Below are 68,915 nucleotides of genomic sequence, written 5' to 3'. Positions count from 1 at the left end.
CAAGGAGGCCCCCTACTGGTAACAAGAGTCTCTGCACAAGCAAAATGAGTCTCCTGTTTAAGTCTCTTCATTGCTTGTCCATCTGGATTTTTATTTATTTATTTATTGTGCTTTTTGCCAGTTTAAGAGCAGTTGTTGTAATAATGTGGATTGCAGGATGATTAAAAACACTGGTGTTATTGTAATTCTACATTCTGGTCGTCCATAGAAAAGAAAAGAAATTACTGGGCTATACCAAGGATACCCCTGCAATTAGGTTTATTATGTGTCCTGCAGTCTAAATATATCCGCTCCAAAATATCCTATTGTCTTAAGATTATAGTGACCCCATTTGGAAATGAAGAGCACCACACAGCGAAATGAAAGAGGATTGTGGCTAACCTTTAGCCACGTTTGAGCGTTACTGAGTCCACATGCTCATTTTGATGCATATTTTCTCTTTTTCCTCACAGAGTATCTCTTGTATCCCCCTGCGGAGAAAAATGTGTGCACCTTTGATCTGGTCTTGCTCGTAGTCTATATCACTCCTGAAGCAGAAACCCATTACATACACTTTACGTCCAGATACACTTGTCATGCAATGGCAAGCTCAGATCCTGGCAATCAGAGGTGTGGGTGATGCCTCCAGAACCTGCATTAATATGCATGAGAGCGGAAGCTTCTCTATGATGTAATTGCAGTAGCAGCGAAGGTCAGTGCCTTTGCCCAGCATCCGCACAATATCAAAGCCCAGATGTAGACAAACCACTTAGGTTTCTTTATGGTAATCTTCATGCATTTTGAAGACTGGGGATGACTCTGCTGATAGGGGTATGAAAATAGATGAAAATCTGCTTTAATTGTGTTATCGCCAGACTTTTTATGCTCTCGGGGGTCTGAATCTCACATTACAGTGTTACACTCTCATGTTCTCTGCTTGGACACACATCACAGTGGGCCTTTCATCCAAGCTGTAAAGCTGTTTACAAGCCTCCCACCCATGTGGTCCTATTCTCATGGCTTCTCCTGGTTCTGAATATAATGGATCTTCCTTTTATTCATATTCCAGCTCTTCCCCTGATTCTGCCCCAAGGATTTTACTCTATATCAAAGCAAAGCACCCCAAACTCATAGTCAATGCAGACCTTTTCCTGCATTATAAAATGTGGGCATTGTAAATAAAATCCAGCAGTTTTGCCATTGCTGATGTGATGCACTTCAGTTATTCTCTTTGTATTGTTTTGGGCCCTGTGAATCCCTCCCTGCTATGGCTGATTGATAGAACCAGGACAGGCACCAGCTCCTATCACATAGCTATAACTGCTATTAGACCCAGTTCTGTCACAGCATGTGCCTTTCCTTTAAAGAATAACATTATGTATTACAGTATTTAAAGTGGAATCAAACTTGTCCGTGAGGTATTTAGAGAGTTTTCAGTCAGTCTTCATCAAAAAGGCTGTTGAAATGTAAGTCTGCTAATCCCAGCAGGCAAAATCTTGACTTCATGACCACTGTGTAAAACAATTCAGCACGCTCCTCTCACTAAGCCACAGCTGAGGAGTCAAAGTATGTTTGTGCTGAATATTTTACAGCTGTTGCTGACACTTTCATTTAATGCAAACATCACAGAGGACACTGACACTGTGGCCAGAACTAGCTATCCAAGAGGTCCACTGGATGGCTTTGACAAGTGTAAGAAATTGCAGCAAAGCCATTAGGATTTTTTTTTTTTCAATCAAACGCACAGCTCCTTCTGTTGTGGTGATGCCAGCAACAACACACAGATGAAGTAGAAAGTTCATTTCTAGACCTTGACAAGTTGTTTGAATGATAAAGAAGTGAAATGTTGTTGTTCTTTAGTTTCAAAGTGCTCAACAGCTGAAGGGTTTGTGCCACTTTGACCTTTAAAATGGATTGCACATGTAATGATAGCAGACTGAAAGTGGAAAAAACTCAGACATATTGTTGAAATTGGTCTTATTTTCCTTAGGACTGTCTCGGGCTGTTAGTCACCTGTTTTATAAATCATTAGCTGATTAAATTTGAGTATCTTAAGAATGCACATGTACTTCACACCAGAAAGAAACAGCTGTGGGTTTATTAAGTTATTGGTCAATTTTTTTGCATGTTGGGCCTAGTTGAGACCAAAGTTTACTGTATGTGCCAGGTTCTTTTTTGGGGGGGGGGCATAAAGTATCAGACATTCCTAAATTTTCATCTGCTGGTGATGTTAAAGTCATTAAATCATTTGAATGCATATGGGTAGCTACCATCAACATCTACACAAACTGTCATTGCAATCAATCAAGATGTTTGAATGTATGGATGAAAATATAGCCTCCTGGTATTGCTCGAGTCAGAGGATCCCCAGTGATAAAAATTCATCCTCTCGACTCCATAAATCTCTGCAAAAGAAATAAATAAATCAATTCAATAATTATTGGGGTATTTCTGGACCAAAGTGGTGAACTGATCAGCACACACTGCCATTCATAGTTAAATGCTGTTCTTGTGGCTAAAAATAATCAATTGTTCTCATCATGCCAGATGGCTTTAAGATAAGGCATTTCTGAGAGGGGATAGATATCCGGTTCTGCGGGAATCCCCCTGAGTTAGCAGGATAGTGGGACACTTCCTGTACAGTACAAACTAAGAAGATTTCCATGAGCCCCTGTCAGTGCTAATAACCAAAGTGGTCTTGAAGAGTGCTCCCGCAGGGCTGTTTGACCATGCAAGGATGGGAGGAGGTGATGTTCAGAGGGGTGGGAATCAGGAGCGTGTTAGCTGATGCCTTTCAGACTGTCTCAGCTCATTTAGCTTAGGGGCAGAGCCAATCCATTTCTCTTATGTAGAAATAAGGTTCATCAACTCTGCTGTGTTTAGAAACGACTGGATGTGAGAGCTCAGAAACAAGGAGTGGGTAAGATACACGAGTGGACACTGAGAGCAAAAGACAAAAATACAGATAGACACGCGAGCAAATATTCAGAGGCTTGCCGAGGGGCCTCGGGGCCTTCTGGGCATGTCCCGGTGCTGACATCAGCAGAGGCAGGGCAACATCCACAGAGAAGGATAAACCAGTAACGGCGGATGGGAGGAAGAAGAGAGGGGAGGGGCAAAGAAGAGAGAGGGTGGAGGGGGAGGGGATAAGAATGGGGGTACAACACTTGTAATCAGATCATTGGCTACAGTGGGTTGAGTCGATGTGATCAATAGAAACTGCTCGTGAAGCAGAGAGCTTTTAATGGCCCTTAATCTCCATCAGACCTGAGCAGGAAGGTGAAGAGAAGAAAAAGTCACAGGAGCAGCCTGCATCACATTACACACTCGACTTCTAGTAGAACATGCACGCACATTTCCTCTCACATACATATCTGTAAGTATATATATATGTGTGTGTGTGTGTCATCATATAGACACGCAATATATATGCACAGCTGTGTATAAAGTCCCAGCCGGGGGCTCCCGAGACTTCAGGACTCAGGAGTGAGCATGTCATATTTCATTCCTTGGCACCTATTCATTTCATTTCAAATGCATTACATTTCAGACCTTTCCATTCTGTGCTACCCCCTGCAATGCAAAGCCTTGGTTTGAACATACCGTGCTAGCACAGGACACATTCCAACCTTTGAATTCAATAAGCAGCCTGCCCACAGCTTGAGTGTCTTCAGTCATCTGCACAGAACTGAAAGCACAGTCCAGATATGAAGTATACTGGTGATGTGGTACCAAATCTTTGGACGCAGTACTTTCTCGCATTCCTTCAAGTCATATATTTCCTTCATCTGCTCCATAGATTGGTGATTCATATTTATGAGGCCCGGTGCTGATGCCCAAGTTCCCAGGGCAGCAGTGAAGCATAATGAACATACAGAAAAGATATTAGTGCATAATAAACCAGTACAGTACAGCTGATCTGACCCGGCCCTAAAATATAGAGTGGGCTGACAATAACCTAGATCCTCAGGGAAGACCAGGACTGTGCAATGAGCAGATACATATATATATATAGATCTATGTTAGATAAGAGCCCTCTATTTTGTTTTCCAGACATGTGCACATATAGATTTATAAGGAACAGTTCCTGTGTACTTTGTCACATTATGGACACACAAGGAAAATATTTTTTGCACCCAAGGAGTTACATTAACATTAATTTGATCGTTTTGATTGTCGCCGGCAAACATTTGAATAGATTAATGGCCCTGAATTATTCCCTGTTGCTTTAAGAGCTGCACAGATGCACCACATAAACATTTCATTTGTGCAGAAAAAAATATAAAGTTTTGAAGATTGCTCTTACTGATTGCTGACTAGCACACTGCATTATTCACTGTAATGTCTGAGTAGCTTCATAAATCAGTTGAATATAGAGAACTCTGAAGGTGAAGCACTTCCCTGGGAGTTAAAGCATCATGATAACAACATGTTTTACGTGTGGTTATTATCAAGTAATTCAAATAATAGTGAATAAAATGTAATGTGTTTGTATTTTAAAATGTTTGTGAAATAGCTGACAAATTAAAGGCGGAAAAACGAATAAATGGCGAAATATAACAAACGCAGATCCCTCCACACATGTGGACTTCATAGCATTGCTCTTTGACGTGTATTTAAAAAAGGAAGTTGATTTTATGACTTTGATGAGGTTTTCATTGTTGGATGTCAGAAGCTTTGTGAAGACAGATCAATAATGTTTCAACAAGAGCAATCGCTAATGTGACATTTGCCCCATTTACTTTATTTATAAAATGATCTGTATAGTGTATCAGCTTCACAGTGTACACCATTATACTTTCTTAAACACCTCACAGTGTGGTATAACTAAAAAATAAAACCTCAAGAGTAATTAAATATTATTCCTCCAGCTGATCCAACCTTGCACAAACTTTTAGGCACCAGCTGGTCCATCTCCCTCGTGGTTAAAGATTTATGAAGCTCACCATGGCATGACAACATATATTGCCAGAGCACAGCAGTCCATATGGTGGCCAGATTCGACCAAACGTGAGGCAAAAAAAAGTGGAAAATGCAGTGCGCCGAAGCTTCTGCTGAAAAGGCCATGATCATGAGGGAGATGGACCAGCTGGTGCCTAAAGGTTGGAGTCATACCATCAAGTGCGTTACACTAGTATGCTGGAAAAGATTCACTGTAACACACTGCCAAGGTCCACCAGATTATGGATTCATCAGCAGTAGCTCTGGTGCTTTGTGATCTGACATTGCACATATTAAATGGTTCTCCACTTTTTGCTTGACATGTTTGGTTTCTCCAGTTGAATGGGCAAAGCTCTAAAAATAATACCCTGGAGACCTTAATGAATGCTGTTGCACATTTCCTCTTGTATACTGGCAGGGATGACAAGTTTTAACCCTCTATAAGGTCCTGGCGATTAAGCTCAGGTGGAAAGGCTTTCTGATTACCCATCATGCTTACAGCAGGTTCTTGGTAATTAGTAGATAACACCTACTGTATGTCCTGTGTCATCCTCATCTGAGTCAGGCCTGCTGATGGACCTGTGTGGTAACTACCTCCATTTTCAAATGAGGAAGCATCTATTGTAACCCTTGCCTCTCTGCTTAAGCTGCTGCATGCACCCCCATACCCAGTTCTGTCTATTTCGAGGGCACGAAGTAGTATTTTGTGGCCACAATTTATTTATTTTTTGGACCATGTCATCAGAGGGGCTCCGTAGATCTGTAATCACTGTATGAACTTGGCTTTAAATGACTTTAAATCTCCTGAACATGTCCATGATTGCCATGACTTTGGTTTTGCTTCTGTGCATTGTGAACCAGTGCCTCAAACTAGGAATATGACTTTTTCAACCAAAACAATTGGTGTTGACTGTTGTGATGTTTTTTTACAAGGTGACCAAAAGATAAGGAGGGTCATCTGCGTGACGTGTTTTTCCTTCTCATCCTAACAGCATCTGTATCTGTCATTTCTGGACAGATCTTTACTGGCACATTGATTTAGGTGGTTTAATCATGCTAGAACCTTACCTGTGGACCAATTTCTGGGCTTTCGGGCCCATATTCTCCACTCTGGTTCCTCCTTAACCTTGTCAATCAACAATAGTGGCACCTGACGTGGCATTAACAAAGCGCTGAGCTCCTTTCCTCAACTCAATTCTACACTCCCCCTGCAGGCATTCGAGGCCTGTGAAGACCGTGGTGTATAGCTGTTTGATGTCAACCTCATTTTCTGAATACTGTCAACTTGACACATAACTGCAGTCCCTTGATTTCTGTCAAGCCAGACTGCACGTACTTTGCTGTCTTGTATTCTATTCTGTTCTATTCTATTCTATTCATTTGAACTGTCCATTTACCTTTAGATGGTTATAGCTCACGTTGCACCAATGCCTTGCTCTTAACATTGTGCTTTTAAACAGTATCTCAAATGGCTCCCATGTCTGCAGCAGTGTCCTGATTAAAGGCTGGTTAACGTTTCAAATTCAGCATTTACTTAGTGTTCCTGGTTCTTTGGTTTCACTCAACCATATATGGCACCAAAAAAGCCTCGATTATGCACTTTCTGCATTCTACACCTGGTTGGTGTCTATGGTTGTTTGTCCTTTTTACAGAACTCCTTTTTGCCATTGCCATGTGCATTTTTTGCTTTCGTTTATCTGTAATGAATTTCAGCATATTCACATTTGCATCTTTCTGCAAATTTTAGGGGTTCCGTTGTCTCGCCCACAGTGGGTTGCTGTTTCTTGATTTCTTCATGTCGTCTGATTTCCATGAAAAACTTTTGCCACTGTTAGGTCGTTATCCTTTTGAAGGCTGTCTGACAAGCTGCGGTATCTTAAACCTCCCACTAGCCTATACCTAATTATTTCTTCCTGCTGTACACCATATTGTCAGATGGCTTATAAGCTGCCAAGATTAAATATTTAGCTGATTTTCCTGGGTATTAACATTATTTGTTGAATCAAGTGCATATAAACTACATTTCTTCAGTACATATTTCACAGAATCATATATTTCATTGCATTTCTTGTGCATTTATCATTTAAGGTCAGCCTGCACAAAATATCATCAGCAATACCACCCACAAATTAATGAGCTCATCTAATATTCCTTTTCATTCACTCTGGTGTCAATGTGAAAAACCTTTCAAATCAGCAAAGTCTGAAAAATCAAAGGGTCAGATGGGTTTACGGAGAACAGGGAATTCACTGGGGTTTTTTCTTCCTTTTTATTTTCTGTTTTCATCTTCCCTCAAAGAACTTCTCTCCATCTTGCTAGTTTTGCTGTGTTAAAGTTTTTAAGCCAGCCAGCCTAAGATTAAATTACTTAAAGCACCAATTCCTAAAATGTCGTGACACTGCGTCAAATGTAAATAAAAACAGAATGCAGTGACCTGGAAATCTCACAAAAAACGATTCACAATAGAATATAGAAAACATCACATGTTAAACTAAGAAAATGTACCATTTTAAGAAAAATATTAGCTGACTTTTCCTGCAGGCACTAATGCATCCCCATACTATCTGAGATGCAGGATTTTTAAACGAGTGCTGATAACAAACCGAATGGTCCTTCTGCTCATTAGTTTGCAGGGCGCGGCATCCATGTTTTCCAAAATTACTTTCAAATTTTGATTTTTCTGACCATATATCAGTTGTCCACTTTGCCTCAGAAGACAGCGTTGTTTCTGGAACATGTTCACAAATGGCTTCTTCTTTACATGATAGAGCTTTAACCTGAATTTGTGATCTGTGTTCAGTGATTTCTGGAAATGTTGCTGAGCCCGCGCAGTTATTTTCCAGAGCAGAATCGTGTCTGGTTTTAATGCTAACAGAAATCCAATTACAGTTTTAGTCCTATGCATTGTGCACAGAGATTAGTTCAGATTCTAACATATTTTTAATGATATTATGTACTGTAGATGATGATGTATTCAAAGTCGTATTCCACATATATTTTGGAAAATATTCTGTGGACTGGCCAGACAAAAGCTGAGCTTTTTGGAAGGTTTGAGTGTCGTTACATCTGGCATTAAAACTAGCACAGCATTCATAAAAAGAACATCATAGTAACAGTCAAACATGGTGGTGGTAGTGTGATGGTCTTCGGCTGCTTTGCTGCTTATGGACCTGGACAACTTGCCATAATTGATGGAACCACGAAGTCCGCTTTATACTAGAAAATCCTGAAGGAGAATTCATGTCCTATAGCTCGAGCTCGCTTGGGTTAAGCAGTAGGACAATGATCTGAATACATCAGCAAGTCCACCTTTAAATGTCTCAAAACAAAAACAAAAGAAAGGTTTTGAAGTGACGTAGTTAAACCCTCCAGTGTGGCTAACAATTTTGCAAGAGTGGGCCAGAATTCCTCACACAGTGATGTGAAAAACTCTTTCCAGTTATCACAAATGCTTAATTGCAGTTCTTTCTGCCAAGCCTGGCATTCGTTTTTATTAGATTTAGGGGGCAGTTACTTTTTCACACAGGACCAGGTAGATTTGGATCAACTAAATGCAATACTGTTTTTGTATTTCTATGAAAGCCAAAAGGTCTGACATGACAAAGGACCATTGAATGCTCCTATAGTGTCTAAACATTCATCATTTTGTGCAGTAAAAGCCACACTTTGACCAAAACACACTGTCGAGTGAGGTATATTTAATAGCAGCGTCACTTAGCAAAATCTAAAAGGGCAGAGGGGCATATCAAAGTCAGGTGCATCTCGTAGAGGTAGATTTAAATCTGTTTGTCCTTGTTATGGATGGTGCCTCCCTGTGGACATGAGAGATAATAACACTAACCACAATGCATTGCATAACTTGCCTTTGAATTTTTATTCCTTGCTCCAAGTACATGTACAGGTATAACAAGTCTATACGAAACGTGATATATCAGATCTTTTCACATCAAAATGTAATTTCCTTAATAATTATTGACCCTATTCAACACCTGCATTAACTCAATTACAAAAAAAATATTGAGGAACTATTAGACTGCAAATGACTCATGTCTATTTTTTCATTGTGAGCGGTAATAAAGTCTTTTCAGCTCACATCTACATTATATCATTGTGTTCGGCAAAATGCTCAGTCTCTACTTTCAGTTCTCTGATAATGATATAACCATGGCAACAGAGACACCTTGGGAAAGGGCAGGCAGAATACTTAGACATTACTGTCAGTCAAAACCCTGCTTTTTCAAATGGGAAATAAAACTCTGCTGATTATTTCACTTGGCTTGCTGAGTAACACCTTGAAACTTTGGGCACGGCTTTGAATGGGACGCCGCTGACATTTGCAATTGTTGATGCTCTCGCATTACATCACTTTTAACTGGTAGCATCTAAATATGTATAAAGAATGATTTCAAGCTCCTCTGATCAACTGCTTGTCAGTTAACATAGTCATCAATTGGACTAATGTTCTGTGAGGACGTATTGAGTGACATGCCTTGGCCCAGAGTATGAAAAACTTCAAAACATCGAGGAAGTGCCAACCCTGAGACTTGCCCTAACCTTGCCTTGAGCCATGTGTTGATGAGCCTTCAGTGTGACTGAAACTTCAAAGGCATTTCAGCTCTCTGAGCAGTGGATGCTGCTTCTTCTCTCTCATCTTCACTCGACAGAATCTCTCTCCAGAAGGACATTTTGATAGTTTGAAAAAAGAAAAATAAATAAATAAATAGAAACCTTGCCTGGCATTTTATTGGAACAGCTTTGACCACTGTGGATAGGAGCAAATTAACTGCAGGGTGACGAAGTCATTAACCAGCTACTTTGACTCCTTAAAAGATAAGTACAACATGACAAGCCATTGAAACAGAACCAAAAGAGGAGTGGGTCTGCAGTGCATATGTTTCTCTGTTTAATCCTACTTATTTAAAAGCTACAGATGTGTGGTATTCACAAAACAGTGGAGAAAGAGGTGGTTTTGCTGCACTTTTCATCAGTTAAATGAGCAAGGTTACATCAACAACACATCAGAGGTCTCTAATTAAATTCGTGGTTTCTGCATATTTAAGAATTTTGTGCACCATCACACCCAAGTAGTAATTGTGAGGGCATTGTGAGGCGAATAAATAACGAGTTTCCCGCTTAGTTTGTCTGTTGTGTTCACAGACAAATGGAGGCAGGAAGAGTGTGGTCTTTTCAAAAGCTGCCTGCAAAGACCTGATGGGGGCACAAATTAACACACAGAGGAGAGAAGTTGCAATCCAAAGCCTACAATGTTATAATTACAGCCCTTTCTTCCTCCTTGACAAACATAAAGGGGGATTTTTCTCACTCCCCGCTTGCATCCTCTTTCTCTCGCTCCTCTCTACCCCACCTCTCACTGCACAGCTTGGTGAGCAGCCATTAATTGCTCCAAAAAGCAGTGGAAGCACAACAAGTGCTTCTCATCCTGGTATAATTGTGTCTGTAGGAGTAGGAGGGCTTGAGAAGAAAGAGGGATTTGCTGCTTACAGGAAAGGCTTTGTAGTATGTCTTGGTAGCAGAGCAGGGAGAACATTTGGAAGAATGTGATGTGATGGCGCACTCTAGTGGACAGGACATTGAAAGAAACACTAACATCTTTTTGTGACAGTTTCATTTCATCAATTATAGTAAACGCAGTTAAACTTAAGCCATCAGATAAAGGAAATCATTGGCCCCAAGATAAAGCTGCAGCTTAATTCTGCATACTTCATCTTTTCATATCAAAGAGTCAAAAAAGAATGTATGTTTATATCTGTTAACATGCAGGTGCAAGGTTTCCCAAATGTCCACCGATACTCTGATGCTGACAATCCATTAAAATTTGGCTCACATCCACCAAAGTCTTTAAGGTCAACTTATTGATTTATTCGTCGAAAACTGACAAAACCCTCATAACTTAGAGTGTGGTGTACGCTGGAAACATATAGAATGTATCAAATAAAGACTTAAAATATGTCACATTTGACTTCTCCTTCAAGATCAATAGATGGATCTGGAGGTCACAGCAATAACACTGCTATATAGAACTATTTAAAACTTTGTTTCTTAATGCCATTGTTTGTATTGATAACATATAGGCATGTAGGGAATAATACATGGTCCAGGTAGTACTGACAGATGTTGAAGAGGTGAACTTATGTAGGAATTCCTTTAATTTTTACCATTAGCATTATTGCTGACGAGTTATAATTGTATTTTGGGGTTGCTGTGTTTTGTTTTGTTTTAGTCACTGTGGATGTAAAGGCGAGTACATTTCAGTAGCATTTGGATCACAGTTTGTGGCTTCTATCGAAGTCAAACATTTAATGCATCACAAGCAACAGTATATCTCTACAGTGTAGTATTAATACTTCAATTAAAGTAAAAATTCTGAGCACTTTTTCTACCACTGGACGTCATGCAAGATGTAGTCTCGAGTTCATCCCAAAGCTGTGAAATGGAATTGATGTCAGGTTTGCTGCAGCCCTCACTGATCTGTGCTGTAACCATTCATAATGAGTGCATCACCTTGTTTCTTGTAGCACAGCATGAATCTACCAGCATGTTTGTGTTGTTGAAACTGGGACTTTTCAGACCTGAAAAGTTTATTTCTGTAGTTCACAGTGCCTGGTTAATATTGACAGGGTAAATGTTGCATGCAGTGGAGGAAAAACTAAAACAACCATGTAAAAGTACAAATCCTACATGCAAAATCCCTTTTGAGGTAAATTGTAAAAGCATTAATACTCCAAATTACTAAACATACCGAAGATAAATATACTTATTATAATTTTACTTTCATGGTTGGTCAAGTCAGAGTTAGCTGTTATAGTTCGGTTCTTGAGTGAGAAAAGAAGAAAAAATAATTAATACACAACTACTGCATACACCCCAACCCTGCACCCCAACCGGTCGCGGCAGATGGCTGTCCCTCCCTGGGCCTGGTTCTGTCTGAGATCTCTTCCTGTTAAAAGGGAGTTTTTCCTTTCTCACTGTCGCCAAAGTGCTTGCTCATAGGGGGTCGTATGATTGTTGGGTTTTTCTCTCTACGTATAATTGTAGGGTCTATCTTACAATATAAAGCCCCTTGAGGCAACTGTTGTTGTGATTTGGGGGCGATCGTGGCTCAAGAGTTGGGCGTTCGCCTTGTAATCGGAAGGTTGCCGGTTCGAGCCCCGGCTTGGACAGTCTTGGTCGCTGTGTCCTTGGGCGAAGACACTTCACCCGTTGCCTACTGGTGGTGGTCAGAGGGCTCGGTGGCGCCAGTGTCCGGCAGCCTCGCCTCTGTCAGTGCGCCCCAGGGTGGCTGTGGCTACAATGTAGCTTGCCATCACCAGTGTGTGTGAATGGGTGGAAGACTGGTTGTGTAAAGCGCTTTGGGGTCCTTAGGGACTAGTGAAGCGCTATACAAATACAGGCCATTTACCATTTATTTGATTTGGCACTGTATAAATAAAATTTAATTGAACTAAACTGAATTGAAACGTTTCTCTAGTATAGCTATAAACAAGCCACAAACGCTCAAACTATGACAAGGTGCACTAACCACAAACTGACTGTTTTGGGCAGAATAACAAAGGGTTTTAATCTGCCTGTGTTTGTTAAGCTTGTTGTAATTTTTCGGTTGTCATTCTTAGTTTTGCTAAGTCTTTTTTATATCTTAAATGTGGAGTAAAAAACTAAATATTTGCACCCACAGTGTTAAGTAACTTTGGTTGGGCAAAGCAGAAGTAAATGCATTTGGTTCATTGACCTTTTAGCATTATCACAAGTAAATGAGATCATGAGCTTATCTTCAGTGTTTGATTTCATGTTGCACTAACTGAATGCTGATGCTTTAAAAGTTTGAACTCATAGTTGAGTAGTAAAGTATTTTATCTGTTATTTGTTTTCTACATGCATTTCCCTTTAGTGCAGTGGTTCTTAACCTGGGTTCGATCGAACCCTAGGGGTTCGGTGAGTCGGTCTCAGGGGTTCGGCAGAGCCTTCGCCATGACATGCATGGCTCATTTTGTGCACCAGTAAAAAAAATCACATTTTATTTTTCACTAAAGAGGGGTTCAGTGAATGCGCATATGAAGCTGGTGGGGTTCGGTACCTCCAACAAGGTTAAGAACCACTGCTTTAGTGTTTTGAAGGTTTTTTTCTTTTGTGTGTATCAAGTGTTGATTGGAACACCTTTCTGAGCAGCCTGTAGCACCTGGTTTACAATGAAGCCAATCTCATACATTCCAGTGTTGGTTCTTATACTGTGCATGTGCTGTGTGATCTTAACTGACACGGTTTAGACAGGGTTCTTGCCTCGTGCATCCCTCATAAATATCCAGACATCCCTTGGCTGTTAATTTAATCATATTGTCCGACCTCTTTGAAGAATAAGCGGGAATGATGCGGAAAGGAGAGTTTCTGCTACTGTACTTGTTTATTGTAAGGGGCTTTTGTGGATTTTTTTAAGATTATTGAATGCATTAAATACTGAAAAAAAAACATTATTTATAAAGGCAGAACACAGTGTGTACACATGTTGAGGCAAATATAAGAAAAGACACAAAAAGCAGTGATTTCGCTAAACATGAGTAATTTTTATTTAGCTAGTGAGTTACCTAGAGGAGAAAACTGTCACATCCTTGCAGATGATGTCTTGCCTTTTTGGAGGAATCTCTGTCAAGTCCAGCAGGTGTTGATGTGGAGGTTCTCCCAAAAGTGCTAAGAGTTGTTGAGGACAGACAGTCGGATTGGGCCTGAGGTACGGTAGAGTACACCAACATCAGAGCTAAGACAGTCAACCATGGGGCCAGCGAAGGCCGCCGATAGTTCTAGCGCAGCAGCAGCAGCAGCTTTCTCCTCAGACAAATGCACTTCAGAATGACAGAATCACAAGGAAAAAAGGGGGTGGGTGGCAAAAAAAACCAAAGATGTGCACTAGCCAGCACTTGCCAGCCTGCTGCATTATTGTTATCTTTTGGTACACAGAAACAAATGCAGAAAGGATGGAAACAGGTAGATGGAGGATACATCCTATGATTGGCATGATTGTGGCTGCTTCTCAATTATTTCATCCCACCTGTCAATGCCAGCCTCTGTCTGATGAGGATCAGATGGCTGAATACAGATTCAAGTACAAGACTAATTTATACATATCATATTTAATTGTCTTCCGGGCCTGATGAAGCTCATCAATATCCCAAACATTTGAGGCATTTAAAACAAAAACAAAAAAGGACAAATAAGCTTGGTGAAATCATCTGACTACTCGGGTTAGTCAGTTAGTTGCTCACAAACAAAATCAAAGAAGAAGAACAAAGTTAGAGAGTTAAGGGTATTGGTAGAGGCTGCTGAGGACTCGAAAGTGCTTTAAAGACAGAGTTTTTCATTGTGGGTTACGTTCTTTTTCTTGTGAGACAGGAACACGGGGTTTGATGCACCAGTCAACGGATACAGATGAGTCCAACTATGGTCATGTTCAAGTGTTCAGATACATTGTCATCTTCAGCGGAAAGATTGCGAAAGCCTTTCCTCCTTGTCGTTAGGCAAATTTGATTTAAGGTCCGACATCGTTAGTGTTGCAGTTCTAGCAGACAGCTTGCTTGAAGGTTACGGTTTATTTCTATTGCGCTCCTAGCAAAAGAAAAAAAAAAAAAAAAGAACAACAAAAACAGAAAGAGATCATCAGTGGATTGTACCAGAATTGGGGCAGCAAGGGAGAAAAAACAATTATTTAAAAAAAAAAAAAAAATCTAAAAAGTGCAACATCCCTTTTTTGTAATGGAATAAAGATATATTGAAGCCAAAATCATCTATATTGTCAACATGTAGATGCACTCCTGTGCACAAAGAAGTTGGGATTACACTCAGTAACACTTACACGTCAAGCCCTATAGGTCTGTCAAAAGACTAATAGTCACGATTGTCAGAGATTAAAATACAATAAAATACAGTTTTTAGAAGGCACGTATCAAAGGACTGCCTTTGAACATGTCAGCAAATCTCATTTCTTCACATACAAATTCATATGAATTCTACATATATAAGCAATACTTGACTTATGAATTAAGAGTTTAAGTAATTCTTTATAATGTGTGTTAGAAAATCGCCACAGAATAATTACCAGAGTGCATGTGTTTAAGAGTATAGTGGTTATGCAGCTTTATAAAGAAACCACCTAAATGTAAAGTTTGGCTTCCAAATATTTAAAGGTTAGTGGCAGAATACTAATACTAAAACGATGTATATATACTGTGTTAAATACTGCAATCCAGTATAAACCATACAAATACAAGCACAGCTTCACTTAAAGACATCAGAAAAATCCTGAAAGATACAAAAAAAATGGTTAATTTAAAAACAAAACAAAATCTTCTATAAACAGGGCTAAAAAGCACATACTGCTGTTTAGTGATTTATAGTTGGCATGCTGATTTATTTAAAATACACTGGCAGGCAAAGTAATCAGTCACTGAAGTAAGAAATGCCTTGAGCATTTTGGTGTTTGGTGGGGAAAATAAGTGAGACAGCAAGCGAGCGAGTGTCCTCTGTAAGACAAACACAGAGAAAATGACTTTAGAAGACCTAAGGTATGCACTAACCAAATAACGAGCTATGTTTATACTGGCATGAGACTGAAGCAACGACACTCAGCTTGTAGTAATAACTCTAAAGCCAAGTTCCAGACAGCCATACTCAACAAAACATGAGTAATGACAAACAAATACACAAGGGTGTGTCGCAGATTTAGAAGAGTTGGTAAAGACACACTAAAATAGGTAAAATGCAAGTGGGGCATTGGAGTCAAAATAACCCCCAGAGGCTGATGGTTTTCTCCAGTTTTCAGTCGGAGTAGTGACCTCATTGAAGGTGTCCATATCAGTGCTCTGGGAAAACCACAGAGACCCAGGCCCCAGAGTAACTCTATCCCCAGTAGAGGAGCTCTTAGCACAGAAAGCTTCACAAAATGTAGTCTAGACTTGACTTATAGGTCTATATCGCTGCATGAAAAGGGGTCACATTAATTTTAAAAAAGCGTGTAATTCATTTCTTAGTAAAAAGTAGTAAGAAAAAGGGTTTTCCACCTTAATAATCAGCTAAGACTGGGAATGTATTACATGTATTACAGCTGAGTGGAATTCATCCCATCATGTTATGAGCATCCACACCACAGGAAAGGAGCTTCCCTCTGAGTATTAATCACCAAATTAGTTATGCTAATCAAATCCTGTAACAACATTTAGATCCAAAGTTACTTCTAAAGAAAACACTCTGCGAAGGTGTTTTTTGTGCAGGTAGCTGTGCTGCTTTGACACCTCTCAAAGTTCAGGAAGGATTGGCCAAACAACAGAGAACAATTAACCTTGTCAGCCTTAGGAGGCGGAGCCCTCACTCGGCCGATCCTGTCATGTAGGAGGTTAGGGATACAAAAAGCAGAACGGCGCAGGATGAAATTGGCTTTCTACTGACAGGTTGTTTTCAGAAGCCTGAAAACACTGACTTGAAATATTTATGAGAAAGTAACCCAGCGCGTATTAACAAGGTCAGCTGTGAGCAGCCAATACAGCATCAATAGAGCACCAGTAGTGGGGGAGTAGGTGGAAAAGAAGGGAGTGGGTCGTGGGATGGGGTAGGTTTCTAAACGCATTAGATTAGCATACCGGTGAATCTAAGAATGGATGCAGCAGAGAGCTATCAGTGATACCATGTTGTTTGCCTTTTTGGCTGATGTTTTTCCACAGCAGCAGCCTCCCACGGAGTTTTCACTACATTTGTGGTACACCACTGTTATTACCACGGTAACATATTTTAGTTTCCCCAATGAGAAGCTTATTCTGTGCTCGTTTTTACTTACAATCTCACCGTGCATTTTTAGAATACATATTCCTGGCAAACTGCGCCGACTGTGCCGTGGCAATTTGCAGACAGTTTGTAGGCCAGGAGCTTATGTTGGTAAAGGCTAATAAAGCATGAGGAGCCAGTGGAGAGCAGGGGCTCGGTGTTCAAAGGAAGATCGGAGCCTGCGTCTGCCTTTGTCTGGCAGAAGGAATGCCAGGAATCTAGACTATTTCAGGAAAACTTAATGCATCCAGCTCCATTTGGGCAGATCGTCGCAATCTCAGCAGCATGAGATGGCTGATGAGAAATCAGTGTTTTCTTGAGCCTGCTTATGAGTAATGGTGCCATGTCAATCTGCTGACAGGCCTCTGGGAACTTCCATTTACAGCAGACTGTTCATTCAGCAACAGGATGTTACAACCTCTGAGCAGGTGGAACAAGATCAGTCTGACAACAGCCTGCAGCAGTGACTGTGTGAAAGTTAGCCTCCCTTTGAATTAAAGGGCGATAAAACTGAACTACCTTGGCACATGCAAACAAGATATTTACAGAGGACAAGGCTCTTATAGCATGTATTATCTCACCTTCCTCAGAGCCTCCTCCTCTTCCTGACGTTTCTCATAATGTGCAAAGTCATCAAAGATTGAGGTGGTATGCTTGTAAGTGGCGATAACTTTAAGCACTTGTTTGGCCTTCTCCAGAGGCACTTCCTGAGTGTCCCTGGAGTTGGTCACTGGCTTGTTGTCATTGTTCTCCAGCCGGATGTGACGCAGCTGGTTGTTGGGCACGTCTTTGATGAAAATCCACTTTACCTCAAACTTGCCCTTCCACTTATCCTGAGACCAGACGCCTGCATAGGCATTGTAGTCCACCGGTGAGCGCATTTCAGCTACGCCACAAAAGTGCCCACTGCCGTTGACACTGAACAACAAGTACAGGGGCCCCTTGTTGCCCAGGGAGCGGTAAGCACCATCCAGGCGCTTGTTGCCATGTTCTGTACTGCACCAGATAGAGTACTTGATTGAGCGGTGGATGTCATCTTCTGAATAGCTCTTGATAATGAAAACGCGCCCATTTTTCAAGTTCCAGTCAAAGTCTTTGGGGTTGTAGTTGTTGAGGGCACGAAGTTTCTCCAGCACTGGGTGCACTTCTCCAGAGCAAGGGGAGGCACTCGGTGGGATTCCAACACAAAGACCAAAGCCCTCGCCACGGTTCCTCGGAGCCACCCAGCGGTTAGGGGGCGGGCCAGGTTGTTGGGGTGGTTGCTGATGAAGAGGCTGAGGGGGTTGGGAAGGAAGGTGCAGGTGTGGTGGACCAGGGGGCAGAGGCTGGGGGTGTTGAGGGGACTGGAGAGACTGGAGTTGGAAGGGTTGGTGTTGGTGTTGGTGTTGGTGTTGGTGCTGGTGCTGAGGCTGAGGGGGTAAAGGGTTCTGCAGTAAGGGCTGTGGCTGACCAAGGAGAGGCTGCTGCACCAGAGGCTGGGGGGGCATCATAGTCTGAGCTAATGGGGGCTTGTTCAGAGAGCCCTTATCATCCCAAGTACCAATGTTCATATTGTGCTTTATAGGGGGTGGGGGAATAGCGGCGCCTCCCCCTATCCCCATGTTGGCTTTGGGTTTGACCTTGGGTTGTGGTTTGGCCGGCTTCTTGGCAATAGCTGCCCAGGAAGCGGGTTTAGGTGCAGAGGAGCTGACAGACGGAGGGAGGTTGCTGGCCGACATGCTGCTCATACCTGCTGTGCCTCCTAAAGGTGAGCCCACAGTTTTGGTGACAGCTGCCACCATGTCTGTACCCAGCTTTAGCCCCGTCATACCCTGCTCAATGCTGCTCAGCACCGGGACCTTACTGAGCTGGGTGTCGCTTCCAAAGCCCGCCTGTCCGTCCGTGATGGCTCGACCCAGCGAGCTCGGGGCGTACCCATAGCTATTGCTGTAGACTGAGCTCTGTGTGGACTGGCCCTGAGAGACACTAGTACCCCAGGTGGAAAAGTCTGCATTGCCCGGAAAAAAGTTGAAGCCGTGCTGCCCAAGGAAGGGAGGGGTGTTTCCCAGGGCACCCGGTTGACTGAAAACACCATCAGGGATGAAGTGTGGCTCGCCATTGCTCATCTGTCCATAGGTAGTTAAGTAGGGCATAGGTGGGTCTCCTGCTGTGGACCAAGCAGCCTCCCCCAGAGAGTAAGGGAAACCAATGGATGGAGCATAGTAGCTGGGCATGTAGGGATCAGACATTGGTGGATAGCTGTTACTCTGTGTGGCCAAAAAGAAAGTCACAGGTTATACAGAGTGACAACAAACAAGCAAGAAAATTCTGTGTGCAAGTCATTTGTCCATAATACATGGTACTCGTGTGCCTCCTTACCTGATTTGTCTGGCCGCTTAGGTAAGGCTCAAAATCATCATCATTTACACCATCCTTTTGATGCATTGATCCGTTTTGCACTAAGATCAGAAACAAGGGACATTCAATACGAGAAATTCAGAAAGAAAGATGTAATCAGAAACATTTTACTCACAGGTTTTCAGCAGCTAAAGTAAACAAGGCTAACATAAATAAGCTGCAGTTTTGAATAGCATGGTAGCTAATTGGACATGAAAACAGCCTGCAGTGCCACACTGGAAACGCCACAGTATAAAGCCTTACCTTTATTTCCTTGTCCTTTAGGTCTCTGAGGAAAAAATACATAAAAAAAAAAAGAAAAAAAAGAAATGAGACTAGTATCAGATCACGACAGGAAACAAGAAACACACGCACACTGACAGAGCAGGCTGTATCCCTACATAAATAAATATATAAGTCGACGATCCAGTCAACCTCAGGCTGAAGCATCAGCCCGGATGCTAACATTTACAGGTTGCTTCGTATTATTGACCGGATGTCAAACGCTCTGACATCCAGTAAACGGTGCCGCATTGGCAAACCCACCCGGCTACAGCTAGAGTTGATTAGTAGTACAGTCGGCCTACATTACAGCTAATAGCTATCACACATCAAAGACTTTGGAGCCTGTTTGCCGAGCCAGATCAAACTGTTGTCGGCAAAGTTTCATTCCGCAGCACCGCTAAATCCGTAGCACCGTTCCGCTTCCGACACACGAACCTGATCGACGGTGGTCGCAGACATCCTCCAGGAACCGAAACTGATGGCTGTTTGTGAGACTGTCCACGGCTTCCTCTCTCTCCCTCTCTGCACTTTGGTGCTTTGCTGGCTCGTCTCTTCGATTGTCCAATCACTCTGTTAACGTTACAAGGCGGCGTTTTTTCCCTTTTCCTTTCCTCCTGCCGTGTTCAGATCCTGACGACGATTCGCTGCTTTTGGCTGTTACAAACGGCGACTTTGTGTCTGCGGAGAGGGCGTCAGTTAACGTGTCCGATCCTGCCACAGATGGTGTTTATCAGTCAAGCCCAAACTGACTAGTGCCTTACTGGAATATCCCTTACCATATTCCACAATGGCGGATAGGCTTTTTACTCCCGCTTCCGTTCCGTTCTGCTGCTCCGTGACCTTCCGCCTGTGACGCTCTGAGTCATGTTACAAACTGACACTTCACATGACGGTCACAACAACTTCTCGGCTACCATGTCCGCAGCAGTGTCACCCCCTCTGTTACCCCTACTCACAGTAAAATAGGCACACTGCTTCACTGATTGTAGCTTAGCGCGCATCTGCTAACCCCGAGCACTGGATGCATGCGTGAAACCCGCATAGAAACGTTAATAAGTAGTACATTTACTAGTTTTCATAGTATTCTGTTACTCTTATGTTATATTTTCTTTTTTGGCATGTGACTTCTGTTATATTATTTAATATTAAATATATTAAAATAAATCAAACATGATGCATGACACTGCACAAACACTTTTAAAAAACCACTATAAAACTACAACATGAAAGATGATATTTACTCATAAATAAAGGCAGTATTGCTCACAACAGCTATTTTGATTTGCTTGATTTGCGTTGCTTATTTAATTTGTGATCTTTTTCTTAAATATATACGTAATATAATACATAGTTGTATGTAAAGAGACCTCACTGTTTGTTTTTATGTGTGCTTTTTTGTTTTCTATTTTTCTGTAGTTATTAAGTTGAATACATGTGTGCACTACAGGTTTGATAATCTGCACACTGATGATTATTATTATTATCTATTTAGTCTTTTTTTAACAACTTAATGCGTTTTGAGCTAGTATTACTAAGTCTGAGTGTTGCTGTCAGTTCAGTGAATGCACTTAAGAATTAAAGAGTGACCAAAAGGGGCTTTTGGTTACAGTATGCTTGTTTTAGAGAAATAATAACAAACTTCATTTTAAAGATTTTTTTTTTCGTGATTGCCAAGATGAAGAAGCTTTACTGCACTGGTGCAGGTGACGACATTTTCCCAAGTATTCCACTTTAATAGCCTTTTGAGGTACCCCCTACCCACCCAAATGTGTAAATGTCTACATTTTCTTTCTTCATTATACTTTTAGTGCAAGTTTAATGCGTGGCTTTTATTGCTAAGGCAGTATATTTCCACTGAAGTAAAGGAATGTAGTACAGGACGCAATGTACATCTACTTTGAACTACAACTGTTGTGCGGCTTGAAACAAGACTCGCGGCTCCAACTCTCGCGATATTTCCTCAGTGGTCTCGGAGCAGTATGGCAGCCGTCGCGCTGAGGTCTTGCCGCAGAGGACTTTCGCAGATTTTAAGCAATGGGGGGCTCGCAGCTCTGTCTTCAAAGCGTCTGGAAGGTTTGTTGAGGTGTCCTCTTATGGCAGGAACACTTGGTAACGTTCGTGTGTCTTACAGAGGTATTTAAACACGTCGGAGGGGGTGTGGCTCGCACAGACTGCGTCGTCCTAAAAATATTTTAGGACATGAACGGCGAAATGTTAACTCTCGGAATGCTTTTGCGCCATTTTTGGTCAAATTTGGTAGAATTTCTAAAATGCTTAGAAAGCTAATTACACTCGCTTGAGTAAATCGCTGCTATGTTCCATCGATGTGAAAGAAATGCCCATGCCCATGCTCTTGCATCGAGATGAGCTTGATCCTACGCGGGGCATGACATGTGTCCAGCAAAGTTCGCAAAACTGAGCGAAAATTCTGTACAGGGAGTCATTAATGTAACAAATTCAATATCAATAAATAATATTCAATGTCAATAAATAACAAAACTAATGTTCTGTGAAACAGAACCCAGGAGGCACAAATCTTCGGTTCAGTATGCTTCACGACCAGATCTCCCAAAGCTGGCCTACAGAAGAGTGAAGGGAAAGAGCCCAGGTGTGGTTTTCCTCCCAGGTTATGGCTCCAACATGAATGGACAGAAAGCTGAGGCGCTGGAAGAGTTCTGTAGGTCACTGGGACACTCATACCTCAGGTAAGTTATCCAAACATATCACTCTGAGAGAGAAGCCCGATGCTGAGCATGGCATTAAATCAAGTTTAAAAAATAAAGCTAAACACAGTCAATCCAAAGCGAGCTATAGGACTGCAAGAGGCACAAATGAAATAAATGAATTGGGGGGGAAACCCATCATCCAACTGATATAGAATTAAAAATAGAGAAATTTGATCTGCAAACAAGAATCAAGTGACCAATAAGTACAGCTGTGTTGTCTTTTAATGTGTTTGTTAATGTTGAAGTTAATAGAGGAAAACACCTCTATATGTAGGAGAGTATTAAAAATATGCTGTTGCTATACGGTGTTTTTGTTTGCACACAATATCAATTTCTATATACCTTTTGAATATACTGTAACTGAGACTTTTTTTTTGCTGGGATGCATCTTTTATATTAGCTGAAACCAAAACAAGATCTAGTAAGTAAACTGAAAACCAAAAGTATTATAGCTATATGGAAATATATATAGATTAATTGATAGATTTAATTAATCCCACACTGGGGAAATTCACTTGTTACAGTAGAACAAATGTCAGGAAGAAAAAAAAATGAGTTAGAGTTATATGATGGAAAGAAAAATGAATAGTTGTCTGTTAAAGCACGGAGGAATGAATTGATGAATAATTTAATTATCCTAAAAATACCGCCACCTTTCATCGTGTGAAGTCTGAAGTTCCTGGTTAATCAAGTGGCTCCAGTTCTGAACAATAAGAGGCTTGTTAGGTCGCATAAACTTGTCTGTAGCCTTGTATGACTTGCCATTGTTTTAGCTTCAGATATTCACCCACTTTGTGCTATTTGTGGTTTTCCAGGTTTGATTACACAGGACATGGAGCCTCAGGAGGTGTGCTATCAGAAGGAACTATTGGTACCTGGAAAAAAGATGTCCTTTTTGTGTTGGATGAGTTGGCAGAGGGGCCACAGGTAAATATTTCCTAGGCTAATTCCATTGCTAGTTAGAGGAGGTAAGTAATCAGTCAAGTTATGTAAATTTTGAACGGCAGGCTTGGTCATTGGTCCTGCATTAAGATTATCAGGTTCCTGAGAATAATCCTCAAAGGTTTTCATTAGACCAGTAATATCAGACAAACAAATATATGAAACCTTGAAAATAAGGACCTAAATGCAATAGAGCTTCAATCATTTCTTCAATTTGTTAAATTGCAACTATGTTGTTTTTAATAACCTACAGGTAAGTAATGCATCATCACGTTTCAGTGTATTTGAAGTTGGCAATTACCAGAGTCAGTCTGTCTTCTGGCAACATTTATAGTAGGTTTTACCAGAAATGCAGGTATGCTTGCCAATCTCATTTTGCTGCAAAAATAAATAAATAAAGATAATTTTATCTTGTGGGATAAAACAAATATTGATAAAAGGAGGTGATTATTTTATTCTAGTATTCAGCATATTGCAAAAATATTAAATAGACAAATAATGTCATGTCATGAGCAAAGTATTGTGGTAGTATAGTAGTAGTCCCACTTCTATACTTATGCACATGCACATTTGTGATGCGCAATGAGTCTCCTGCAGCGTAAACTACATTTTGGGGGAGAGGAGGGAGCCGCAGGAGACCCAGCGTGCTAAGTAAGGATATTGTTGAGCTACATACGTGTTGAAAATTTGACCCACTGACTCCATTGACGATGCACAATCCTGTAAATGTTTTTTTTTTTAAATGAGGATGAGTCTCATTTTAGGCTGGGAAGTTGTGGGGTCTTTCACTGACAGTGCTGGGTTTATGTCTGATTACCAATGATCCTTAAAATAAAGCTTGAGACGGTATGATACAGAAGCTGATTGGACCTGCAGGTGGTCAGAGGGCAACAGAAACAGCAGAAGTGATGGGAGCAGTGCGTGGCTCCGCAAGAGGATACAATTAAGCAGTACAGGACTCCAGTGAAAGCTTTATTTTTAATTTTTTTCACATGACTGTAGACCGATAAAACGCATACAAAATACACACAACAAAATACCTAAAATAAGTTGACATATGCACATGACATGCAAAATATTCCCCAATTCAAAACCTAAAGAATATCTTATTGTCCTCTACTGAAAAATTCTGATCTTATAAATGTACAAAAATATTCATAAGGTCAGTTGCTGAGCACGGCATTTCTGCTGCTGCATTGAAAACCCTTCCCTAGAGTCTGTGTGCTGGAGGCTTCAAATCTCTACATTTACGTGTAAGCTGCATACTCAGCCATAGCTGGCAGTAGCCACAGCTACTTGTAATGTCCTGAAATTCTGCTGTTGTTGAAGGTGGACCTTCCTAAATTCTACCTCCAGTGTTGCTTTTCCCCCTCATTTCACCAGAAGATGGCACTGTTGCCACATTTATACCACAGCTTTTGTTTTCAACCGTTCTACTGCATGAATGTGTGGTTTCTTAAAAATGTTTGAAGTGAGGTATCCAAGTTTGTTTTGTTTTTTTTTGTTTGTTTTGGGGGTTTTGTTTTTTTTTACCAACTATCAGTTGAGCTATATTTAATTTGTGGTGTTTTTGCCATCTTGTAGATACTGGTTGGTTCCAGTATAGGTGGTTGGCTTATGCTGCTGGCAGCCATTGCCAGACCAGAGAAGACAGCTGCACTGGTGGGCATCTCCACTGCCGCTGATCATGTTGTCACAGCGTTCAACTCTCTTCCGCTGGAGGTGAGAATATAAAATAGAATAACATGTGTAATTATTTTTTGTTTTAAATATTTTCTCATCTAAGTGTGATATTTCTGTGTTCAAATGCAGACACGCAAGGAGTTTGAGGCCAAGGGGGAGTGGACTATACCCACCAAACACATGGAGGAGGGTGTTTACAAGTTTAACATGGACTTTTTGCGTGAGGCAGAAAATCACTGTGTTCTCCAGAGTCCCATCCCCATTACCTGCCCCGTGCGGCTCATTCATGGGCTCAAAGACGAGGATGTCCCCTGGCACATCTCCATGCAGGTTGCAGAGCGTGTCCTCAGCTCCGACGTGGACGTCATCCTCCGACGACATGGCCAGCACCGCATGTCTGACAAGGACGACATCAAGCTTATGGTCTACACCATTGACGACCTCATCGATAAGCTGACCACTATGGTCTGAGTAAGGAATAGGAAAGTGAGCCAGAGATGTTCCTAAGATTAAAAGATAATGACTTTGTTAACTGGGAAGTCAACCCTCAAGGATATTACCAAACAACGGCATGTTGCACCGCCAAATATGACCTTTTATCCATCTATGTTTTTCATCCCGTACTTCATCATGTCAACATGTTGGAAAATTGAAAACTATATTGTAAGGGAGCCCTCCTGCTAGCTGTTCCCTTGTATCTTCAGGTTGCATTTGTATGTGCTCCAGGTTATTGTATCAAGTGTTACGTTTGGTAAGCCGTTCTTAGGTCTGCCATTGCTGCTGTCTCTGCCGTTGTTCTTACTGTTTGGCTGTCTCTTCCCCTCCTTCCCTCCTCCATCTTTACTTAGAAACACAGTTTTCCTGTGCCTTTTTAATCACTTTTCACCCGTTTTGGCTAATAAAACCTTTGCACACTAGAGTGCAGGTCTCAAGTCTGTGAAAGTGCACACACAGATAACACAAGCAACATTATGTGGCGACAAAGAGCAACTGAAAGCTGCATTCAGGTGCATTCAGAATAAATTGCACTGGGAGATATTAGTTGGAAAATATAGGTTATTCAGAGTCGGAGAGGATTTTTATCTATATATTTGTCTAACTGGGGAAAATACAAAAAGTCACACCCGAACGTATATCAGCACCATTACTAAGTAGGGTTAAGAATATAGTGATACTTGTACAATGTAAATTGTCAGTGCGAGCAGAAACCAAGAGTTTTTGGTTTCTTTGTATTTGCACAACATTTCTGTTACATAACTCCGGCCTGCTGAAAGGAGCCACTGAGCTGTTGATTATTAACATGTAACTGGCCACTGGGTGCTCTATGCTCAATGGGGTGAAACCAACCACTTGGGAGCTCTCAGGTCCACATAACTGCAGCAGTGACCTTTAACTTATGGCTGAGCTGGGTATCCAGTCATCTGGCATGCTTAAACTAAACTCAGATGTCAGCTTGTGACTGTATTAATAAATTACATTTACTGTGTTGCTCCTGCTTGGACAGAAGTGTCCCATATTTTAGTTATGTTACCGTGTAGCTGGATCAAGTAAAAAAGAACACTGTTCAAGTTGAACCATGGTGCTCATCCAAGATAAAGCTCAAATTCAGTTAGCTATAATGAATGGGTCCCAGTGCTGAAATCAAACAGTCTCTGCACTGTGCAGAAACCCAGGAGGTAGACCAGCACTTTAAAGAACACAACATAGACAACTGTTGTTGAGCAAGTCAGTGTAGCTGCCAACTGATCAGCTATGATGAAATAAAAGAGGATTATCTTGTTTGCTGTGATCTCCATCTACTATTGCCTTAAAGTCGCAGGCGGTAGTTCAAAGATTTGATTTGACACCATCATGTGCCTCTGCTTTGACGAGGATCCGTTCAATGCCGAATGAGCTGAGCGTGCACTACAGTGACCACTATCCTGGAGCGCAGTCACGTCGCAGTCTGTGCTGAGAGTGACTCTGGGGACACCTCCCGGGGGAGCTGCCATATAAAACCAGTGGCTCGCTCCTCCCGGACAAAGTGAGGTCCAGCCTCGTGCCATCAGCACGGATGCTTCAGCACTTCAGCATCCTCAGCCTCAGCTCAGCTTTAGCTCAGCGGAATTAACGCATCGGATACGGGACGAATCTGACCTTTCTCCCTGCTGTCCTCAGTAGTAAGTGCATCATTGCTTTTCACCCCCTCGATAAAAACGCTGTGAGTGCATGACTTTTGCAGCATATAATGCATATATGCAAACAATGCGGCGTCACGGCTGCCATGTGAGCTTTGGACGGCTCCCTTTCTGTTTTAACAAGCTGCAGAATGCGTAGCAATGTGGCATGGTGTTATCAGGTAACGGGACTTTATGTTTCATGCATTACATTTAAGTTTACTGCGCACTTTGTGAACGATGCAGTGAACGGCAGGTGATGTATTCCCAAAACGCTTATGCGTAAAAGGGGACTGACGTAATTAAATTAAACTCTATTGCAGCTAAAAATAGCGCAACGTGAACTTCTGTATATTGTTGGAAGCTCCCTTTTAAAAATAAAAAAAAAAAGGATATAAACTTTTCGTGAAAATACATTTGATTATTTAATTTGCGTCATGTTGCCTGCGCGGAGGTTATACTTGAACGGACATCAAGTACAGCGCATCTTTGCGCTCGGTGTGCCGGAAACGGGATTCATCGTTGCCATAGCAATAAGAGGGCTTGTCCGTGTTCTGGGCGGCAGTGAGAGGACCACACCCATTCTGTGCTAGAGGCTCCAAAGATGTCTCTGGGTGGACCGATGGATGGGAAGCGAGACGTGTGCTGATGTGGCTTTTATCTAAACATTAACATTTTGTTTTATTTAAAAGAATATTGTAACCAATATGGAAAATTGATTTAGATCAGACAAAATGGTAACATAAAATATAACATGAGAAGATTGCACTGGTGCAATGATTGATGATGAAATCGTTTGTTCTCTTCAGGCAAATTGCACACTGCATAGAAAATATATACTAGATTCCTGGGAGACCCACAATGGCAAACAGAGGGCCCAGTTACGGACTGAGTCGAGAGGTGCAGGAGAAGATTGAGCAGAAGTATGATCCTGACCTGGAGCAAAGGTTGGTCGATTGGATAATTGCACAGTGCGGAGGAAACCTGGAGAAACCACAGCCGGGAAAGCAGAACTTCCAGAAATGGCTGATGGATGGAACAGTGAGTGTCTGCAGCATAGTTTTCTGCTTGAAATAGAAGCTAGCCTTAAATAATTTAGGATAGCTCTGTGAGATTTAAAGAGCTCAAGGTTGGCAAAAGTCTAAAAAAAAAGTTTTTTAAATTTTTTATATACTAAAAATATAAAATATAAATATATTAATATTCTCTTTTTATTAGAATTTCTTTATGTACTATTGGCTAAGTTGCAATTAGGTTGTTAAAAGAATACTTGTGTTTTGTGTTATTGATAAGTCACTGATAGCAAACGGCAGTTTGAAAATTGCTAACTACTATGGCTATACTGATCTCTGTAAGCCTCTGATTTAAAAACTCCTCTATCTTCACAGTGAAGATGCTTACCAGTGCACCCTTCACTTTGCTGTCTTTTGCCATGCTCTTTAGCTGACTAATGCTAAAAAAAAAATACTTAGAGAAAACAATCATATGACGCAGATACATCAATTTATGACCTAATAATTAACTCTAGAGATAAGAGTGTAATGCAATCAGAGGCCATTGCATGTTCACAGCAAAGTGACTCAGACTTTTTGTGAATTAGAAGACACTCTTCCTCTCCAGAGACCACACTTCTTCTCGAAATTAAGCTGTTACTAAAGTACAAATTGGAAAGGGAAGATAAGACTACAACCCAGAATAAAAATGTCCATATTAGATTAGGCGTGTCAAATGACAATGTCTTTGGGTGAGCTATTCCTTTAAGAACCATGAGTCATTAGTATGGTATGGTCAGTATGTCGGTTGATGACAGTCAATGCAGATTCCTGACCTCTTTTGTCCCAGATTCTCTGTAGACTCATCAACAGCCTTTATCCGAGGGGGAAGGAACCCATCAAAAAGATCCCAGAGTCTCAGATGGCCTTTAAACAAATGGAGAAGATCTCCCAGTTCCTGCAAGCCGCAGAAGCTTATGGAGTCACAACCACTGACGTCTTTCAAACTGTAGATCTCTGGGAGGGTAAACTCTATCTTCTGATGCAGTCATGTTTACTCTATTTAATAGTCACCAGATGATTTACAAAATGTTTACAATCTGGCTACAGGAAAAGACATGGCAGCAGTCCAAAGGACCCTAATGGCTCTGGGGAGTTTGGCTGTCACCAAAGACGACGGTCAATACAGAGGCGATAGAGACTGGTTCCACAGGTGGATACACAGCGAAGCAAAACAAAAAGAACTCAATATCTTCACAACTGCACAGCTAATCCTGTAACCATATTGCTGTTTCTATTCAGGAAAGCCCAGGGGTACCGAAGAGAATTCACCGACGAGCAGCTACGCCAAGGACAGAGTTTAATTGGCCTCCAAATGGGCAGCAACCGTGGGGCTTCCCAGTCTGGTATGACAGGCTATGGCATGCACCGTCAGATCATGTAGACCCATTACTACCCTTGCTGTTCTGCTTCCAGACCTTACTCTCTCCTAACACCACAAATATTGTAGCCCCAAAAACCTTCCTAAGCTTCGTAGCACCTGCCACGTTAACCTCAGTTTCCCTGAAAGTGCTGCTTTTTCCAGACAGTGTTTTATTCACACTTTGAAAAAAATGATGTCAGATGCTGTAGCTCTCCTTCTTTGGACTCTCCTTCCCTTCCTCTCTCCCAGGATCTCACGTGCTGTTTCCTAACTATCACTCTTAACTCCATTTGGTTACTTTTCAGGTCCAGATGTTTACTTTACATGGAACTCAGTGTTTCAGCATCGGTTTAGTCTTGCAAAGTGTTTAAATAAAATCTCTATACAATGCAAGTCATCAGAGTTGTACATATATTTACGGAAGTACTGTAAGCCACTGTTAGAGCATGCCGTATGCTATGCATTTTTAATTATCGACACATTACATTTCTTTGCTTGTTTTAGGATGGCTACTGTTACCCTGTAATTATTTAGCCTTAAACCTAATGGAACTTAATGACTGACGATGTCTCTGCTATCTTGTCTGAAGACTTGTTGCAGTATCCTCTGTAACCAAATCAACCTCACGTGGTGCCTGGTTATGGGACTACAAAGACTGGGTCCTGATATACTGGCCTCAAATTATAAATGAGAGTCATTCATTCTGAGCCATGCCCTTGTTATTTGTTTGTTAGATTACATATTGTACTGTGTCTCTTTTGTGCGCAACAAGCAAGTAAATGTGCAGTAGCCAACATGTACAACAGTGGACTTTTCATCTCTGATGCCAGTTGATTACACTGCTTGAATGTGCCCTTTTATGTGTATTATATTTTTAAAATATATTTATATCTGGAAGCCTGTAAGAAGAATTATTTAAAAAAAATAAAAAATAAAATAAAGTACACTATGATAAGAGGTATTTGTGTCAGTTTTTACAAAGCAAAAGTTGAGCAACTGCTGTGTACTCAGGGTGTTGGGTGAATTTTTCTTTCCCCCGTTATCTTGGTTTTATGTTCCAGCTCCTCCCTCATGCCCATCCCTCTCTTCTCTGCTCACTGTACACAATCTAATAAAGCATATGCTGTGCAGCATAATGATTAGGCTGCTTGTTTCTGATTCAAGCCTGTGTGCCAGCAAACCTTTGCCTTGCTGAGTAGACTTCAGTCAGATATTAAATCCCTCCCTGCTCCTGTAACGCCCTTTAATAGATGATCTTACCACTGTAAGAACAAAGACTAGAACTACTTCAAAGTGTGTGTAACCTTCATATCCTTTTATTCTGTCCATTTTGATCCATTTTGATACTTAACAAAATGCAATTATAGTGACGCCTTTTTGAAGTGTCCTGGTATGTAATGTTTAGACTACAAAAGGTCACGTTTATTTCAGTGATCCAGTTTATGGGGTCACTTGCTTGCATCTGTTTGGCTGCTAAATGGCACATATGCGAAATACATGCTTTAACTGACATTTTAGTTTGCTATTAACAGCCAGTCTACTGTCCATTCATAGTACCATTTATTTAATTGCTTAATAAAAACTTGGTATCTTCTGGTGTGGCAGCATATATTCTCAATATGTAATTATTTGGTTAAGGTTAATATCTTGTTTGCTTCACTATATAGGCACTTCATGTCAACTATGTGGCCTTCTGCATGTGTGGCCCTCAAGGGCTCTTTGAGTGTAAGCTTATTATTAGCCTTGGCTAGACTGGAGAAGAGGTGATGTGTGACCAGTGTGGCAGGCTCAATGAGTAAACCAAAAACAACAAAGAGACCAATGACTTTGAGAGGTCTAAGGTCAATCTCGTCTGAAACTGTCTCTCAGCTTGTGTTTTCTGTAGCTGATATCTTTTCTTCTTTCATTGTGCATGCCAGCTTTTAAGTTAAACGTGCTGCAACAAGGCTAGCTATGCATTAGATTGAGACTTCAGGCTTATTTGTTGTGGGAAATTGATTTCATTAGACAGGTAAAACTGGTAAAATGTTGCAGACAAGGTTTAGGATCGCTTTACTGCTCCTCGTCTTGGCATTCAGATGTGTTGCACAGCAAGAAACCCAAAGTAAAGGCTGTGTCTGTGGATATCCTGGAATACCAGGTGATCCCGGGAACAATGGCATGCCTGGCAGAGATGGCCGCGACGGACTCCGAGGTGACAAAGGTGATCGAGGTAAGTTTACAAGAGAAACTTTATTTATTTTTGCATGTTTTAGGTGCCACCTTCACAGTTTATAATAACGTTATAATTCATCAATCATTGTTGGAAAGGTGAACTTGGACCTACTGGGCTAGCAGGCAATCATGGGCACAAGGGAGACAAAGGGGAACCTGGTATGTGTCTTTACGATACACTATGTGCACCTATATGTGTATTTATCTGCAAATGGAGTCACAACCACTGTCATTTATTAATGCAATTTATCAAAATGTTTGCACTGTATGTAACTTGCAATATGTTACTGCACTGTAAACACCATACCTACAGTTCAAAGAAGGTTTATTGTGTGCTTATTATTTACAGGTGCAACTGGTCCAGCAGGGCTCAAGGGGAAAAGAGGAGATAATGGCGATAGGGGCCTTCCTGGGAAAATGGGACCACAGGGAGTGCAAGGGCCTGTTGGCCTCAAAGGAAATAAAGGAGAGCTTGGGCTCCCTGGGCCCCCAGGACCTGAAGGACGTTTAGGGCCACCCGGACCACAGGGTGAAAAAGGGGAAACTGGCCTCCAAGGTGACAGAGGCATTCCAGGGCCATTGGGACCACCTGGCAGGCCAGGTCCCAAAGGGGACATGGGTTTTCCAGGTAACAAAGGAAACATTGGTTATCGTGGGGATAGAGGAGCTCGAGGTGAAAAGGGCGATAGGGGTGAAAAGGGAGACGAAATTGTTGTTTCCAAAAGTGCTTTCTCCGTAGGACTCAGTGCTCAAACTAAACTCCCAGCAGCTAATGCACCGATCCGGTTTGACAAGATTATTTACAATGAGCAGAATCATTACGATCCACAAACAGGGAGATTCACTTGCTCCGCGGCAGGTGCTTACTTCTTCACATACCACATCACTGTATTTTCCCGAAATGTGAAAGTGGCCCTCGTGAAGAACGGTGCAAAAATCATCCACACCACTGACAACTACCAGGGCAGCGAGGACCAGGCAGCAGGGGGAGCTGTGCTGCATCTGGGGATCGGGGACAAGGTGTGGTTGCAGGTGGTTGGAGGAGAGCCATTTAATGGGCTCTTTGCTGATGAGGATGACGACACTACATTCTCTGGGTTTTTGATCTTTGAGGCTTAATTAAGGGATCATTTATAATTACTATGACTAGAAACAGTAAAATGCAGAAGAACAGTACAAGTCAGTAGGATTCAACATGTCAACAAATTCTAATTAAATGAAATTCAAGTTTATGTATGTAGCACAAACTCACAACAACAGTTGCTTCAAGGTGCTTTATTGTGTAACAACAACTGAGAGAAAACCCAACAATCATACAGCCTCTATGAACAAGCACTTGGCGACAGTGGGAAGGAAAAACTCAATTTTAACAGGAAGAAACATACATTTAAGTCTAAAATGCCTGTTGCAATGGTATAATGTAACTAATTTATTCAAGTACTGTATAAATGTGAATTGTCACTTCAGTATTTTAATGCTGTTGTGTGACTCCTTCTCCACCAAGCTAACGACACACTTTTCTATATAAGGCATTTACACTGCTCATTAAAATTTAACATGTAAAGCAAGTGAGGGTGTTGTTGAGATTGAACTGGTTGTTGTAGATTAAACTACACAAGAAAGCTGGTTCAAAATTCTTCTTAAACATTAACACGGATGACAGTCACCCAGGATTATTGTGCTCTATAACAGATATAGCAATCAAAAGAGGAATTTGTTTTTACATTCCTTGCTTCCTTAAAAGCTTTTATAGGAAACTTTGACACGTTTTTGAGTGCTTTTACACCATCTACTGCTACTTTTATTAAACATCATGATTTTCCAAGCACTTCTGAAATTCTGTGTGGGTTCTTTTTATTCTTTTTTGTTTTTAGGACATGAAATTCTGCTGACATGTGAGCATTGATCACATGAAAACAAACAGTGATATTAAACACTGTACAAAGGTTGACTGAGCTCTGTGTTATTTCTGTAACCTGTTTACTCTCTCAGAACAAAGGGGAGCGACAATCACTCAGTCCCTTCTTTTTTCTTCTTCTGGTATTTTGGGATGGGCTCGGTACAGAAATATCTGTGACAATAATTGCTTGGCATGACACGAGGAAGACAGTTCAACACCAACTGGAAGGCCGAGTCTTTTTTAGTCGTCGGAGAGACGCTGGAACTAGGTGAAGCATTTTCTTCTGTGTTCTAACTTCATTGAAGAGCCTTGGAATGGGCGTGGTTTGCGGTGGTGACGACTTACTGAATTGCGATTGGCTCCAAACCAAAATGGTCGCCCTGTGGTCAACCACTAACCTCGAGCTTAACCTCGCGATGGCCCCGCCCCTTGTAACAGCACAGCAACAAGTGCATTAGTGATGCTCGCCAGCACGATCCTCCAAGAGAGTCCACTTTTAACTTGGAGTCACCAGCGACATTAGGAGTGTCCCATGAGTTAGGTCGGGAGAAATTTCATGATTCAGTGTTTATCATCGCAGTCGCTTGCACATCAACGAGTTTTGCCGGTTGGTGAAAGCGAAATAAGAAACCACAGAGCTTGCGCAATTCACAAGTTTTATCAGTGGAGCCGTGCTTGAGCTAGCTTAAGGTGCTAGCTCAAGGAGTCAGCCAGCCATTTGTCTCAGTATGTTGCGGGGGGTGACTAGTTAACGGAGGTAGCTGCCATACTATTTTTTTTCTCTCAATTATTTGTGAGCGATATGTTTTTGCGAGGGGAGCGAGAGAGCGACACAGCGAGCGCCTGGAGGTCCGAGAGACTGCTCCGACACCATGGATAAATAACTACAACAGCTGCTCCGTTGATGTGCGTGAGAGAGAAAAGGTCAGGAGGACAACATCAGCGACTATGAGCAGGGTGAGCAGAAGTTTTGGTACTCTTCATTTTAATAATTGATTTTAGAAGTTTGGTTTTGGGTTACAGCTGCAGTGATTTTTCTTTTTTCGTTTACCTTCTCTGTTGTGCTACCAGTTGAAATGGGACCGGGGTGCGGGGGATATTGTGGTGCATTACAGCCGTGGTTGTTATAGTGATGTGGGAGATGCCAGGCTGTGCAGGGAGTTGGTGAAGGAGGAGGAAGAGGAGGGGGGAGTTGGAGGGCCAGCAACTACAAAGAGCCGAAGAAAGTTAATTAATGCAGAAATAAATAAGCAGTTAGGCCCCTAGTTCTTTATGAGCTTAGAAAAAGTGCTCGATGTAATCCCCTTTCGTGACTCCCTGTTTTCCAGATTCTGCTGCGGATCTAACTGAGCTACACTGAGCCGCAGGAGAGTTTACTCCAATTTAATGAACTTGGGTCCCACACAGACACTTGTAGAGGTGAAATCAGGCGCAGGCCAGAGTCCTCTGATTTATTGTGGGCCTGAACAGTAATTTTACAGCAGAGCCAAATGACTACAATATAATTTTACTGTAGTCCGCTTTCTCTTCCAGATCTCATGACACATAAAATACAACGCCTACAGCTCATCTTTCTGTAGTTTAAAAAAGCTTATTACATTTTTACATTTCTGTTTTCATTTAATGGTCCAGCCTTGTGGTTTGCGGTGCTGTCAGGTTACACTGCTGGCCCTTGAAACCAGGCTCAGTGGTGTTTTGTCTTCACTGAGCCTTTTACACTGTGTGGTATTAGATTTCTGGCAGTCTGTGTCTATGACAGTCCTCACTTGATCAGGTGAGTAAGTGGCTGCCTGTGTGAGAGTGGTGACACTCCCTGCTTTGGCGTCCACCTGTACTTCCCACGCTCTGTGAAAAGGGGCGTGGTTTCTTCTTCAATTCTCCTCCATATGACCTGCTCAAAAATGAGGAACTGGGTCACAGATGTATGCAAGACTTTAACCTTTAAATTGAACTCATAGATTAAATTCAGCTGATCCAGGCATGAGCTTTTGTGTATTTCGTAATCACATCAAATACTAAAGATTTACAGTGTTGTGTCCCTGCGCCATGCAATCCTGGGGGGCATTTACAGGCTTTAGATGTCGCTCAGTCAATGCCGAGTCACCTGGTGATCTTCCTTATCGGCCTATAGATGAAACCAGTTCTGAACACAGAGTGGTAGAGCTGCTCTAATCAGATTATGCCTGGAATGGAAAAGAAACAAGCTATACCCACTCCCACATCTATACACTGATCCCAAACACAGTAGACTTCCTTCTGAGTCCATTTGCTGAAGCTTTTCTTTTCAGCTTGAAAGCAGAATAAAAGTCCAGGTCACAAGCATAAAAAGGACTTTACTATATAGACACATACACATACAGAATATTGTCAAGAGTTGCTTAATCTTGCAAAAATCCTTTCGCAACAAGAGAAAGACAAATATATTGAACTCTTTCCTCTTGCACTCGACATATGCTCAGCTTACGTTTCACCAAACCCCATTTACGCACACCAATTTAGCTAATCAGCCAGTCTGTTCAGTCCAGAGGAATACAGTCTTCTCTTCCTCACAGCTTTTTTTCCATTGAGGCAAATGGAAGACTAGTAAAGTGACATTGCTGCAGGGTGATGTCTGTCTCAGGGTTAAGCCGGAGAGAAGAAAATGAAAAATCAGACTTTCCCTTGATACCGTCTGTCTGGTGGTCTTTCAGTTTAATGCTGACTTCATTTTGTCTTCTTAATAAGTTTTAGCTTAGCCAAGGGGGGGGGGGCATACCTCTGCAGAGGTGAACTGTGGGCAGAAAGTCTCTTACGCTTGTTTCTTGTAAATACTTACATAACCGACGGCTGGAGATTTCCAGCCAAACAGGAAGGGAGTCAGTCATTTCAATGCTTTTCTCCGTGCTCTATGTGTATATGTGCTGCAGTATCCAAGCTTATGCACAAAGGCCATACATTACAGGAGAGGATCCTCACGTACGTGTGTGTGTGTTTTTTTTTGTTTTTGTTTTTTTGTGTTTTTTTTGGGGGGGGGGGTTTAAGTGCATTTTTGCTTGTGCCCATGTATGGATGTTTGTGTTTATGCATGTGGATGCATGTTCATCCTGGGAGTCTAATCTGAAACTGGATCCAGCTGGCCGCCTTTCGTGGTAGTGAGGAGGGGGAGATCCTCCCTCAGCTCCTAATTAACTCTGGACCAGGGCCCCAGTGTGCCGCTCCCATCCACAGATTAGCAAGAGGAAGCTGGAGAAAAGCGGTGGTTCTGGTACTCGGGCAGCATGACCAAGTTTGTGGTTGTGAAAGTGATTTATTAGCGCATACGTAAGTACTGCTTGTCTGGTTGTTCTGACATGCTTATGAGCTCGAGGAGTGTATTTACTGGCAGGATTTGTTGTTTCGATATTTCCTCTAACTTAAAAGGAAAGATAAAGCATGAGTCAAAGACTTGTTAAAGCTGAGAAAAAATGTGTTTGGAGGTGCGTATCAAACCTTTTCATAGAAAATGTAATGTATTAACGCAAAATAAAAAGCATAAATATAGAAAGCAATATGTGATGGATGTATGGATGCCCTAAAACACCCTAAAGAAATTTAGAATATTAATGTGACAAAACTGCAGCAAAGTTTAGTAAGTCCGATTGAAATTTAATGTCAGCTATTAATTGATTATGAAAATAGCCTGTTATATATTTCCCCTGTAACATGCTGCTTTCAGCTGCTTCCTTATTCCCAAGGGGTCCCGACAGCAGGTAGCGCCGCATGTTTGTTTTGGCAGAGGATCCTCTTCCTGTTGCAACCTCAAAAGTGTGGATTGCTATTGGGTGTTAAATATATATCCACATCAAAGCTAACATTGTTATCTTGATGCATGCAGCAAAAGTCATGGTTACTGTAGATTTACTGCAATGTAAAAGCATCTTGCACACACGCTGTTGATGATTAAAGCCTGTTTTGCCAGCATGTGAAACAGTAGCCACCTGTGTCAGCTTGACTCTGACTAATGCCACTGCCAAGCATTAGGCGACGCCAACTGGCCTGTGACAGTTGGTGTCCTACTGCAGGAAGAAGGCGTAAAGGTACTAAAGGATAGGGCATTTGTTAGAACTGCTGATAGCATGAGGTGAGTATTCCAAACAAAAACAAGCTGCAGAGGCTGAAGACATTCCTTCCCTATCTCCTATCTTTCTGCTTGGAAAGTAGATGGAATAATCGATCTTGTCTGTTTTTTGGGAGGGGGGGGGGTCCACTTTGGTGCTCTGCGTGATTCCTCAGTGGCTGTGGAGGAGAAAGCACAAGAAGACAATTCAGCAATAGTTTGAAAGCAGCGCATTGTTTAGGATTGTGTGTGTGTGTGTGGGGGGGTGTTTACTGTCTGTCAGCAGCGGTGCTTGGCAGCGGTGGCTCTGTGTTTACATAAGTGTTCATAGCGATGAAGCAAGCTGGTTGAAGTGACAGCAGATTCCACTGAGGGGTTGACGGAGAAAGCTCATCTGCTCTTAACGTTGCACGCAGCCAGGGAGTTTGGGAGCATTCCAGGATCCCTGCAACAAAAACTGAAGGCAGTGCTCTCTTCAAACCATAAAAGACTGTCTTCATCCTGTTAAGAGTAATTCATGTTGGCTATTTTTGACATTTTCCTCTGTTTAAATAGTTTTAGTGTAACGAATGTAAAACAATAAAGCATGCATACGAGCTCTCCTAAGCAAAATACATGAACTGACTATAATGAGTATATTTTTGTAGATTTTATATTTGATGAATAACTATCTGTGTATGTTAACAGCTACATAAATTGGTTCTTTTCAACTGTAATTAAACTTTCCTTGGTCTCAGTGTATAACCAGTTGTTATAATTGGTTATTTATTAGTTTATAATATCATTGTATGTCATCCTAGCTCCTTACATAGAAATCAAGATCAGGTCTATATATACATTTTTAATCTATGGACATTAAAAATGAAGAAAATTGTGCTGTAAAATCATTATTTATTTGTGACTGAAAAGAATACTAAACATTTGCATTTTTTTAAATAAAATGGAGACTTCTATATTTTATGTATGAAATATTTCAGAGTTCAGCTATAGATTTAGTATGATGTGCTATGAGGTGAAAAGTGTCACTGATTTGAAGACCATACAGCCTTCACCATCACCTCATCTTCTATGCATTCGGGAGAAAACTGGGCAATTTATTGCATTAATCACAATGGATTAGCAGGCTTCATTGCTTAGTCACGCTCACAAAGCCCCACTTCAAAGCCTCAGCTGCATTAGCCTCTGTCCTGAATCACACACATGTAAAGCTGAACTTGGCACCACCACCACCCCCAGCCTGGGCCTCAGTTTGCCTTGGACATTGAAATACAGCATCAAGGACAAATACATGAGGCATGCTCAGTAAAATCTCACACTCCTAATGATTCACTTCCTCTATTCTTAGGCAAAAACACAGATGATACACAGCTTTAGAATGTATTCAGGTGACAGTCTTTTCATTTTATTTGAGCTGATCAAACTTAATTTGATTATTAATTGTATTTTTTTTTCTTGTGAACTTTGAAAAGCACTGAAAAATGGAAAGATTTTTAAATTAACCTCTGTTTTGCAGGCAGGACAAAAGGACAGGGTCTTGTCTGCAAGCGAAGACCCTCTCTCACAACTCCACAATACAAAAACTGACCCACTGATCCGGAGCAGACCCCTCAGTGATATATATCCATCCCAGAACCACGCTGAAAGAAGTGCAGTCCCATACCTGCTGTCTGGATATGGTGCCCAGGTGCAACCAATGAGTGCTGGTCTTCACTCTGATGAGAGCAAACTGAATGTTATCAACTCCTCTGCTTGGTCCAGCTCAGTTTCATGTCAGCCTGAAGGAAAGCCCTACTCCTCAAGAATTATGAGGCTTTTTTCTAACTCAAGGAAGGGCACCGTCACTGCTCAAAGTCCAAATGCAGATGATCCGACCTCGGCCCAAGGCAGCGGACTTTCAGGCATAGGTGTTGTGGACTCCTTCAAAAAACTGCGGTCGTCTGTGCTTCAGGGTATTCAGACCAGAGGGGCATCCAACCTTGATGGAGATAATCCTTCGTTGCCCAATCAGGAAAGGGCTAATGGCACAGTTGTAAATAATTCTAATCTGTGTGTAGCGGATCTAGCAAATCATTCAAAGAGCTCTGAAGGATATACTGTTTCTAAGGGAAGTTTTACAGGCCAAACATTGGCTTTGTTAAGCCAGTACGGCTCAGATAATGATGACTACGATGAGGAGGATAATTATGGGGATGGTCTTGCGCGCAATTCGCGATTGTCCAGGAGTATCAGGAGAGCGTATGGAGCGGGGCGCATCACTTTATTTGACTCTGGGAATGGGAGAAAAGCAGGAAGCAATGCAAATACCACTCAGAAATCAGATCAGACATCAAAGCTCGATGTTCAAACTGAGAATACAAGTGACAACACAAATGTGAAGGTGCTGAGCAGACTGAGCAAAAGTGCAGAGAACCTCAATCTATTTAGACGTAAAGCGCCATCTCCAGGTCCTCCTTCCCCACAGGAAGACCTCCTGAGGACTAGCATATCAAATGGGACAACAAACATCGAAAGGACCTCTAGCACCTCCTCAGTTGATCTCCGGGGCCAAGGTATTACACGCAAGAAGAGCCCTGTTAAGACTAAGCCACCGATGTTGAAGCTAGTCGGCAGCATGACTGACTTAACTGTGCGACGCAGGCGAAGTCCCTCCCCGAGTTCCACACCTCTATCTCCCATGTCCCCCTCGTGCCGCCTCCATGATGACTACTCTCGTCGTGTCCCTTTCCTGCATACCAATGAGCGACAGCGCCGGCCCGTGCTCGTCACGGCTCAGGCCACGTCTGTCGAGCACACTCCTCTGGTCCAGCCCCAGCCTGAACACAACAACAGCCCACAACCCCCCCAGGTGATTATCAGCGCCCCTTTCTGGGAGCCCCCCGAGACAACAGAGCAGACTTTACCCGATATCTCTGCTCATTATGAGTCACCGGCTGTAGCCACAACAAGTGGTTATAAGCAGATGGTAGAATGCAGTTCATCCCTATTCAGCCAAAGAGAACATTCACAGCAACAAGAGCAGACTGAGGGCATCGCATCACCAAATGAGGTAAGGCTGCAAATCTGAAGTCCAACCTGAAGTAATGTCTTTTTTTGTGTGTGTGTGTGTCTCTTTTCCATGCTCATTAACAGATGTGACACCTTTTAACACGTTGTCGAACAGTAATAATTAGGATGTTATTTTTGTGCAACTCGCCTGTCGATTATTTAGCTGGTTATTGATAAATTAATCTACTGCTCAAGAACAAGCATGTTTCAGATTATTTATCAATTCACAGAAGAGCATGGGGTTCATATCTTTAGGATGACTGTTTGGGTTTAAAGAAGTGCTGAAAGACAGAAGAAAGGTTCGATTTCTTATCATGCAGAACTGAGTGGTGACTTATAGGTGCCAGCTGAACGACTTTGACCCTTGTCTTGGGAAGTGAAATATTACTTCTCCCACTTTAGAGCGATCTTTGAATCTGGCAGGATTCCAGCAAATTGAGATAAGTACTTGTGTTGACGTGAGGCTTGTCAGTAGGATGCACGTATGCTAAAAGGAAACGAATGAGAGAGAGGTTTATCCTGTCCAAAGTCCCCTTGAGTGTCAAATAAATAACGCCATCGATTCACATTGCTTTTTTTCTGTCAGTTCTGACTGCGCACTTCTGATGCTGTGGAGTCACATGGTGAAGTCAGCTGTTCCATGCTGACGGGCACGCCGAAGGAGCTCAGAGAGTTAATGATTAGGCTTTGTTTATGATTAGTGGCCCTTGCGCAAAGCAGCAAGTCCTGTTGCTGTGGGAGGGTTGGAGGCTATGAGTCCGTACAGCCCTCATTTCTCCCCCTTTCCTCTAGATGCAGCCCAGCGGAGCAAAGTCCAACGCCATGAGCACTGGGCCTGGAACAGCAAGCAGCACCATCAAGTAGACAGGGACCATTAAGAGATGATTTTAGCAAGATGACTTTTAGCCTATGGATGACATTTTCTCCTGAAAGATGAACAGGAAAAACAGATTTGTTTACATCAGACATCGAGCGGCTGTTACTGGCTTGAAAAACCTAAGGACTTAAGTTTTTAAGGACTTGGCCTTGGGACCACAAGCCAGCCTGTGTGTTAGTCTGCGTTTCACAATGGTGCTAGCCTACTGTGTGCCCTTCCAGTGTATTTGCCGGGGTCCGGACCCAGATCGAGAAAAGCAGGAGGTGAGATTTGGCTTTGCTGGCTAAAAAGATTTGGAGAAATAACTTCGCCGTGGGTAACTCTTACCCAATAATGGACTCTTAAATATATAATACCTGCTCAGATGCATGCAGTGTGGTAACATCTATTTGTTCGTATTGTTGCAATTTCTGCTGCAGTTTTTGTTTGAATATGATAAGCCCTGGTTTGATTGTGTTCAGTATTTTGAGCCTCTTACTGCGTCAACAAGAGTCCTTTCACTTGATAAAAAATGTTTCTCACGAGATAAAGCTTTGAAACACCTTTGCTCTGATTCCAAGAAAGCTCTTTCTGCATTTAACTCTAATGGTTTTTAATTTTACTCTCTAATGTAGTGGTTTACACATTCATCTAACAAGCAACGGGTTCCTAATTTGATCTTGGGATGGCCGAAAAAAATTTTGGCCCTTCAGGAAAGGCGATTTAAAAACTGCGAAATCAAACATGAGGAGCTACCCGTGATGGCGACCCTCTTCTGTGAATAAAGGAGCAGCTGAAAGTAGCTTGTTCTGTTTCTGATTAACAGATGTTCTTCCTAGTAGATAATTGTTCTCCAGTGCAGGTTGGAGGACAAGGGAAAGTCAGTTTAGTTTCCAACTTTTTGCTTTGATCTCACAGGTGACGTCAGACCACCAAGGACAAGAAGCTCTTTTTCAAACGGAGGAGCTCTCCCCGTCAACCAGCAGCACACCTATCTCTCCATCATCCGCCTCAGAGTCACCCATATCCCCCACATCTCCCACAGATGAAGCCACACCTACCACGGAAACATCCTCTGTCAAGTCCAGACAAAAAAGGGGGCGCCCGAGACCACGGCCCATTTCTGACTATGGACAGCTGCTTTCCAGGAAACATTCCATCCCCGAGGAAGTCGGAGAGCTTCTTTCTGAGGAAAGGAGTGCAAATCCACTGCAGCGTAAAGACGGCACTGGTAATGATGCATACATGAACGGAGAGAGCCCTGAAAGCTGCAGCATGAATGGGGACATTCAGGCCAGGAGGCAGCGGCCCATCTCTGTGATAGGACCAGTGGATCTGTTCCCTCCTGATGCTGAGCTGAAGGAAGACAACCTTCCCACTGTAAGCTTTTACAGGTTTTATACATTTTGTGCAAAAGTCCTCAAACTTTAGTTGTTTTCATTAGTTATAGATCTTTCTTTGACTCTTTCTTAAAAATTGTTGTTACTCTGTCCAGTTAAAGTAAAAGCAAGACCTGATTTGAATTTGGTCGTTATTGATTGAAAGTCAAAGTAAAGTCGGACCATTTGGACAATTGGATGTCCTCTACTGTGTCACAGTAGCAACCCATGAACTTGAACTTGATCTTGGGGAAGAAAACAAAGTAAGAGTGAGGCAAATCTGACACTTAAGACAAGTAGTGAGCAAAATCATTGCTCAGGTATCTGATTAAATTGTCAAATTTCTGGGTGTGTTCAAAAAGCTAAGCAGAATCAGATCACCGTTGAATCTTCTAAATGGCATCCTAAAAATAAACAGTGGTACGTACAACAGAACCGTGTTGATAGTCTGACCCTAGATGAAGAATTCATAGATCACATCTCTTTGAAAGTTGGAAGAAGAAATCACTAACAAAGTTGCAGATCTGTTCCCAATCTGGTTCACCAGCTTCAAGCTTGTCTGTCTTCCTGTAGAAGTTTAACGTCTATGGTAAAATTGCAAAGGCACACAAGCAATTTTTAGTGGGCAGAATTGGTAAATATTGTGGTTTGGTATGTTTCTTTTATTTTCCAGCTGTAAAGTCTTTGAATTAATTGTGGGAGAAGGCTGGCAAAATAAATAAACACTTATATCAGGCATAATAAAACAAAACCACATCACCCGCATTCTCCAGTTTGATATATTGTCATGCTTCAAAGAGTCTTTATACATAAAGACTCTTTTTTTTGGATCTCAACCAAATGCACACAGGCTTCGCTTCTTTTTGTAATACTTAAAGCACTCAGAGAATATGGGGGAGAATAAATAGCAGCTGATGATTATATTTGCACACAGTATTGTCTGTTAGTTCTGTGTGACAATTTTCTTTTTCATTTTCGCCCTCTCTGCAGGCGTTGTCGCGACCACCAATCCCTTCCCATCAGGTGCCCCCTTACAGAGGAGTGTCTGCCAGGTTTCGACCCTCCGCTCTCTCCCAGAGTACCCCCATCGGACTGGACCGCGTAGGCCGCCGTAGACTCCACAGGGTGCTCAGCGGTGAGAGCTGTTTTGTGCTAATGTAACACAAAGTTGGTGGTGTTCAAACATTGCAGCTGCTGCACCATTAAGGTAGAGCAAACGCACCTTAAAGCCTGTTGAACAGTTTAAAGGAAACCCCTCGTTTTCATTTAGCTACCTCTGAGCATAATGACTGTATGAAGCTGTACTTAATAAGTTTACCATCACTTAAGTGATATCAATAAATCACAAGATAATCCAGTCTTGTTTCTTTCAGTTAAGAAATGGAGCAAAATCAAATGTATAGAGTCAGCCAGTGACTTTTAATGAAAGTTTTCCCAGACATAGATTAAGCCTCGTGTCCTAGACAAAGAAAAACAAAAGACATGGACTTAATCCATGTCTGGGAAACTGAGCCTTAGTTCTCCCATCTTTATTACTGAAACTGGTTTGTGCTAACAGTCCTCCCTGGCCTATCTTCTATTTCTGTTTACAACTGCTGAACTGCTAACCAAATTTAGCCAATCATCCTGATTCTTGCATGGCTGTCCCTCCGCTTATATAGCAGAATTGCTGAGATCATAGTCGAGCAGTTGGTCTCTCTTAAATCCAGTAGGGGAGTAACGTATACTGAAAAATGCGTACTTCCTATGAAAGGGTAGATTTTACCCAAGTTCTCAGGCAGTTTTGAGCAATAAGAACTAAATACTGTTCTAATTCTTTTTAATACCTTGGAAACAGAAAACAGCAGAACTTTGCACACCGCTCACAGACTGAACGTGCCCCTGGGGTTGTTTGTGTTTCACAAGAGATTAAACAATTTAGTTTGTGGGACAACTGGAGTGTAGGAATGTCAATAAGTGTGTTGCAGGAAAATGCTGATATGGAGTCAGGCACAAGCTTTCCTGTGTATGTGGCTTCTTTCTGCGTTTGTTGAGAGTTTGCTGAGATTCTTCTGGTCCCTACAGTGTTTTCATCTCTACATACATGTTGCAGATGGTGTTTCAGAGTGCTCTGCCACACTCGATGACAGCGTGAGCGAGGAGGAGGAGGGCAGCTTCGACGAGCTCACTGACGTGACACCCTACCTCCAGCCAGGGGTGGAGCTCTCTGTGCTCAGTGAGGTGAGGTTGAGGGAGGGAATCTTGTCACGTTGCAACACTTGCAAAGATCTCTTCCAAAAATGTGCTTCTAGTTTCTGACGCCGTACTTATCTTGCCACCCTGCTGGCTCACAAACAGCTGTGCACAAATGTTAATGTGCCCATTTCCAAGATGTCTGGCCTCAGTTCAGCAGAACACACAACCAGTGCTTGGTCCACAAGCCTATACATAATCTTACATGTTAGACATGGGTTTGGCCTGCATGTAATTGTATGTTTATCTTATCTGTTTGTGTGCTGCTCAGTGGATAAGCTCTGGCCACGCAGTTTATGCTGAGGCTCTCTGGGACCATGTGACCATGGAGGAGCAGGAGCTGGCCTTCAAGGCTGGAGATGTAATCCGTGTCTTGGAGGCCTCACATAAGGACTGGTGGTGGGGCAGGGGGGCCGACAGAGAGGCCTGGTTCCCCTCCAGCTTTGTGAGGGTAAGTGGACTTCCTGACCCGTGTGTCTGATTTGTGTTTGCTTTCTGGCAGCACAGAAAAGACTTTCAAACTGGCTTAGCTCCAAACAAACCCCAGCAGCCCTCTGAAGAAGGGGCGCGGCTGGTTTCTGTAGTGACCATACTTGATTGACAGTTGAGTGTTAATTAGGCAGGCGGTCACCATGGTGAGGTTCTTTGACAGGCAGGTGAGGATTGCTGTGTAGTTGCTTGTAGCTGAATCAATGTTGGTGAACAGGAGCTGGTTAAACTTGCACATGTTGTTACCTAAGTGATGTGGACAGATCTTAGATATAAAAGGTACTTAAACCTCAAAAGACTCTTGTGGCTTAAGTATCTATTGTTGTAATTATGCCACTTTGCATATGAGCTTTAACATTTTATTTTAAGTTTTGCAACTGGAAAAAGAAACCATTGGCTGAATATTTTTTGCGACTTGAAGTTAGGCTTTCTGATCATTCAGATGATGCTCAGGAGGTCCAATTGTGTCGGTGGTGAATGTGTTTCAGGTGCGTGTGAATCAGGAGCACTCGAGTGCTGAAAGTGTGGAGAGTGTAGCAGACCAGGAAGATCCAGCTCCCAGAGACACACACAGCTCTCAGCACAGGCAGCAGATGAGAACCAATGTGGTTCAAGAAATCATGAATACGGAGCGCATCTACATCAAACACCTGAAAGACATTTGTGAGGTAAGGGTTTCAAAGCAAAGCCGGTGGTTCTCAGACTTGTAGCACTCTAGCATACCCTGGCTTCCAAATACAAAAGTTTACCTTCCACCCACCATCCAACAGCTTTCACCACTCAATAACAACAAAGACAAAATGGTCCAAGGTGTCTTGTTTTGTTTTAGATTTTTTCTTTTTTTATGAAATAAAGGACAGCTTGATTGCATCAGCCTCACTCCACACACTGAAAACAGCTGGATTAAACTATGTGCCTCACATTGGCACTTAACTTGATCTAGAGATGATTTACATCTTGAATTCCAGTCAGTGTCAGCAGCATTTGTAATAAGCTTGTTTTCAAGAAATGCAAAATCCCTGATAATCAAACTCATGTTTCCAAGAATTTTAAATTCCACCTTCCAGCACCACCTGTTGGCCAGTATATGAACTGTTGTCATGTCATATTTTCTCTCAGTCCCAAACACTGATGCCGTTTATGTTTCAGGGTTATATCCGCCAGTGCCGGAAACACCCTGACATGTTCACCGAGCTGCAGCTGAAAACCATCTTCAGCAACATAGAAGACATCTACAAGTTTCAGAGGCAGTTCCTCCGAGAACTAGAAAAGAAGTACAACAAGGACCAGCCACACCTCAGTGAAATAGGCTCATGCTTTCTCCAGCAGGTAGTGGCTGCACTTAATGCTGTTAATTAACTATGTTAACTCTGGTCTGAATGATTGATCATCATTTGTCTTTTTATTTTAAGGGGGAAGGCTTCTCCATACTCTACTCGGAGTACTGTAATACTCATCCCGCAGCCTGTGCTGAGCTGCAGCGGCTAATGAAGTTGGGAAAATATAAGCATTTCTTTGAGGCCTGTCGCCTCCTCCAGCAGATGATTGACATCTCTATTGCTGGTTTCTTACTCACACCTGTCCAGAAGATTTGTAAATACCCTCTGCAGCTAGGAGAACTGCTCAAGTACACGCCCAAAGACCACAGGTACTTTCAGGCACTGTTTAAAGACCTGTAGCATGCATTCCATAGTGTCGGCCGTAAACAAACTCCTTCAGTGTTGATTAATATATTCCAGAATAAAATGACTGTGCATCAGCTTACCAGGGATACCTTGGAAAAATCCAGAACCTCTTCTAATAGTTGTTAAACGTTTAACAAAGAGGGCGTCAGATGTTGTCTTTATGGGGGAAGGAGTTAAGTCACTAAATAAATTATGATTATATTTTATTTATTTGTTAGCTTCACTGTTAGCTCTGTCCATCCCACTACTTTACTGATTTCTTACTGTTCCATTAGTGAGATTGAAGCGATGTTTCACTGTTAATGGAAATGTGCTTTTCCATCTGCGGGCCCTGTTTTCACTGCTGTGTTGTTGATTTAATGCAGCGACCACAATGGAGTGAGCGAAGCATACGAGGCTATGAAGAATGTCGCCAGTCTAATCAATGAGAGGAAGAGACGGCTAGAGAGTATCGACACCATTGCTCACTGGCAGGTCGCCATATTGCACTGGGAGGTGAATATGCCCTCTAATCACATTTAATTCTGTTTCTAATTGTTCAGCATAGTGTTGGATGTATGCTGCCTCAAATCTTTTGGCTGAATATATTTGGAAACATGTTGTCCCAGGGACCCGATGTGTTAGAGCGCAGCTCAGAGTTGATCCACTCTGGTGAGCTGACTCGAATTGTCCGGCAAGGCAAAATGCAACAGCGCAGCTTCTTCCTGTTCGACCATCAGCTGGTCTACTGTAAAAAAGACGTGCTGCGCAGAGACCTGCTTCACTACCGTGGACGACTGGATATGGACCAGACTGAGGTGGTGGACGTGCCCGACGGACGGGACGCGGACCTGGGACTGACCCTGAAGAATGCTCTGCGCTTGCGCCACTCCTCCACTCTGGAGTTTATGTGTGCGCTTTGCTGCAGGAAGGCCGAGGACAAGCAGAGGTGGTTACAAGCGTTTGCCAAGGAGAGGCACAGAGTCAAGGAGGACCAGGAGATGGGTGAGTCGAGCCAAATTCCTTTCACTGAGAATACAAGCAGCCACTGTAGAGAGATGTCAAGTGAAAGGTGAACAGGGTAAAAAGATTTCTGAGTAAGTGGGTAGTAAATATTTTGGCCTGAAGATGTGTTTGTGTGTGTGCCTTGGCAGGAATTGATATCAGCGAAGAGCAAAGGAGACGGGCGATTGTTAATGCCAGAAGGGCCAAACAGGGGAAGATCAAAAGTAAGGACAAAATATTTCTTCATTTTAAGCTGCTTTTGACTTTATATTCTAAAAAAAAATAAAGATTTTGTATAATTTGCTTTACGTACTCATTTGTTTTTGTTTTTGTTTTGTTTTTTGCACCTTTTAGATGTTGGTTACTCTGGTTCTGTCCCCCCACACCCCCAAAACTTGCACCAAAACCTTCACCCACTTCACCAGCGTCACATCACCATCCCAACCAGCGTGCCTCAGCAGCAGGTCTTTTCACTGGCTGAACCTCCAAAGCGAAAGCCTCATCACCTGTTGTACAGCATCACCCGCAACGCCTTTTTCAGGAAATGAAGCTTGGCTTCCTTTGTTTCTTTCTCTGCACGTTCAGAGCCAAACCGTCCTGAAGTCTGAAAGAACGCCGTGTTTCTCCTGTAATCCTGTCTGTAAATGTCACGTTTTGTTTTTGTGCCTCGTGTGCGTCATAATGTTTGTGTTGAATGTTGAAACTCAGTGCCTAAAATTTGTAAAAGGGCATGACAAAAGTGTTAAAATACTGACTGTCCATTTTATAGGTGTGTGTGTGTGGAACAATGCTGCTCATTCAGAAAACACCCATCCTGTTATCTCCTATTAATTCCAGCTTAAAGACTTTTTTACTTTAATTATGACAACGATTCATATTCTGCTTTCACATTGATAAACATGGGTTTTGTTATTTTACAAAGGCTGGACCCTTTTTTTTGTGTGTGTGTGAGTGTGAGTCTGTCAGCTCTGAGCACAAAGCAGCCAGAGAGTAAATTAACTGACACGTTGACCTCCCCCATTAACATTGTGAATAAAAAACTTGTATAAAAATGCCTAAAGAGACTAGTTTGTCGTGCAACTGCTTTCTCGTGATTACCAAGCAAAATGTTAGCGTGTGCCTGGTGAACATTAGTGCGTGTGCATTTGATAGAAGGTATCGATGGAAGTTAATGAATGAAACATTAGCCATACGACTGGATAGTTCCCCGTTTCGCCGTTGCTCGTCTGTGGTCAAGGATCTGGTTTCAGACACCTGCCGACTGTGGAGCCAAACGGTGTGCTTTTTGGCTCTGTTCGAATCTGCTGTTTTCATGAACGGCTGTTCTTGTTCTAAAAGGCAGTGGGAATGGATCTGAAAGAACAAAAGTCAGAAAGTAGATGATTGCGGCTTGAAGGGATGCCTGTGTCATGGGCGCGCAGCACGATGAGAACAAGCAGACCAGTGGAGATGATGATCCATCTCGACAGGACTGTGCCAGTGTAAGTAAGCTGTATCGTTAACTTGGTAACAAATAGCTGTGTGTGTAGATTTGTGTAACCTTGATGCTTTTGTGTTGAGTTTTGCGCTTCAGCATAGCCGTGTCTCCAGACTCAAATCCTGGAAGATTTACTTTATTGACACATCTCAAAACTTTTTAAAATCTCTCAGCTTATTTCACATTTAAATGTGCTTAAATGGATATTGATATTTTTACTACGTCTCTATGGTCTGCTAACTTGTGATGGAATATTTGCCAGTTGCACAGTATGGGATGACACTGAATGAATAATACATGTGCATTGGGTAACTCAATGAGCACTGAAGTTACATCTGATGGAGTTGGTACTGCTTTCAGACACTGGGTCACGAGCTAAGGTGCCAAGTAAACCAGCCTCGTTTTTAGCTGGCACATATTTGAATCACTGGTAGCAGATCAAATAGATTTTGAACCATGCATTATTCAGAACCTCTGTCACTCATGCACTTGGGATTGATTATTCAGCTTACTGTAATAGAAGAAAGTTGACCTGCAGATACAGTAAAGAGATAAGAGGAGGATGGTCTGCCCCGGAGAGCTGGCTTCACCCTCTTGTGCCCTTTCGTCCTGATCCTGAATCTTCATAGTGAACTGTTAATTGCTTTTGGTGTTCTTTTCCTATTATTTCAGCACCATTAAATCCATTCCCATAGTTTGCCCTTTTGTGTGATTGCTCTAAAGGGCAAGCAAAATGTGCTGTCCATGTGATATACAGCTTTGAATGGCCATGACCGTGTTCCCCTGTCTGGCTGTAGATTGCAGATGTGTCAGTGGAGGTGGCAACGGTGGACCACACGCTGCAGAAGCTGCGCAGGAAGTACAGGAAGACTAGACGGAAGCCCAAAGGACTCAAGAGGCTGTGGCTCCGTCTGCTGAACATCCCATACATAACTGTAATCATCACAGCAGTAGTGTTCGTGGTGGTGGTGATCATGTGGTCGCTGCTGTGGGTCTTTATTTGTAAGTGGAAGTATTCTTACACTTTTATATAAAAAAGAAACAAACAAAACAAAAATGTTGCTCCTGAAAGATATTTAAAGGGACAGTTCACCACAGATTAAACTGTTTTCTCTTTGGGCCTCATCTGTAGTCAGGAAAGTGTGCGGCTGTCTCCCTGCTGCATTCATAATTTTAAGTAATTACAAAGAAATGACGAGTCTATAAATGTGTATTGGTTTATTTAACAGTGAAAAACTGATGCAAGAGCATTTTGAAGCAGTTACAAATGAACAATAATTTTAGTATTTGATTCCCCCAGTGACCCAAGTTTGGGTCAAAGGTTCATAAAAAAAAAAAAAAAAAAAAACATGCTCAAAAATAAATGTAAGAAACTCATCATCGCTGTCTCTTTTAAAAAATCATGACTTGGCTTCTTAAAACTACAAGAAAAATAGAGTTTTGTTCCACTATATTTGAAGGATGACACAAATAATACAGTAAAAAGGAAGTACGCGCTCTTTCAATTTTAAGGTTTTACATATCAGGTTAAGTTAAACTAAATATAACCTCAGAGGAACTACATCAAACACATGCTACAGTGTGCTGGTATTCATTTAAGAAAAACTAAGCTAAAATGCAGGAGCTATATGTAAAAAATTTAAGCACACTCCGTGGTTCAGCAGGCTGTATAACCACTTTTAGCAGCAATAACTTGAAGGAATCAATTTTCTGTATGGCTTTATCAGTCTCTCACACCACTGTGGAGGAAGTGGCCCACTCTTCTTTATAATGTTGCTTCAGTTTGCTGACTTTTGTTCAGGTGTTCTGCTTCTGTGCGTCCGATCATTGTCCTGTTGCATGAAGACTCTAAAACACTTACTACACAGATGAGTTCATGGTCAACTCGTTGACTGCAAGGTGCCCAAGTCCTGTGGCTTCAAAACAGGCCCAAATAATCAACCTTCCGGCACCACTGTGTTTAACAGATGCAATGACGTGTTTGTGCTGATATGCTGCATTTTCTTTTCGCCAAACATGGTGCTGTGCATTATGAACAACCATCTCCAGTTTGCTCTCTGACCCTGGGCTAAATTTGATGTGTCGTCCACTGCTGGGAAGACTGAAAACTGTCCTGGTTTCTCACTACAGAGAGATGCAATTCAAATTGTTTGGAAATGGCCAAACACTTCCCAAGTTAATGGGCATCAGCAATTACTTCTTCAAGATCATCATTGATGTCTTTCCTCCTTGTTAACACACACTTGCATTTTAATTTGTTTAAATAAATAATGACACTGTGCAATATGGCATTTTTTATAATTCCTTTGAGGTTGGATAGATTTTAAGATTTGCTTAGGTCTGGATCATTTTTATTATTTGTTGATATGTAAAAAAATTCATGGTTTATTTATTTTTATTTTGTCATGAGTAGATCTCCAAAACTGGACAACTCACACTAAAACAATCTAGGTGACAACAGGCCAGAGGAAAAATGAGTAAATTAGATTTTGAGGTGAACTGTCCATTAAATATCTTTGCAAAGTTCAGTGTTTAGATGCTGTGCATAAACGTTTAGCTAATTTTATTGGCAGCATGTTATTAAAATGTATTATTGTAATGTAGTAGCTCGATGGGGGGAAAAAAAGCTAAATTTGACCAGATTTCCTCAGTTCGCAGGGAAAGTAACAGTGGAGCATATTTCGCTGGGATGTTCCGTGTAGCCAATGTGGAGTTTATCCCAGAGTACCGGCAACCACAGTCTCATGAGTTTGTGTCCATGGCAAATAAAATCCAGCACGTGGTAGGTGTCAGTGTAACCCTGCTGGTGAACTGCTGGTCTGTACTAATCTGCTGTTAATTATTGGTGTCATTATTGGTGTCTTGCAGGTGAACAATGTGTACAAAATGTCCTCAGTTGCGAAACTCTACAAGCAAGCTGTCATTTCAGACCTCAGGTACTATGGTGCTCCTTGTCATCATGAACTAAAACCAAACAAATCTGCTGTTTTTCATTTAGTTTTATGATTTTAAAGATGTTCTATCAATCTGTTTTCCTCCCCAAGTAACAACAACAAGGGTGGCGTGTTGGTGCATTTCTGGATGGCTTTTGTGGTCCCTCAACTGAAGAGCTCAGAGATGTGTGAGGAGTGCTTAGCAGCCATTTTCAGAGATTCAGTCCACACCAGCCTGAACAGGTCCTCTGTAGGCTACCTGCTGGGTCTTCCAGTTGACATAGACTCCATCCTCATCAATGGTGCATTTGTGTGTCTCACCTGTAGTCTAATGCATATTTATCACTCTGAACCTTAGAATAAACTGACTATTCTGCTCTCTTGCAGGTGTTCAGCGTTCAGATTATTCATCCAACACAGCAGGTAAGAACTACTGAGGTGAATAACAAACATCCTGCATGTCTGCATTTTGTTTCCATGAGGTTTTTTCTCTCTCTCCTTCCAGACTCTCAGTGTGTAGATAAGATGTATGCCAACCTTCCTGGGGTGATGGTCCCTTTAAGCGTCTTCTCGTCATGGGGCGGTATAAATTGCCATGTAAAGCTCACTGCAGTCCCTGGCTCTCTGATCCGCCTCACCATCACCTCATTTGTTATTGAGCCCAGTAACTGCATGAACGATGCCCTCACTGTGTATGACGCTCTGCTGCCCATGAGAGGGCGCATTCTGCACAGGCGAGTCTGCACCAGAGCACAAGTTTGATTTACAGTATAGTTAAGATTCTCTAAAACAACACACAGAATTCCTGCAGATTTCTAAAGGTTTTTTTTAGTGGTATGATGATCAATACCACTAAGCCTTTCCAATATCACACCATTTCTGCTTTTTGAGCCTTCCTCAGATGGCCTTACATTAAAACACATCTGTTCTTACTGTGGCCAGAAGGTCCATCTTAGATTCATCAGTCCAGAGCAGGTTATTCCAGAGCATCTGACATTTACATATATATTCTAAGTATTTATAGGTATCATAAGTATTTTTAACTTCACTGACAGACTCACAGCTACGTGGCACACGGCACGTTTTTTCGGATTGCTGACTACAATCCAGAGTTGCGCTGCAGCTCACGTACCTCTGCTCAGTCTTTTCAGGCATCCATCTTTTCAGAGGTTTAAATAAGTCGGTCCCCACGTTTCACTTAAAGAAGTCCCAGTCATTGGCACTTAGACTACCAAGAATATTTATACACTCATAAATACAAATTTCACATGTGCTGATCTACATTCTTTGTGCTGCAGCCTGTGTGAGCCGGTCTCCAGCGCCATCTCCATCGTTTCTACCTCCAATTTCATGCTGCTGTCCTTCAGAATGACCAACGGGAATAAAAATTTCAGAGGATACTTTGAGGCAATCGCTGAGGAAGGTATGAGACATTTACCTGCTCTGTCTTATAAGCCAGTAGTTCTTGACAAACAAGTTTTCTGAAAGCAAAGCATCGACATGAAATTAATATTTTAGTGAATTGTGTAGGATTTTTTAAAAATATGTATAATAAGTCTGCTTCTAAAGAATGATTTCTCAATAATATAATGTTCCAGCACCCAGATTTATGTAACATCTAGCATTAGCTTGGGAAACTATAACCCTCAGGCCTCTCTCTGTCACTCTCAGTTTGTATGTCTCAAATTGAGACCCAGTTGGAGCCTGGTATCAGAGATCGAATGTACAGCCCCTTCTACCCCAGCATGCTGCCCCCACAGTGCTCCTGTACCTGGAAGTTTAAGGTAGACAAACAAGTGACACACGAACACACACACATTATTATTATTATTAGTTTTCGTTCATTGTGTGTTCTGTCATTTTATAACAGACCCAGAACTCCACTTTAGGAGTTGCACTGCGCTTCCACAACTATGTTCTGAAACTGAAGGACATGAATGGCTGTGACCAAGGCTGGTGGAAGGTCAATGAAGTCATGTACGTGGCTACACCTGCTCACACTGAATTCAAATAATAAGTTCCACTGCCTATTATTATTGGGTATTTTCAGTAGTCTACAGAGATGGATAGTCACCTCATGTATTGAATGTCCTGGATATTTTTAGACCATTCATTTGACCACGACCATATTTGTCCCACATCCTGTGATGATTTTTCTTGATGCTTGTTTTCCTTCCACAGTTACTGTGGAAGCTACGTGGGACATGACACGGTTTTTCGGATTGCTGACTACAATCCAGATATGGAGTTTCGCTGCAGCTCACGTACCTCTGCTCAGCCTTTCCAGGCATCTTATAGCAGCTACAGTATGAACCAGCGTAAGCACAGCATAACTCCAGCCTGACTCACTGTGACCGCTAGGATGGGGTGCAGGAAATGCGTGTCTCTGTGTATCTGTGTGCATGTGAACTTTGTTCATAAGTGGATTCTAAAAATTACAAAGTGAAAATGTTGGAAAATAAATATGGAAGTTCTTGTGAAAAAAAAGATAATCTTTTACTGTAGCTCTTGAAACTCTTGTAGCTCTTTTGTTGTTAATTGTCACTGTATTGCAGCCCCAGAGAAGTTTATTGTGTTGTGTTATATTGAGCCAGTACAACAAAATGATAGAGATTTAGTTTTGTTTCTGTTTCTCTGCTCACCAGCCTGTCCAGAGAGCCATTTCTTGTGCAACACGGGACTGTGTGTGCAGAAGACTCGACTCTGCGATGGCCTGGATGATTGCCAGGATGAGAGTGACGAGGTCTTCTGCTGTAAGTTGTTTTCCAATTAACCATTTTTGATTTTGTTTTTTTAAACAATGGGAATGTTCGGCTTTCATTCCTTGTCTGTTTAAAATAGCATCGTGAGTTCCTGTTGAAACGTTACACTGTTCTTGATGTCTGGCATGTGGTTTAAATGTGTTTATTTCCTTGAGAACTCAGTCTGCACTTTAAAAAATGATGCATATTTTCACAGCAAGGCCCACGATGAGCTGTGGTGCCAATAGTCCCCTGCATCCTCTGCTAGGATGCAATGGAGAGACAGACTGCACAGATGGAGTCGATGAACTCAACTGCACTCATGGTACGTGTCGTTTGCAACTTTATAAAATGAAACGTGCCTTTTAGCCACTAATAACTGAGACTTGTTTCATCAGAAACGACCTGCTCTGCAATCAGATATCAGTGCAAAAGCGGCTCCTGCATCCTGAAAAAGAACGCAAAGTGTGACGGACTCGATGACTGTCAGGATCGCAGTGATGAGGCCGACTGTGGTGAGTACTCCTCGATACGTGCCCTGTGTACACATCGTATTTTTGTAGCATGCAACAATTACAGTTTGCGCTCTTGTAGGTGACTCTACTCCCAACATGCTGTGTGATGTTGGGTTTGTATGAGACTACATTTGAACTCTTTCATAAACTGCATTCATTTTCAGTTTTTGTATAAATAGTTCATAATTATGCTCAAATATCTTCAAATTATTAAAAAAAAAAAGGTTGAATTGTTCTGTCCGGCTTTTTTTATTTTTAAAAAAATCAGAACATCCAGTTCTGCGAGGATGAAGCTGCAATCACGCTGCCAAGTAGGAAACGTTTTACACAATAAAGAGGTTTCCTACTCGGAAGGAAACCCCGACAGAGATTTTCGGATTTTGACTTCTTGTTAATTAAATTTGTTTGCGTTTTAGTAACATTATCACATCTAATACTGGAAATAGTAACAGTTTTGTGGTAGGAATTTGTTCCTGGATTATCCTTGGAGTGGCCACCTCAGTGCCTGAATAATAATAGTGTAATTAATAAGCTTAAAACGTTTTATACTTACCAGATTGAATTTCAGTGGCTTTTTGTTCAGTTCACTTGAGTTTTAGAGCAGCAGCAGGAGCAGTACATGCTGAACTGTAGATGTAAGGTGCCTTTAAAATGCTGTTGGCTCCACCTTTTTATTATTTCCTCAGTTGTTTGCTTTGCTAACATCATAAGTGTTTGGCAAATAGATTCAGTGAAATAAAGCTGGTTCAAGCTGTAATCACAAATATTTGCTGAAATTATATTTGCTTACCCTCTGATGTATCTGATTTTTATGACTGTGATTATGCTGCCACCACACTGCCAGATCTTTCATGCAGTCTCATGAGAAAGCTGTCTTTTTTCCTAACCCTCTGGGCACTGAGCTGCAAACTTGCTGACCTGCAGCGCTGAGGTGACCCGTAGCTCTCTCTGTTTGCTGTTATTTTATCATGATGGGGTCTCAAGGTGGTGGGAACAGGTCTGCCTTTGATCACTCACTAACACTGAGCTTAGCACACACACACACACACACACACACACACACACACACACACACACACACACACACACACACACACACACACACACACACACGTGCATCAAAGCTCTGAGTTTTAATAAGGTGGCAGCAGGACTGCCAGCCATGGTGATGAATCAGCATGTCAACATAGGTGATTATTGTGTGTGTGTAACTTGTGCCACGAGCTGTACACACTGATAAAGACATAGTATGCACATGCATTTAAATGTGTGGCAGATCTGTGCATACACATAATAATATCAGATTCAGTATTGCGGTTCTGCCACATGATGCAGTTAAATTTAACTGCATCATGTGGCAGAACCAGACGGGTTTAAATGGTAAAATACGCTCACAAACACTGTGGTCACCTTTAAAATCTAACAAGTGTAACAACAAACCCATCTCTATCACCCTCAGCTTGTGGTCGTCCCTCCCCATTGACCAGGGTGTTCACGTCAACTGGCTTGGAGCGTATCGTGGGTGGAGTAAACTCTGCAGAGGGGGAGTGGCCTTGGCAGGTCAGCCTCTATTTTGATGGTCACCTGTACTGCGGTGCTTCTGTCCTCTCCACTGATTGGCTCGTCTCAGCTGCTCACTGCTTCAACAAGCAAAGGTCAGCCAAGCTCGCTGGTGTTCTTATGAACTATAAGTATTCTTTTAATTTAGTGATAACATTGCATCAATTATTCTGAGCAGCTGGTTTACTTGCAAGCCCACTGTTTTTCACAGGTTATAATCTGCCAAAGACCTCACATGATATCTTTAGATTAAAGATTATCAATTCATCAGCTCAACTTATCTTTCTTTTAGCTGTGTAAGATCTAGTTTAGTAAGTTCCAGTTTATACAACCTGCTTCTTTAATGTCCCTGAACTTTGACCTCTGCAGGCTCTCTGATCCACGTTACTGGCGCGCCCACCTCGGCATGCTGACACAAGGCAGTGCCAAGTACGTGGTGGAGATACAGCGGATCGTGGTGCACGAGTATTATAACTCTCAAATGTTTGACTACGACATCGCGCTGCTGCAGCTGAAGAAGCCTTGGCCACCCTCCCTCAGCCCGCTGGTCCAGCCTGTGTGCCTACCGTCCTCCTCCCACACCGTCACCGACAGCCACCGCTGTGTGGTGACTGGGTGGGGATACCGAACTGAGGATGGTAAGTACAAGCAAAGTCTGAGAATTTTTACATCTGTCCATCGACTTTTTTTTATCTGTTTATTTAAATTTAGGATCCAAAGGGGCTGGAACCTACCCCAGCTGTCACTGGGTTAGAAGCTGTAAGATCCTCAAGATATATTTGGCAATAACAATTCGAAAAACATAAAATATTTAATTTTAACAATCTGGACAGCACCTTTATTTTATTTTAGGACAGTGCTATAAGATGCAAATGATATTTAATGCTGAACTACTTGTTTTTTGACCTCAGAGACATAAACAATAAATGCATAAAATGTAGGCCCATTCTTAGGGGACTCATTTAAATTCACCTCTTTGTGAGGCAGTTACTGGCAAATGCCTTCAACTGTTGATTGCATGCATGTCATGTTTCCCAAGATGATCCAAAATATTTCGGATGCAAACAAATGAAGTTTTAAATAAAGACAAAAAAATTATACATACATGCTTGCAAAATACAAACAGAAATATGTAAAAGAAATCCCATAGAAGTAATACAAGCCTTTGATTTGTGTGTGTGTAAAGCAAAAACAACAACAACAAAAAAAAGCCTGAGCTTAAGGCCTCAGTGAATAGGTGACATTTGAACTGGTTTTTGAAAAAACCAAAGATGAGGCATTGTGGATTTGGGGGTGGTCAGAGTTAGTGCGGGCAGCAACAGGACCACAGTATGGTGTGGGGGATGGAGAGTCGGCTTTTGTGGACTACAAAGGTCTGAATGAGCAGTGGGGAGCAAGGGCTTGTAGAGATTTATAGATGACGACGAGGTTTTTATAGGAGATACCGCCTGACCAGGAGTCAGTAGAGGTGCACAAAGCTGAGGATGATGTGCAGCTGAGTTTTAAACATACTGCAGCTTATCCAGCACATTGTTAGGCAGGACAAGACATCATTGCAGTAGTCCATTTGGGAGGTGATGTGTTGTCTGATATGTGGTCCTCATCTCGCTGCTCTGCAGACACGGTGCTTTCCTTGGTGCTACAGAAAGCAGAGGTGTCTGTAATGAGTCAGACGGAGTGTAAGAAGCGATACGGAATCATCTCACCACGCATGCTGTGTGCTGGAGTCCCCTCAGGAGGGCGGGATGCCTGCAAGGTATGCTCCCATCCAACTGAAAAGACTCTTAAAGAAAAGACTCACGTGCATTTCTGTGCACATTAGTGAGTGAATCATTGCAAGTTACTGTTGTGTACTCTTCGTATCTCAGGGAGATTCGGGTGGCCCTTTGTCATGTCAGGCACCAGGCGGGGGTCGCTGGTTCCTGATCGGGATTGTCAGCTGGGGGTCCGGTTGCGGCAGACCAAACCTACCCGGGGTCTACAGCAGGGTCACAAAGTTCACCTCTTGGATCTACAGCCATATCAGATGACACAATGAAACTCATCCATTCCCAGCACAATATTCCAAATTAAAACATCATTACTAGATACCTTGTGTCCTGTGTTGTGTATTTTTTGCATCCAATAATTAATAGTTTACTGATGTTATAAAGTGCCGTTAATCTCACATACTGAATAAAAGCTCACAATAAGTTTTTGTCCCCTAAGGACCATCCAAGGGCACAGCGGCCCAGCCCCAGTTGTAATACCTCACACGTTTCCCTCAAACACTCTTTTGTCCCACGGAGCTGAACTCCCACATACACAGCAAGGAAGTTTGCCCACAATATCTGTCGCACGGATGGTTGTGCGGATCGTACCCTTTCATAGTGCTCTCATTGTGCCCGCACTGCATTCTGGGGCTCCGTGTGACACCTGCCGCCAGGTTCAGGTAAATGGGAGGCAGTGAATGCCCGCTGCGTCCAAGCCCCCTCGGGTCAGGTTTCGGTGTGGGGATTTTTTTCCCCCTTCTTTTTTTTTTCCAGAGGAAGCGACAGCGGGGATTTCCTCTCTCTCCATCGTTTCTATGCCCGGGGTATTGTTGCATATCGCCTCTCCGGAGCTAAACGGGACAGTGCTATGTGGACTCTCCCCAAAAGCAAGATTTGTGAAGTGTACTGCGTCTCCGGGCATGGACACTCAGGCTACACTGCTCCACAGGTAAGCCATCAGTGCGTCTCTTTGAAACCTTTCTGCGAGAACTGTTTTTTCAGCATATTGTAACTCTTTAAGTCCGTCTGCTTGTTTCACCCCCTTTTTATTCCCCCAATACAAAAGGGCTGCATACTATTTAGAGTCCATCAGACTCTTACTTATGATTCCTCTTAAGTGTAAAATCTTGCTCTAGATGTCTCTGGGTCCCATTCTTATGAATGTCCACATCCGAGTGGGCCACTTGATTGAGTTGCTGACACTGCACAGCCAGGCCGTGGGAAAGCAGACCACTCCAGCCACTCTTTGTCTGCTTCCCTGGGGGAAACCTGCCAAGTCCTTAAATGTCTTAGTAGATCTTTTAATCTGAAGGATGTTCTCCATTGCTCTCTGAAAATCAGCATCTGGCTCAGTCAAATGTTGTTCTACTGACTTTGTGGTATATAGATTTCATTTTCTTTACCATGAAAATAACAATTAGAAGCAATTTGAGACATAAAAACCTTGTATGATATTTGAGTCGTGTCCTTGTCTTTGAAAGGGAGAAGGGAACTTAAAGCCCTCCCATTCACTGAGCCCCCCCACGAAGCCTGAGGAGCAGGCAGAAGAGAACGTGGAGGGGGTAAAAGCTCCAGTGTGTGATTCCTGGAGGAGATGGATGTTGGGTCTCTTGCCTTTCTTTCCCTTTATTGCAGCCATTGCACTGACACTCCACTACTTAACATGTGAGTACGGAGCTGCAGGAGATTTTTCTGGTCCATTCCTTTGGTGTTAAATGTTATTTATTTTGAGTCGCACGGTGCACCTGTCTCAAATCTCCCCCTCCTGCTCCACAGCTCCGCCTTGCTCAGTGTTCTTTCTCGGAGGCAGCGTGGAGTTCCCAAACCTGAGCTTCTCCTCGGAGCTGGCTGACTCCACCTCCCCTCAGTTCCGCCTGCAGGCTCAGGCTTTGAACCATTATGTAAGTGGAACGGCGATCCTGTCTGTCACTGCCTCCCCTCTGAATGACACTTTAGAGTGCTGCTTGACCTTCCTGCCCCTGGGCTGAAGCTGATCTTGTTGTTGTTGCTCTGACTTTGATATCCTTCTCTACAGCAGGTTACTGCTTCTTTTTATGTCGCACATTCAAAACACAGCCGCTCTCCTCCTCCTCCTCTGTCCTTGCTTTCTTATTTGTAGAGTTTCTCCTTATCTACTTCAGCCTCCCATCTCCGCTCTTTTTTTTCTGCACACCACTTTCTTCTGCCCCTTTCTCTTTCTCTCGCTGGTAGTGTTAAATGTAAAGCTGTAACAAGAGCTGGGCACAGTGTGTGTGCAGGTTCCTGAGACCCCCGGGGGACAGGGCCATTTCAGGGCTGAAGACAAGCCCAGTATTTGTGAGCCTAGCTAGCCTCAGGCAGCAAGAGTGAGAGGAAGAGCAGGCCCTCAATAAAAACGTTGTCTGTGTTGCTTTCACACAATCAGCTACTCTGTGCACCGGACACTACAGAGAGCAGGTGAACCTCTGTTTGATGCTGGGGTTAAGAGCTAGAGACAGGGCAGTAGGGTAATCTGGAATGACAGAAGGGCCGAGGGAGATATGATTAGATTTTTGGAGCAGAAGGTCAGGTATATAGCAGTGGATCTGACAGTAAATTGATAGGTGAAAATTCCCCCAAACACTGCAGTACCATAGTTTAACATCCCTGTAAGCAGCTGCAATGGCAATTTAGCTTCTTTGTTAAGTGGTCACAGTATCTCTGTGGCCATCTGTTCATTAAAGAACAGGTGAACTGAAGGCCAAGAGCCAATACCACCCAGTATCTTACCTCTTCACAGCGGGCAGGAAGGGACACAAAGGAGCTCTGTGCAGCTCAGAGTCAGCACGCACACATGAAGAGTCTCATACACACAAACAAGAACAAAGCATTTGCACAACCAGGTGTATTTTCATGTCACCTCAGTGGAAAAAGCCATCTCGCGTGCAATTTGTGATGTCACCCCCCCACACCTTTATTTTTTTTTTAAAAAACGCAGTTCTCAGACCTCTACAAGTCCTCTCCGTGGAGCCCTTACCACGTACGCTCAGGAATTACTGCCTTCAGGTATGCTACACCTAAACAAAATCTGCTTGTGTGTTGCAACGGTTCTTGCATGCCAAGAACATACATGACAGCAGCACGCTGAGATCCAACCTCTGTGTGTGATAGTGAAGGAGCAGAAGGGCTCACCGTCTTCTACTGGAGTAAATTCTCTGCCCCAGACAATGTTGCGATGGAAATTCAGACCTCCAGCCCAGAGAGGCTTCAGCGGCGGCTTCCCGGGAGCAACAAGATTCAGCGGGAAAGCCGCAACGAGCAGCGCTACTTTATGCAGCAAGATGATGACATACTTCACTTACTGGGTAGATAAAGTACTTTTACTGCAAAATGATTTTCTTTTAAACAGAAATAACATAGTTAGACTTTCATAAATGCCTAATTTTATACCCAAGTTTTAGATTTTTGATGCTTGATTTGTTTCTTTTTAGGTTTGGACCCTGACGACTTTGATCCAGATGAAAGATCTGACAAAATCAAAAATCCAAATAGTATCCAGGGCGGGAAATGGCAGCTTGGCTTCCAAGGTGAGGACAGTACTCTTCTGGCTTGACACTTTAAAACTCCTAAGTCTGTTTTGGTGAGTCAAACATTTCTGAGAATTCCCTGCTTTTCCATGCAAGTACACAGAAAACCAGAAGGGGCAGAGCACAAGTGCAGACATCAGATACGACACTGATTAAGTCAGACAAAGCAGGAAAGGTGGAGTTGCTTTGTAAAGGAGCTTAAATGTGCACTAACTGTATAAATAGTATGCTTTGCTCTTCTGTGTAAGTGTGTGTGTGAGAGAGATCTAATCTGACTCACAACATCAGCATCATTATCATTTCCACTGTCTAGCCATGTCCTTTGACCTCTATGCCAAATATGGTAACAACCGCACCCTGAGCCTTGTGAGTCCCAAGAAGCCATACTACCAGTGGAGACTTCGTGTGCCCTCGGGTCACGTGGTTCGACTGGTTGTCCTCACCCTTCATGGCGCCACACCAGGAAGCTGCACCACTCACAAGCTCTCTGCATATGACTTCTTACTTCCTTTACAGAACAAGATAATCGCCAGGTAAAGAGCATTTTATGAGCTTTGATATTTGTGTACACGCAGTAGTAACTGATAAGTAACATTTATTTTTATTCATTTAACTTGGTTCCGTCTCTAAAAATGATGCGCGTGACTGCTGCAGGTGGTGTGGGCTGCCTATTTCGGGCTCATCTCCGGTTATGAAGCTGACATCCTCTGGGAATGTGATGCTAGTCACGTTCTCTTTCAGCAGACAGAGGGATGGAGCCATCTTTAAAGCTTACTTCCAGGCCATCCCAAAAGCAGGTTTGAGTGCTCTCACACAGACATATAAAAATCTAATTTCATTTTGAATTGCATACATAATTACATATGTGTGTACTTTGTGCACTTATCCGCGTCACCATCTTCCTGGGCAGGTTGTGGAGGGTCAATTTCCTCCTGGAATGGCTCTATTTCCTCACCCTACTACCCTTCCTATTATCCTCCCAATATAGACTGCATATGGACACTGAGGGTGAGCTACATAAAAATGTTTGTGTACATACACAGAGTGTGTGCATGTGTTAGGAAACAATGGAATATTCTTCTGTAGCCTGTTGACATTCCAGCATCGCAATACTTTCCTTAATAATCTCTGGTTACTTCCTCAGGTGCCATTACCAGGATACCTGATCTCCATAACTATCGTGACAATGGACATTCAGGATTCTCTATCATCAGACGGCTGTGAGAAGGACTGGCTGGACATCGGAGGAGTGAAGTAAGCTGATTATAACTCCTGGTGTGTTTTATCTCCATGTTTTGGAGCATGCTTAAGAGTTAAAAGTGAAACTCCTCATTTTACTGTATCTTCAGATTGTGCAATCCAGTGTCAAACAGCGGCAAAAAGCGAGTCTACTCCTCTCCTCTCACCCTCCACTTCCACTCTGATGAATCTCTCACCAACAAGGGCTTCTACTTGCTATACCGAGCCTTCGCCCCAGAGGGCAGTAAGTGAAACTGAATGCTTTCACTATAAGTAGATATTACTCTTTATTTCTTAGAGCTGTAGATCCCTACTAAGGCTGTAATTAAGTTATTTTTGTCCAGATTTACACTGGGCTTTCCTTCACTATCATAAAAATTCCTTAGTTGTAAATATCTGAAGTGGTCCTGATTGCATAATGTAAAATTTAGTTTCATCCCCTGTAAACTCCTGAAAAATTCCCATCTTTTGTTACTGCACAAAGTGTTGTTATTTCGTTATTATATGGTTGGTTTGAGTTCTTCCTCTAATTTATGTTTTTGTGGTTTTTTAAAAATTTCTTTGCTGTCTGTCATTAGCGTGCCCTCGCCAGTTTCGCTGTGGAGATAGTCGCTGTATCCCTCTGAAGAAGGTGTGCGATGGAGTAAAGGACTGCTCAGACGGACGGGACGAGGCTAAATGCTGTAAGTATTGTTGCCTAAGTCCTGTGCGCTGTCCTCACACGCTTAATCTTGTATTCTTTGTTTTGGGATCTCTGGTTTGAATTATGTTTATACATCTTGATGCAGATATAGACACAAACCCTGGTTTAGACCCACATTTATTTGTGCTCTGTATCAAACCTTTAGCATCCTGCAAGCCTGGGGAACTGTTGTGTGGGAACAACCAGTGCAAACCTCAAAGCCAGTGTGTCAGTCAGAGCATTTGTGCGGACAGCAGTGAGGAGGGCAGCTGTGGTGAGCAGAAAACACCGCCGCTCTTTTAATACCTTCATATGTCAGTGTTTTGTTCGGTCATGTGTTTCATGCTGCCTTCTGTTTGCTTTTCAGGAGGTAAATGTTACCACGTCTGTCCCAACAAGGTGTGTTTGTCTAAGTCGTCTGTGTGTGATGGTGTCATTGACTGCAAAGACCGCAGCGATGAGCTCAACTGCACCAGAGCATGTGAGTGCTTATGATGTCACAGTTATGGTTTAGTGCAACAGTGTGCTCTTAAAAAATAATATTACAACCTTCGTTCTGTTTAGATGTTAAAGGCTGCTCCTCATCCTCCTACAAATGTGCCAATGGGAAGTGTGTCAGTAAGGTCAACCCGGAGTGTGACGGCGTTAAAGACTGCTACGATGGCTCTGATGAGCTGCGCTGTGGTACAGGAATTGCTCAAGTACCACACCTCATACCGCTGTACTTGCTCATTAAAATACAGGCTCTAACATCTTCATATGTGTTCCTTATCTATTCCTCAGGCTGTGGAACCAGGCCCAAAAAACGCACCAAGATAGTGGGAGGGAGTGACACCGTAGCTGGGTCATGGCCATGGCAGGTCAGCCTCCAGATGGATCGCTACGGGCATGTCTGTGGAGCCACGCTGGTCTCAAACCGCTGGCTTATCTCTGCTGCTCATTGTTTCCAGGACTCTGATGCCATTAAGTAAGAAAACTACAGAGAACCTTATGTTGATGATTCATATATAAGCACTTTATTTAAGCGCAGTGTATCCTAGATACTCAGATGCACATGCGTGGCGTGCATACATGGGAATGCGTGTGATGACCACAGGAAACCAAGGAGCAGCCACCAGACCGATCCGCCGCATCCTCCTCCACCCACAGTATGACCAGTTCACGTCTGATTATGACATCGCCCTCCTCGAGCTCAGCGCACCTGTTTTTTTCAGTGACTTGGTGCAGCCTGTGTGCGTCCCCGCCTCCTCTCACACTTTCACCACAGGGACCAGCTGCTATGTCACAGGTTGGGGAGTTCTTATGGAGGATGGTAAGCACTCATAATTGAATAGAAATATGCAAATTTTACTTAATTTTACTGGAAACTTTGACTGTTTCTGTGGATTGTAGGTGAATTAGCCTCTCGCCTACAAGAGGCCTCGGTGAAGATCATAAATAGAAGCACCTGCAACAAGTTGTATGATGACGCCGTCACTCCCAGGATGCTTTGTGCTGGGAATCTGCAGGGAGGTGTGGATGCATGTCAAGTGAGTGTGTATGGATTTTATGGAAAACATTGCACTGGTTTCTTAAGAAATTTCAAAACTTTCTTTTTAGTCTTAACCAGAAATGGTTTAAGATACTTTCTTGGAGTATTTCCAAGAAATCTTATCTAAACCATACAAGAGAAATCTACTTCCTCAGTGTCTTTTTGCTAATCACATGCTGCTTCCTATGATTTCTTGTGTAAAGACTCCTCTATTTAGCCAACTAACCACTTCTGGCGTGAAAACAAATAAAATTGTGCTCACGAGATATAAAATAGTAGAGAATTGGTTTCACATGCCTTATTTAACAGCGTTATTCCTCATGTTATCATCAGATAATCAGTGCAGATAATCATTTAGTCTCTGCAGAAAGTGCTACACAGCTGTCAGGGTTTTACAGGAACTTTCATGTTTGTGGTGAGTGTCACAATTTCACCTCCACAATTTTAGAAGTCTAAGCATTTTTTGTACACACACATTATTATAGTGATTTACGAACAATGCCAGTAATTTCAGCAAACGCTAACATGAGCTGAAGTTTAGTTTGTTGATTCAGGCTGATCATATATATGGAGATTCTAAATATCACATTACAGTTTAGAATTAGAATTAGAATTAGAATTCAACTTTATTGTCATTGCACATGCACAGGTACAGGGCAACGAAATGCAGTTTGCATCCATCCAGAAGTGCTTAGTGATATAGATATATTACAATATATATTAGCAATAATATAGATATGCAAGTATATTACAGAAATGGGTCTATTATGTTATAATGTACACGGTATGAAGTATGTTGTGAATATTCTATAACTATAAGTATGTACAGGCTGTAGTGAGTACAAGCTATGTACAGGATATGGACAGGATATAAATATGAAAAACTATACAGAATATGAAATAAATAACTTTACAGGAATCTGAGATATACAGCTATACAGAACTATGCAAGTTGTAAACAGTTGTAGGGTTAAAAATTATCGTATGTACAGAATGATTGTTTACACAGGGCTATACAGTAGTGCAGTTAAGGTAAGTGAGGGTGTGGATAATTTCTACAGAGGCTATATAAAGTGCTAGTGGTTGTGAGTGGTGGTTCACTCCATGTGTCCAAATATCATGTCACATTTGACCTCTGACCTCACTTTTACATTTCACATCTGCCTTTCTTTCAAGTTGACCCTAAAATGTGTGACATCTTTAAAGAAAGTGTTGGCAAGAGAAGAAGACTGAGCTCCCTAGTTAGCTAAAAATATACTGAAGTTTAATATAATAAATAATAAAATAAAACTTAAGTTTTTCATGTCCTTTTATTTAGAAATCAATGCCTATTATCCATTACTTACTCCTCCATAACGTTTGTGGAATCTTTCATCCTACCCTTACCTGACTTTCTCTTCATTACAAACTTCTTTTTTATCTGAAAATCATCAAAGATCAAATAAAAAAATACATACAGCAGATCTGAGCTTCACTATGGTGCTTTTTAAACTGGGCTGTTTAAAGGGTCGTTTCACCTAGAATTCCTAATAATGACTGTCTTCTCAAAAAGCTTTTCAAGCTCAGTCTGTCTGAAACCGGAAGTAACTTATATTAGGGAGCTTGTGCTATAACTCATAAAACAGCTGCATCAAAGAAACAAACATCAATCCCTGACGAAGGCATTTAGGAAATACCCGATGTTTGTGAGTATTTAGTTAGCCACTTACCTGGTAAAGTAAATCTAAGAGTGTCAAAGTTGCTGCTAATGTTTGCGACAGCTAGTTACCATCCTCCGTGTTGTCTAATCCTCGGGTGTTGAAGCTTAAAAGTTATGAGCAGATATAAAACGCCCTGGAGGAATTTTTGACTGCTTCCTCTTTATGATCTTTATGTTTGTGTCTACATGCTTATCGGTGTGTGTGTCCTCAGGGTGACTCTGGGGGTCCATTAGTGTGTCTGGAGCGAGGCAGGCGGTGGTTCCTGGCGGGAATCGTGAGCTGGGGCGAGGGCTGTGCCAGGCAGAACCGCCCCGGCGTCTACACACAGGTGGTCAAATTCACCGACTGGATTCGTCAGCAGACCAAGGGACAGGTCTGACCAATCAAACGTCTTACTCACGTGAACTACACGACAGAGCTAATGCACAGGAAGGAGGTTTCAGACCTGAAGTCTGTCTTCAGATTGTCGTCATGACGGATGGCAACACAATGAGTCAGTTTTTGGCAGTGTGTCCAAGGCATTGGGCCAGTGGGGGTATCATCCCTGTTCCAAACCTTGCTGCTTCCTCATATTCCTCAAACAACTGCAGCAATGTTGCATGGACAAAAAAGAAAAAAATCTGATCTTAAGCTGATTATCGATTCGTTTGTTTTGGCTTGCTGCATTTAAACGTTAACACTGGAATCCAAGACAAACAATGTCACTCAAGAAACTAGTCCAGCTACATAAATTGCTCGCTCTAGAGCCGTGGAAGGCTCTGCAGCCTGCAACTTGCTTTATGAATTACACTCCCAAGTTCCCATCAAGAGGCTGTTTTTTCTTTTCAGTTTTTTTACATTTGGTGAAGTTCCCTGTAAAAGTCTTCACATTTGGCACCAAACACCAGCCTGTCGCAATCACACAGGCTGGTACGCATCAGGTTTCAGAGCAGATCTGAGGTGGGCTACATTATCCTGTGCGTGTAAATGTTGCCAATTACTTCCTGTTTTTCCATTCACAGCTACATTGTTCACTGCAGAAACAAACCGTGTCCTGTGCTGCATGCAGTCTTATTGTGA

General features: G+C 42.2%; 7 protein-coding genes across 11 annotated transcripts; 6 read left to right on the top strand and 1 right to left on the bottom strand.

The window, feature by feature from the left end:
* Positions 1-13,511: 13,511 nt before the first annotated feature.
* Positions 13,512-20,238, bottom strand: ythdf3 (YTH N6-methyladenosine RNA binding protein F3). 4 transcript variants are annotated; one of them, XM_085362379.1, is made up of 6 exons: positions 20,178-20,215; positions 19,837-20,079; positions 19,381-19,405; positions 19,099-19,178; positions 17,322-18,986; positions 13,512-14,532 (listed from the first exon to the last, which is right to left on the bottom strand). In XM_085362379.1, the coding sequence occupies exons 2-6, from the start codon at positions 19,858-19,860 to the stop codon at positions 14,509-14,511; spliced, it is 1,818 nt and encodes a 605-aa protein (XP_085218505.1). In that variant the 5' UTR covers positions 19,861-20,079; positions 20,178-20,215; the 3' UTR covers positions 13,512-14,508. The 4 variants fall into 4 exon arrangements, with proteins under 4 accessions (XP_085218505.1, XP_085218504.1, XP_085218508.1 ...); XM_085362378.1 differs by having other exon boundaries at positions 19,837-20,238; XM_085362382.1 differs by lacking the exons at positions 19,381-19,405; positions 20,178-20,215 and having other exon boundaries at positions 19,837-19,947.
* Positions 20,239-21,359: 1,121 nt separating this feature from the next.
* On the top strand, positions 21,360-25,662 carry abhd10b (abhydrolase domain containing 10, depalmitoylase b). Its single transcript, XM_085362377.1, has 5 exons — positions 21,360-21,474; positions 21,920-22,106; positions 22,943-23,054; positions 24,654-24,791; positions 24,882-25,662. Exons 1-5 carry the CDS (start codon positions 21,381-21,383, stop codon positions 25,221-25,223), a joined length of 873 nt encoding a protein of 290 aa, XP_085218503.1. The 5' UTR covers positions 21,360-21,380; the 3' UTR covers positions 25,224-25,662.
* Positions 25,663-27,756: 2,094 nt separating this feature from the next.
* On the top strand, positions 27,757-29,406 carry tagln3b (transgelin 3b). The gene is made up of 4 exons (XM_085362376.1): positions 27,757-27,949; positions 28,751-28,925; positions 29,011-29,113; positions 29,203-29,406. The coding sequence occupies exons 1-4, from the start codon at positions 27,770-27,772 to the stop codon at positions 29,342-29,344; spliced, it is 600 nt and encodes a 199-aa protein (XP_085218502.1). The 5' UTR covers positions 27,757-27,769; the 3' UTR covers positions 29,345-29,406.
* Positions 29,407-31,348: 1,942 nt separating this feature from the next.
* c1qtnf9 (C1q and TNF related 9) lies at positions 31,349-32,656 on the top strand. Its single transcript, XM_085362375.1, has 3 exons — positions 31,349-31,535; positions 31,634-31,696; positions 31,887-32,656. The coding sequence occupies exons 1-3, from the start codon at positions 31,349-31,351 to the stop codon at positions 32,654-32,656; spliced, it is 1,020 nt and encodes a 339-aa protein (XP_085218501.1).
* Positions 32,657-33,893: 1,237 nt separating this feature from the next.
* spata13 (spermatogenesis associated 13) lies at positions 33,894-49,232 on the top strand. Its single transcript, XM_085362936.1, has 13 exons — positions 33,894-34,394; positions 39,026-40,558; positions 42,332-42,793; positions 43,783-43,927; positions 44,885-45,012; positions 45,296-45,475; positions 46,002-46,181; positions 46,663-46,842; positions 46,926-47,161; positions 47,564-47,693; positions 47,807-48,182; positions 48,332-48,406; positions 48,537-49,232. The coding sequence occupies exons 1-13, from the start codon at positions 34,386-34,388 to the stop codon at positions 48,728-48,730; spliced, it is 3,828 nt and encodes a 1,275-aa protein (XP_085219062.1). The 5' UTR covers positions 33,894-34,385; the 3' UTR covers positions 48,731-49,232.
* A 359-nt stretch (positions 49,233-49,591) lies between these two features.
* tmprss7 (transmembrane serine protease 7) lies at positions 49,592-59,438 on the top strand. Its single transcript, XM_085362201.1, has 18 exons — positions 49,592-49,663; positions 50,457-50,661; positions 52,311-52,441; positions 52,528-52,595; positions 52,704-52,894; positions 52,980-53,015; positions 53,098-53,326; positions 53,891-54,015; positions 54,264-54,376; positions 54,463-54,569; positions 54,774-54,910; positions 55,238-55,345; positions 55,551-55,658; positions 55,732-55,848; positions 57,308-57,503; positions 57,778-58,046; positions 59,028-59,164; positions 59,277-59,438. Exons 1-18 carry the CDS (start codon positions 49,592-49,594, stop codon positions 59,436-59,438), a joined length of 2,511 nt encoding a protein of 836 aa, XP_085218327.1.
* A 589-nt stretch (positions 59,439-60,027) lies between these two features.
* Positions 60,028-68,235, top strand: LOC146625665 (suppressor of tumorigenicity 14 protein homolog). Of its 2 annotated transcripts, none has more exons than XM_085362373.1 (19): positions 60,028-60,108; positions 60,641-60,824; positions 60,936-61,060; positions 62,116-62,183; positions 62,289-62,482; positions 62,609-62,704; positions 63,018-63,237; positions 63,359-63,501; positions 63,615-63,712; positions 63,849-63,958; positions 64,054-64,187; positions 64,522-64,626; positions 64,792-64,899; positions 64,993-65,106; positions 65,190-65,309; positions 65,409-65,592; positions 65,666-65,937; positions 66,018-66,154; positions 68,068-68,235. In XM_085362373.1, the coding sequence occupies exons 1-19, from the start codon at positions 60,028-60,030 to the stop codon at positions 68,233-68,235; spliced, it is 2,661 nt and encodes an 886-aa protein (XP_085218499.1). The 2 variants fall into 2 exon arrangements, with proteins under 2 accessions (XP_085218499.1, XP_085218500.1); XM_085362374.1 differs by having other exon boundaries at positions 60,028-60,123; positions 60,698-60,824.
* Positions 68,236-68,915: the final 680 nt, after the last annotated feature.

This window comes from Diplotaxodon limnothrissa, linkage group LG9 (genome assembly GCF_057381915.1).
Source record: "Diplotaxodon limnothrissa isolate DT_005_m linkage group LG9, D_limnothrissa_male_GT1.1, whole genome shotgun sequence".
NCBI classification, from domain to species: domain Eukaryota; kingdom Metazoa; phylum Chordata; class Actinopteri; order Cichliformes; family Cichlidae; genus Diplotaxodon; species Diplotaxodon limnothrissa.
This window is presented reverse-complemented; position numbering and strand designations above follow the sequence as displayed.

Coding starts and splice junctions, on each gene's coding strand:
- ythdf3 (XM_085362378.1), bottom strand. CDS start 19,860: ATGTCTGCGACCACCGTCGATCAG. Junction 19,406..19,836: donor CTGCGACCACCGTCGATCAG/GTTCGTGTGTCG, acceptor TTTTTTCCTCAG/AGACCTAAAGGACAAGGAAA. Junction 19,179..19,380: donor TAAAGGACAAGGAAATAAAG/GTAAGGCTTTAT, acceptor TTCTGATCTTAG/TGCAAAACGGATCAATGCAT.
- abhd10b (XM_085362377.1), top strand. CDS start 21,381: ATGGCAGCCGTCGCGCTGAGGTCTTGCCGCAGAGGACTTTCGCAGATT. Junction 21,475..21,919: donor GTCTTCAAAGCGTCTGGAAG/GTTTGTTGAGGT, acceptor TCTGTGAAACAG/AACCCAGGAGGCACAAATCT. Junction 22,107..22,942: donor CTGGGACACTCATACCTCAG/GTAAGTTATCCA, acceptor GTGGTTTTCCAG/GTTTGATTACACAGGACATG.
- tagln3b (XM_085362376.1), top strand. CDS start 27,770: ATGGCAAACAGAGGGCCCAGTTACGGACTGAGTCGAGAGGTGCAGGAG. Junction 27,950..28,750: donor AATGGCTGATGGATGGAACA/GTGAGTGTCTGC, acceptor CTTTTGTCCCAG/ATTCTCTGTAGACTCATCAA. Junction 28,926..29,010: donor AACTGTAGATCTCTGGGAGG/GTAAACTCTATC, acceptor ATCTGGCTACAG/GAAAAGACATGGCAGCAGTC.
- c1qtnf9 (XM_085362375.1), top strand. CDS start 31,349: ATGTTGCAGACAAGGTTTAGGATCGCTTTACTGCTCCTCGTCTTGGCA. Junction 31,536..31,633: donor AGGTGACAAAGGTGATCGAG/GTAAGTTTACAA, acceptor ATTGTTGGAAAG/GTGAACTTGGACCTACTGGG. Junction 31,697..31,886: donor GGGAGACAAAGGGGAACCTG/GTATGTGTCTTT, acceptor TATTATTTACAG/GTGCAACTGGTCCAGCAGGG.
- spata13 (XM_085362936.1), top strand. Junction 46,843..46,925: donor GCTCATGCTTTCTCCAGCAG/GTAGTGGCTGCA, acceptor TTTTATTTTAAG/GGGGAAGGCTTCTCCATACT. Junction 48,183..48,331: donor CAAGGAGGACCAGGAGATGG/GTGAGTCGAGCC, acceptor GTGCCTTGGCAG/GAATTGATATCAGCGAAGAG.
- tmprss7 (XM_085362201.1), top strand. CDS start 49,592: ATGGGCGCGCAGCACGATGAGAACAAGCAGACCAGTGGAGATGATGAT. Junction 50,662..52,310: donor GCTGCTGTGGGTCTTTATTT/GTAAGTGGAAGT, acceptor AGATTTCCTCAG/TTCGCAGGGAAAGTAACAGT. Junction 52,442..52,527: donor CAAATAAAATCCAGCACGTG/GTAGGTGTCAGT, acceptor GGTGTCTTGCAG/GTGAACAATGTGTACAAAAT.
- LOC146625665 (XM_085362373.1), top strand. CDS start 60,028: ATGTGGACTCTCCCCAAAAGCAAGATTTGTGAAGTGTACTGCGTCTCC. Junction 63,238..63,358: donor CAGAACAAGATAATCGCCAG/GTAAAGAGCATT, acceptor TGACTGCTGCAG/GTGGTGTGGGCTGCCTATTT. Junction 64,900..64,992: donor CAGTGAGGAGGGCAGCTGTG/GTGAGCAGAAAA, acceptor TTTGCTTTTCAG/GAGGTAAATGTTACCACGTC.